Raw genomic sequence first — 72,089 nt, forward strand, 5'->3', positions numbered from 1 at the left:
GGGATGCAGAACCAAGCCATGTCATATGCTAAAGAGAGATTGAAAGAGAAACAGACATAGATAGGCAAAAATATTTTTACACAAATATGAGCATATTATGCACACTGTTCAAAAAACTAATGGATTTAATGTTACTTGAATTGAACATTGGAAAAGTAAAACTAACATAAAACAGAAAAATTGCTGCCCTTTCGTTAAATATCCTTTAGCACAGGAGATACTATTTGCTCAAAATTCCTTCTTGGGGAAATAAGGTTAAGAAAAGATACTATGAAAAATGTTAAAAGGTTGGAGTCATTTTTTTTTTTAGCAACATGTTTCAGTTTTAGACAATATCGAATGACTCACACATCGAAAAGATGAGTAAATCTTTAGACTTGTACTTCCTCCCATCTCCCCCATCCCTCACTTCCCAATTTTGGCTCTAATATTATTTTTACGTTATCATTGTTTATAATATTCACATTCTGTTGCGGAAACATTAATCTCATAATTGTTTAATACCATCAGTTCCATGTTCAAATGAATTATGTGTTCCTAATAAGTCTTTTTTATCCCAGACTATATATTTCCAAATATTTTATTTCCGTTTATCTCTAAATTGACTGTTTCATCACTGAACAATTCCTCTCAAGGAGGACTCATGAGTGTGTGTTCCCTGAGTGCTGTTGTGGGCCAGAATATTTATCTGTGACTTTTCTACTTAAACTCATTCTGGATGGGTGAAATATTTTTGAGTCACACTTTCCCTTGGAAATCCTAGGTGGTGCTTTATTATACCTTGGCATGCAATATTGATTATTAGTGTCAAAGGCAACCTTAACTGGCTTCCTTTACTTTTTATGTCCTATGCCAAAATACTTTTTTAAAAAAATCCTTGAAGTTTGATAAGTTAATGGGGATATGTCTCAGTGCTGATCATTTAGTATTTGTTTTTCTTGGGTCATAGTGTGCTCTTTCAATCTGCAGATTCGTTTCTGCATTTGTCAGAGCAATTTTTTTTGTTTTATAGCTTTGAATATTTTGTCTGTCCTATTTGGAGATGCTTTACAAACAGGCTTAACAACTAGGCTCAAATTGCTTTGTGCTTTTCACATGCAATCACTATCTTTATCTTGAGCATTTTTCTGTCTGTAAGCTTATTTTGAGCTGTGTCTATTTAGTTTTTTTTTTTTTTTTGACGATTTTTATCTATTTATCCATTCTATAATAATGTCATTTTGAATGAAAACACTTGGACACAGTGGGGGAACATCACACACCCGGGCCTGTCGGTAGGGGTAGGGGGCTGGGGGAGGGATAGCATTAGGAGAAACACCTAATGTAAATGATGAGTTGATGGATGCAGCAAACCAACATGGCACATGTATACCTATGTATCAAACCTGCACGTTGTGCACATGTGCCCTAGAATTAAAGTATAATTAAAAAAAATAAAAATAATATTGTTTTGGTCTTTAATTTTTTTCTATAGGACAGTAGAAAACCACTTTTCCAGGTCATTCTCTTGTTTCATTTCCTCTTTGGGACCCACCATGTTGAATTCATATTCTTATTAACCTGTTCTATAACCTAAAGCATTTAGGGGAAACAATATGCTCTGCTAATTTGTTTTTATTTTCCGATTTATAGCTTTTGATTCGATTTTTCAATATTTTGGTAATTCAAGGCTTCCAAAATGAGCACAGAGTTAGAAACTACTTTTCTAAAATCTCTTTCCTTTCTTTGTCTTCCCCTTTTTGAAGTCTATGACATTAGGTTGCTCCCATTTCCTTGTGTTCTTGCTGTTGCTGTTTTTTTGTGTCTTTTTTTTGTTATTGTTGATTTTTATTATTTTTATTCATATTTTAGATGTTGGGGGAGGAGAGTCTCTATTTTGCCTCTATTCTGCCATCTTTCTTCAGAAGTCTATATTGTTTATATTTATTTTCATTTGTTTAAGCCAGGAAAAAGTGACCTCCATTTTTTAAAAAAAGAATCAATGAGATCATGTATGTAAGGTTAATTAAAACCTTTAAAATACTATGCAAACATTATTTTTAAAAGATAAAATCATAGAATTTTTAAGATTGGACTAAACCTAGGGACTTATGTTTTAATCCCATACTCAACTTAGAAATCCACTGCAGCATTCCTGATGGTGGCTTCTGCTGCTCTCTGTGATGGGGAACTTGCTCCTTGGCTGAGCATATCATTTAGTAAATGCGCAGCTCTTGCAGTTCGTAATGATCTATTGTAAGGCCAAATGTGCTTTCTGGAACTTTCTGGAACTTTAGTCATAATTTCTAGTTTAGCCCGACTTAGCAGGTGATACAATGATCACATTCAAAGTTGTCACGATGTAGAGACACTGGCATCCTGAAGAGAAAAAATAAAAACTAAAATATTCAGTGCGTTTGTATAGGAACCATACAGATTACAATAATTTGTGTGAACTGTTTTCTATTTGTACCCAAAGACATGTGCAGAAAAAAAAAAAAAATGTTTTTAACAGTGAAGATGTCTGATTAACTTTGTAGGAAGTTTTTCTCTGAATTTAACTGAGTGTCACAAAATCCTTACTCAAAGCTCATAGATAGCTGCTCCTAGAAATGTTGGCAACTGTTCAAAAAATTAAATGGAGTGTTGCTAATATCTGGTCATGATCACCTTTCTCTGCCACTCAAGCTGCTGAATAAGCACTTGTTGAGGGAGAAACACATTTCCCAGTGTTCAAACCACTTCTCAGGAGGAAGTAGCCGAAGGACCACTTCCTAGTCTGCACACTCCAGCTTGGGGGACCACACAATCCAGTTAGAAATAGTGTTTGCACAAATAACTGCTCCTGTAGCCAAACGTTTTAAAAATACTTTAAACAAATCTTTTCAAGAATTCTAATTCTAGCCTGTATCAGAAATGTCTTAAAATTCTGCAGACCTTTTTGCATTTTGTATCAGCTCAAGTTTCCCTTGAAAATGTTTAGGAACTTCTGATAATCTTTTGCTCTCCTTTTGAGAGTGAATTTTCTGGCATCAGAAGTTTTTAAGGCAATTGCATGGCACTTCAATACTGACCACTTAGGAATTAGGTAAGAGGCAGTTAATGGAAGCATAAGGGGATCATGGAGATTCAAGGATCCCTGACTCTCTCCTAGTCCCACCTTCACCTCCATTGAAGGCCAATGTGCTTTGCACATTCTTCTCACAGCCTCCATAATAAACAGTGACATTTCTGTGCTTGTGGAAGCCCGTAATACCCTTTGGTGGGGTTTCATTTTTAGATCAACACACACAAACTTTAAGTCATCCTCATCGAATTCTATAATTCAAAAAGCCTTTCCTTTCTTCCTTCCTTCCTTCCTTCCTTCCTTCCTTCTTTCCTTCCTTCCTTCCTTCCTTCTTTCCTTCCTTCCTTCCTTCCTTTCTTCCTTCCTTCCTTCTTTCCTTCTTTCCTTCCTCCCTTCCTTTTTTTTGACAGGGACTGGCTCTGTCATCCAGGCTGGAGAGCAGTGTCGCAATCACAGCTCACTGAGGTCTCAACCTACCAGGCTCAGGTGATCCTACCACCTCAGCCTCCTGAGTAGCCGGGATTACAGATACACGCCACAACATTAGGCTCTTTTGTTAATTTTGTAGAGACAGAGTCTCTCTATGTTGCCGGGGCTGATCTTGAACTACTGGGCTTAAGCGATCCTCCCTCCTTGGCCTCCCAAAGTGCTGGGATTGCAGGTGTGAGTGACTGTGCCCAGCCCAAAGAGTCTTTGTTAGAATCTTAATTTTTATTTTTCCTCCTGAGGACTGGGTCAGTATTCTCTTTAGTTACCTCAGCCTTTTCCTCATCCTCCTTCCCTTTTTCACTTCTGGGAAGGGGCGAGTTTATCCTGATGGACTTTTGTGCCCCCACCCCAACCTTGTGTCTAGCCCAGTTCCTTTCCCTGAAACAAATGAAGGCGGAGATTTATCAGAGCACAACGCAGGCCCGGCCCTTTGCAGACATTACCTCGTCTACTCTTTTCCATGGGTCCCTGAGATAGGTTCCATCATCACCCTGATTTCACATACTGGGAAAAGAAGAGTTAAGTGGCTAGCCCAAGGATACCCAACTAGGAAGCAGAAGAAACCAAATTTAAATCTAGATAGTGTGATTCTAGAGCACGTACTCTTAAGCCCCACACAATGCTGCAGGAGCCATTACACCGTGTGCATATGATTGTACTGGGTACCTTCACACAAACCATATTATCAGCAGGCTTTGCTGTGCTTTCCTGGAAACTCACCCAAATGGTCATCTCCAACACACATCCTGTGAGCACCTCTCAAGGTGCTACTCTAGGTGATAAAAGTGGCAGAGGAAGCTCTCTGTGGGTGGCACATGGTGCTGGCATAGTCTTACATGGGGTCTCACAGGCCTAATGGAATTTCCATTTGGGGCAATGTGGTGGATTGCATTACATGAAACCCTCCTGCTATGAAACACCTGGAAAAGCAGTATAAACTAGAACCGGCATCCCTTTAGATGTCCCAACTGAGCTCAAAAGAAAGAAAAGAAAATCCCAGGGGCCAAAAATGAAATGGAAACTAAAACCAGAGAATAACCTGCAAACTGAAGCTGGGGCCACCTGGGGGTATTTGATGATCTCACAAACCAAGAAGTTTGGGATTTGATGGTTAGTCTGGGACAGAAGGAAAAATTGATATCCCATGTAAAGTTGCTACCCTCAGTGAAAGAGGAAAAGCGGGGAAAGGCCTCCTTCCCCTAAAAGACCAAAGGAAATGACAGAGAAGCTTGCATTCCTTGGAGTGAGCTCTGAGTGGGGAAAATTTTTGAAACTCCAGGCCTGCCTTCACAAGCTTTGGGGTTCAAAGTTGTACTGCCTCTGTGGTACAGGAGACCTCTGGGTGTTAAATTAGTGTAGAAACAGTTTTTAGACGTTCCTAAAATTCCTGTCAAAAGCAGCAACAGAGAGATGCCCTCAAACTTGGAGATCCGGGATTCCCATGGTTTAAATGCCATGTAAGATGAAATCACAATCCAAGATTTTTTAAAATCCCAAACACATGAGCCAATGCCAGCAGACCTATCAATAGAAGATATAAACCCTCCCCAAACTCAGCTTTGGCTAGGGACTATAAAATAAGAATGTTTAAGGTGATTAAGGTAAGAAAGAAATAATGAGAGACAAAGAAGCTATAGCAAAGACTAAACATATTGTACTAAATAGAACTTTGAGAATAAACAATATAGTAATTAAGATTTAAAATCCAAGGGCAGCTGGAGAGAGACTCAGTAAAACCATTAATCCAGTTCTGTCTGGTGCCTGAGACATATAGAAATGAGAAAAATTCCAGAAGGCAGCACGGAGAAACAATAAGAAGCTCCCAGGAAAGCAATCTTGGGTCTTCTACCAGAAAAAAAATGGACATGAAGAGTTCTTTGTGTGCTGGAGCTGCGATGTCAGTAAACATTTTCTAGAAAGGGCCAGATAATAATAATTTTCAGCTTGGTATCCATACATTTCTGTCTCTGTCACATAGTCTTCTTTGCATTTTTTATAACCCTTTAAAAATGTAAATATTTTCCTCAGCTTACACGCTGTACACAAACAGGCTTCAGGTGGGACTTGGCCTGAGGGCATGGGCATTTTCTGCTGCATGAGGATAATCTGCCTGAGAAGGAAACCATTCAAAGGAGATCCTGCCAAGAGGAGGAAGAAGAGAACACAGATTCCCAATGACGTGGTTTGAGTGCCTGGACTCACCAAATACAAAGACCTAACCCAGGAATTTTTAGGTTTGTGAACCAATAAATGTTCTTTTTCCAAAAGTCAGTATGCCCTAATTTTATGTTACGTATAAACAAAAGAACAACTGGCAAATGTAGCAATGTGCTTGAATCTCTAAACCCTTTCTGTGTGATAGTCTGCCTGCTTTAATATCATCTAAATTGCAATTGCTATTGTTCAGGAATTACTAAAACAGTTAAACCCAGATTAATGCAATATTTTTTACAATCAGTTGTTCTCTGAAGTGGAAAAATAGAAGAAAGAAAAACAATATTTTTGTGTGTGTCAGGCATTGCACTGACTGTCTTAGATGTTGTCCCACTGAACAGATACAACTCCTTTGTGAAATATGCATTAACTCCCTTTTTATAGGTAAGAAAACTTGATTGTGAGAAGTAAAGTAACTGGTCTAAGGCCACACTTAGAGTTGAGTCATTGTGGCAGAGATCTTATGGCTTAGAAAGCCAAAATTATCTGCTATCTCACCCTTTACAGAAAAAGTTTGCTGACCCTGCTCTGGACAGAAGGAGATATTACTATTATCTTAACTGCTGGCTGAGATTGTTCTCAAGAGGGAAACTGTGCTTGGGAAAATCCTTTGCTAAGTGTTTGGGTTGGAGATCCGTGAAAATGCCAGTATCTGGAGCAGCTCTAGCAGGAAGGAAAAGATGTACCATTTTACATGAGAAAATAAGAGGAATATTGGGTATTGGCTCCTCTCAAAAAAAAAAAAAGTGGGGGGTGGGAGGAGGAGGAAGGAGAGATGGGGCAAGCAAGGAGACTGGCAGAAAAAGAATTGGAGAGAAAGAGGCTGGAAAGTTTTCAGGAAGTAGGAATGTAATATTAGGGCAACAGGATTGCAGAAAAATCTAGTACCAGGTTTTAAGCTATTTGATTTGTGGTATATCATGCTTCCTGGGATCCCCTGGTCTTTGGTAAAATGGCTTGTTTGTGTAGTTGGTTTTGGGATGAAGGGAGAGTCAAAGAGAAGTTATGTGGGGGCCCAACGTCAGAGCTGAATGGAAAGAAGTAGCTCTAAGACACAGAGAACAAATTTTGACAAAGTTAGGACATGAGAATAGAATTAACCATAAGACCATAAACCATAAGAACTTCCCCCAGAATTTGGAGACCCCTTGCAAAGTGCTTTAGGTTTCCCTAATCAACGTAATTTCAATCTGAATCAATCTTTCGTAGGGTTTAAGGACCAGGAGACCTTAGGTAATAGCAGAGTCAGACACTTACGCGACAGGGATTGAATAAGGCGTTCTCCTTGTGTCTGGGAGCTCATACCCTGTGTGAAAACAGACCTCAGAACAAATGTGTAATAATTGCTCTGACAGAAAGATGAACAATTAAAGCACAAAGGACAAAATGGTCGACTCTGCCTAGGCTGTCAGGGAGGACTTCTCGTAGGAAGTGATGTTTGAGCCAGGCTTTGAAGGATGAGAAGGAGGTAATCACTCAGACAGGAGAAAAGAGAATCTTCCCGCCAGAGGGAAGAGGAGGTGCACGAAGGTGAAACCAGAAAGAGGGTGTCAGGAAACAGAAGGCTCCCTGCAAGACGAGAATGAGAAAGGCAGAGGAGGGAACGTCGAGAAGTGGGTCAGGCTCATAAGGTTGCATACTTTCTTTTTTCCTCCATAATGCGTATTTACACGAGGAAGGCAATCAGTGAAATTTGCTTTCAGATTGGTTATCACATCTATTATTTAATAAGAATTGGGGTTTGATGGGGTGGCCCTTTTTCTTTCTTTTTGCTCTTTGGAGCATTTACTCTTTGGTGGTCTTACAGCTGCTCTTCTTACTGTGAACACGTCTTGACTGAACATCATGATATACACTAAGGAGTCAGGGAGGTTTAACTGATTGTACTGCCAAGGGAAGCAACAGTATGTGTTTAAAAAAAGCACAGCCTTGAGCTTAAATGCTGTTTGTGCCACTTCTTAGTGAAGCACAATTTATTTAAACATTCTGAGCCTCAGTTTCCCTCTCAATAAGAAAGATAGAGACCAGGTGCAGTGGTTCACATGTTTAATCCCAGCACTTTAGGAGGCCGAGATGGAAGGATCACTTCAGCCCAGGAGTTCAAGACCAGCCTGAGCAACATAAGGAAGCCCCAGCACTACAAAAAATTTAAAAATTAGCCAGGAGTGGTCGTGCATGCCTGTGGTCCCAGCTACTTGGGAGGCTGAGATGGGAGGATCACTTAAGCCTCAGAGGTTGAGGCTGCAGTGAGCTGTGATCATGCCACTGCACTCCATCCTGGGTGACAGAGTGAGACCCTGTCTCAGAAAGAAAAAAGAAATAAAAAAGGTAGATAATAGTATCTATGTGGCAGAATTGTGGTGAGGAGTAAATGACATGAGAGCCCAGTGGCTGTCACCTAATAGGTGTTCAGTAAATATGAGTTCCCTATTTTCCAGTTAGATGAGATTCTTTTTGTACCTGACTTTTTTATGATTGTTTCGAGTTGCGATGTTCAATATGATTGATAGCCACTAGCCATGTGCTGCTATTGAGCACTTGAAATGTGCCTCATCTGAATTAGGATGTGCCATATGTGTAAAATATATGCCAGGTTTCAAAGACGTAGGATGTACTGAAGAATGTTAAGTATCCCATTAATAAACTTTTATATTAATTGCCCATTGACATGGTCATATTTTGGATATATTGGGTTAAATAAAATATGCTCTTAAAATAATCTTACTTGTTTCTTTTTCATTTTTTAATATGGCTACTAGAAAATTTAAAATTAATTTGTGGGTTGCATTATATTGCTATTGGACAATTGCTGGTTATAGAGGAAAGATGGAATGAAATTCCAAGGCCTCTCTGAAACCCAGGTGACGAATAAAATATTTCAATTTTTTCAACTTTGTTATAAGATCTAGTTGCCAAAAATTCAATGGAACTTTGAAAATAGGATGAGACACTTAGTCACTGGAAATTAGGTTAAATTGACTTTAGTGGAAAAAAATGCAGTTGTCAAAATTTACTGTCATTGCATTTTTACCATCAACTGAATAGCTTGTCCTCTAATGTTACACATAAGTGTGAAGGTTAAGAGCTGTCTTTCTAACTCACCTCTGCTGGCCAGAATCCTGAAGCCACATGCTACACTGCTTTGTCTCTCCTGGACTGCACAGTGAAATTGTTTTCTTTTTATGTATGACAGAGTCTTCACTTCTTGAACTCCTCATCCTTCTCAGAAACCACACAGAGATGTCCCTGGACTGCAAAGAAGTTTCTTTCAAATACTTTAAACCAGTAGGAGACCTCAAATTTGACATTAAATATACATATGTGCATGTACACACACACACACGCACATGCACACACGCAGAAACCCAGCACAGGGTGAGGCGGTGCAGGGGGCAGTGGCAGGGTATGGTCTCCCTTAAAAAATTCCAGTGAACTCACTAGCATTGAGATACAGAAAAAAGCTGAAGCATTTCTTCACACACCATGGTTTCTTTTCCTTGACATCATCTGTAAGCCAGTTTGCTGGGGAAGGAGGTGGGTGACTGGGGCTCCCAGGAAGCACTTGTGCAAATGGAGGCAGAGAGGCAAAACAGAGTGCAGCCAATGTTCATTACAACACCATATCATTGGCACAGTTTCTACTTCCTTCTCTTCCAATCCCCAACTCTCTCACCTGGGTCCCAACCCTAGCACTCCTCGCAAATGGATGCCTCTCCCTAAGTACACCATGAGCTCCAGGCTGCTAAATCCAATAAATATTTTTTAGCCACATCACAGGAATGACCCTTAACATCTGCCTCCCCTAATCCAGCATTGACCACAGCTATGGTGTACTATAGCCGTGGGCACTGTCCCCTTTCCTCTCCTCCTTACCCACACCCTGCAGCAGGCTTCCTCCTGCCTGGCCTAGCAGCCTTCGGAAATGGCTCATTCAGAGGCTCTCAAGGCATACATAATGCCACATCATAGATATTGTTCAGTTCTCATCTTTACTAACCTCTCAGCAATGCACCATTCCTCCCATCTTGAAACACTCTCTTCTTTGACTGTCCAATGCCATTTGATATGGTTTGGCTGTGTCCCCACTCAAATCTCAACTTGAATGGTAACTCCCACAATTCCAACATGTCATGGGAGAAACTTGGTGGGAGGTGATTGAATCATGTGGGCGGGTTTTTCCTGGGCTGTTCTCATGATAGTGAATGAGTCTCACAAGAGCGGATGGTTTTTAAAACGGGAGTTTTTCTGCACAAACTCTCCTCTCTTGTCTGCTGCTGTGTGAGACACCTTCTGCCATGATAGTGAGGTCTCCCCAGCCACGTGGAACTGTAAGTCCAATAAACCTCTTTCTTTTGTAAATCGCCCAGTCTCGGGGTATGTCTTTATCAGCAGCGTGAGAAGGGGCTAAGACACCATCCTTATGTGGTTTCTCCTAGGGCTTTGCACCTTCCCTTTCTATCTCCTTTGCAGGCTCAATTTCTACTTCCTGACTATGAAATGTTAGATTTCCAAGACTTGGTCACAAGCTCCTTCTCTTCATCTGTTCTAATACTTTCTCCCTTGACACTCAGGAATTATTATTACCAGGGTTATCAATAAATATCCAGGGCTTTGATATCTGATAATTCTGGTAGCTTTCAGATTCATGTCCTCAGCACAGAATGTTATTCTGAGTTCTAAACCTACACATCTAATCTTTTACTTGATATCTCAACTTGCATTTCTCAAAGACCTTCAAAGTAAACTCGAACAAACCTAAACTCTGAAGCCTGGTTCTCCTTAAGTGTTTTATCATTCAGGGGATGGTAGTTCATCTCTTGCATAAACCAGCAATCAAAGAGTTCCTTTGAAATCTCCCTTTCCTCCACCTTTACCACCTCATCCATTATATCATCAAGTCCCAATGAACTCATGTGCCAATAATCTCTCAGATCCAGGGAGTTCTTTTCATCCTTCCTGCCAACCCCCAGGCCAAAAGTACCATCATTTCTTGCTTGGACTGCCTCAGTAGTCCCTGTCTTCTTTTTCTCTCACTTCCCTCCAAACATAGCCACCAGAGTAAGGTTGGATTTTACTTTCCAGACCTGTCGAGTCTTCCCTAACCTAGTTCTCTTCTAAAACGTGAAAGACATAGGCCATCAGGGATGTGGCTTGGAACGTCTATGATTTGCTAAAAGCACTAAGACTTTGTAAGAGTTCATAGGAGAAAGTTACTTCCAGCAAGTAGGTCAGGGCAGACTTCACTGAGGAGGGTTGTTGAACTCTGGATGGTTTGTACCTGCCATGTGAATGTTAAGAGGGTCATTTTAGGCCATGTGTGGTCCTCATGCCTATAATTCCAGTACTGTGGGAAGACAAGGTGGGAGGATTGCTTGAGGCCAGGAGCCTGAGACCAGACTGGGCAACAAAGCAAGACCCCTCTCTCTACCAAAAAAATTTAAAAATAGCAGGTATGGTGGCACATGGTGTCTCAGCGACTTGGGAGGGTTAGTGTGGAGAGCTACTGCACTCCAGCCTGGGGTGATAGAGCAAAACCCTGTATCTTAAAAACAAAACAAAACAAAACACCCCATCATTTTAGGGAGTGAGAACAACAGGAACAAAGGCAGGGAGGTAACAAAAGAGAGGTATTGGTTCACGGATTCATTTAACAATTAATTATGGAGCATTTGTTATGAGTGAGACAGTGTCACAGGTGCTGGGAATATATTAATTAAAAAAACAGACATGAGCCTCATAGAACTTACAGTTGAGAGGTGTTGTGTGGGGAGTGTGTTGGATCCCAGAGAACATGAAGGGAATCGTGGGACATTTTGCTGGAGAAGTAAGTGAAGACCAGATCAAGGAAGGGACTTAAACAGATAATAGGAGTTTTCGATTTTATAAAGTCAAGACTTAGAAAGTCAATGCCTTGAGGGAACAGGTGGAAAATGTAAATTAGGGGAGTGGCCTGGGTGTGAGGTAAGAGAAAGAGTGGGGATTTGGGCAAACTAGAAATCTCAAGCCCTATCCAAGGAGTGAGTGATTATTCAGCCTCAGCTAATTATCGCCGTTCTGAAATGTGGATCCAGAACTTCTGCTATTGAAAGAAGGAAATGCAAGCATGCAAGCTTTTAGAGTTACTTTCGGTTTGTTAAATTTCAATAATTAGTTTGATTCTTTTTTTTTTTTTTTCAAAATGCCGTGAAAGTATCAAACTATGACTTTGGGTTGGATTCAGCTTTCAGGACAGCGGTTTATGAGCTCTGCTTGATACAAATGGGAGCCGTTGAAGGCTCCTTGTCTTAGTCCATCTGGCTGCTATAACAAAATACCTTATACTGAGTGGCTTATAAATAACATAAACTTATTGCTCAAAGTTCTGGAGGCTGAGGAGTCCAAGATCAAGGTGCTAGCAGATTTAGTGTCTGGTCAGGGCCTGTTCCTTATAGAGTGCCTTCTATGTGTTCTCATGTGGCACAAGGGGCAAACAAGCTCCCTCAGTCTTATTTCATAAGGCAATAATCCCATTCATGAGGCCTCTAACTTCACGACTTAATGATTTCCCCAAAAGCCCCACCTCATAATACTATCTCATTGGGGATTAGGTGTCAATGTATAACTTTTTCAGGGACACACATATTCAAACCACAGCACATTATGTGGAAAATGTGTTGAAGATGAAAACTCTTTAGGCAGAAAGCCCATTGGAAGTGGCCTAGGAGACAAAGAATGAGAGTCTGGTTTAGATATTAGGCAAGAAGAAAGGAGATGGGCCTCTTCCAACAAACATTTTCCTTTTCTTTTTTCTTTCTTTCTTTCTTTTTTTTTTTTTTTTTTGAGAAAAAATCTCGCTCTGTCATCCAGGCTGGAGTGCAGTGGCAGGATCTCAGCTCACTGCAACTTCTGCCTTCTAGGTTCAAGCCATTTTCCTGCCTCAGCCTCTCAAGTAGCTGAGATTACAGGCGCGCACCACAACGCCTGGCTAATTTCTGTATTTTTAGTATAGGCAGCATTTCACCATGTTGGCCAGCCTGGTCTCGAACTCCTGACCTCAGGTAATCCACAGTGGCCTCTCACAGTGCTGGGATTACAGGTGTGAGCCATCGCACCCGGCCTCCTCTTTTTTCTTAGTAACTGAACTGCAATGTACCAGGCTGGAAAAGAAAACTACGTTTGCCAGCCTTTCTTATAGCTAGGTTTGGCCATGTAAATAAATAATTCTGTCCAATGTGATGGCAAAAGATTGTAGGATGGGACTTCAGGAAAAGTTTTTAAAGCAGACATGCCTTTTTGTTCTTCCATCCTTCTGTTTTTATCATTCTGAGATGCGGACACAATGGCTGAAACTTCAGCAATTATCTTAAGTCAAAAGTCTAAGATAATTTTTTAAAAAGTAAGATGGAGGAACTAGGGGTCTCTAAGATGCATAGGGCACCATCTCAGCCCTGAGTGACCTGCCTGCCTCAGGATTTCTACTTGAAAGAAAAAATTGGCTTTATATGTTTAGCCTGATATATTCTGGCTTTTCTGTTACATGCAGTCAAACCCAACCCTCACTGAGAAAGCAACTAATTAAATGCAGAGAGCAGGAAGGTGATAGGAGCCCAGATTTGGGTATACAATATTGGAAAGAGAGGCATAGCAAGAATCTAGACGCACATCAGCAGGAGCAAGAATGCAGGTGCCGAAGACCTATTGAGTGTTCACCACATCCCAGGTGCTGTTCTAAGGGCTTTGTATGTGTTAACTCATTGAAATCTACCAACCAGTCTATGAAATACTACTCTATAACCATTTTACAGATGGGAAAACTAAGGCACAGGGAGACTAAGTGACTTAATCAGATCTCCAGCTAGCAAGTGGTAGAACCTTGTGTCATCCAACTGCTCTGTCCCAGAGCTGGTACTTATAACTTCCACCCTGTGCTGCCTTTATGCGCTGTCTGTCCCCACCTACCACACTTCCACTCTCTCTCTCACTTCTGGCCTCTAGCCACAATTCTTCCTTCTGCCCTGAAAATGCAAAGGCTCTTCCTGCCTCAAGGCCTTTGTCTTAATGAATTCTCTGTCTAGAAGGCTCTTCCTCCAGATTGTTATGTGGCTTGCTCCTTCTCCTAATTCTGGCCTTAACTATCGCCTCCTCAAACAGACCTCTGACTCAGCAGCTGGTGGACTCTTGCAATGCATGTTTCTTGTGCAGAATTATAACCTGTGTTCACATTCTCAGACGTCTATGGTTATGTTTCCACATTTAAGCTAAACAGAATGCTCTATTTAAAGAAACAAAAATAAAAACCTGGAACTGTCGGTGCCAGAGAATCATCCATGTCCTCAAGAAATTATCTGACAGGAGGGGAGGCACAGGAGAAGAACCACATGTACAATGCAGGATCAGCGCTCTTCAGGCGGTCCTGGAGTGAGATGCACAGCAAGGGCAGACACTTCAGCACAGGCCACTACAAACAGCTGAGGGTGGAAGTATCAGAAACTATTAGTTGTCCCCAGTTAATTTTATCCACTGTTTCCTTCAGAATAGGATCCCCAATTTGTTGTTGGACAAATGGTTGACAAAAACTATAACTACATTTCCCAATCTCTTTTGCAACAGATGTGTCCATGTGACCAAGTTACATGGAAACGAAATGGGAGTTCCTAAGTGGAACTTCTTGGATGCCATCAAAAAAGGGAAGGGCATGACTTTCTTTGATCCTCCCTTTGTTCCATGGGTTAACATGGGGATCTGAGAGCTCAATCTCCAGCAGCCACCCTGGCCAATGACATAGAAGCAACATGGCGAAGGAAGTGGAAAAATGATCTAGAAAGAACTTGGATTCTGGGTGACTGAATGATACCACCCATATGTAAAGAAAAAGAATCGGCTTTCTAATAGATTATACCACTGGTATTTTCATTTTTCTGTCACTTGTAACCAAATCTAATCCTGATCCAGAGAATGTTATATAATAAATGATCCTGGAAAGATAAAACCAAATCAGTGAAGTCATTATAAGGAATATTAGGAAACTTGAACTTCATCTTGAAGTAATGAAAAGAGGGTGAACAGGATTCATTACACTTTTTTTTTTTTTTTTTTTTTTTTTTTGAAAAATCACTGTTGGGAATGAAAGCATTCTTGGGAAGTGAACTGGAGGGGGCAAGACTGGAGGCAGAGACGCCAGTTAGGAGGCTGCTATAAGTAGCACTGCAAAATGGCACACTCTGAACTGCAGTCATGGATGCAGAGCTAAAGAAGGTGGATTGCAGGGAAATCGAAGGAGTAGAATCTCTAGAACTTGGATTTATCCATGTGCCGGCTGAGAAAACGGGAGCATTGGAATCACTTTCAGGTTTCTGATTTGGGCAGCTGCATCACTCATGAGTGAAAGGCATTAGGAGGAGCAGTTTACTAGGCTTCCAAAAAAAGACCTCCTCTAAGAATAGGGAAACTAAGCAGTAGAAGATTTTAGAAATAGGATATTAACCCAGTTTCCAACTGCAAGTCCATCTGTCAGGTTTTTGGTGTAGTCAAAAGCAAGAACCAAACAGATCTTATTCAAAGTTTAGACAAACCGTGTCCTTGCTTGACCTTGGGCCCAGTTATTTAACCTCCTAGACCATCAGTTTCTTCATCTTTAAAGTGGACACAATCACACTAAAATCACTGGGCTTTATGGAAAATAATGAAATTCCAAGCTGAGTGCAAGGACATAGTAAATGGACAATATGTATAGCTGTTGTTATTTACTGCTTGTTAAGTATTCAGGTCATCTATACGGGAGCATTTTCTCTTCTGCTGCTTAGTCTCTCAAAGATTCTTAGTACAGAGCACAGCATTCTCAACTAAGTCCCATTGGAGAGTACATTCTCCATAAAAACAAAGGCAATTAAAGAGTCCAGTGTGTGCACGCTAGCCCAAGGAGAACTTACTCAAATTGACTTTCACTTTGATTCTCTGCCTGCCCTGAGATCTCCTTCGCTTCTCCTTCTGGGTATCCACTCCACCTAGCAGCTCCAGCAAAGAATTTTAAAAATAAAATGCTCTTGATCAATATCTTGATAAATTTCTTAAAGTCTTAATGTGGTGGACAAATAATTCTTTTTTCATAAGACTTTTTTTTCTTTGAAAGAATCTCAGTTGACATGATTGAACCAAAAGAAAATCGGCATGACATATATAATATTAGGCAGTTATAAATCTGGAAGAGATTCAAAACCCAGACAGAAGGCTTTGATTTTTTTAAGCACATTTAATCATGTTTTAAAGCAAAATGAAAAACCACAAATCTGTTTAGACATTCCAAACATGAATAAATAATATTTTTATCAAAATCTTGTAAACGTACTCACACCAAAAGAAATTGTTCCTAAGCAGCGCTGACAAGTCTGTCTAAAATGTGAATCTGAAAACACTGCGTTTTTAAAATTATGCTTTGGAAGCATTGAATACGCTCAATGAAATTCCAGAATTAATCCACTCCAGTTTTGCAATAGGCACTGACTCATCTACATCTCCTTCGCTCTTTCCTTTTAGCAAAGCTACCCTACTCATCCCCCCAACACACACACACACACACACACACACACACCCCTTCAGTTAGAACCAATGGGTATGATACATCAAAATAGTAACAGTTAATCCAATAGACTCTTTTTTCTGTTTCCTTCCTCTGTTTTTTCACGTTAAATGGAGGAAAACACCTCACTTATCACCTGGATCATCTCCCAGATGAACCAAGATGCAGAGAAGCTCTGATTTAGGAACGATAGGCTGGCTCTTCATGCTCATAATCCAGACTGTTTAGCAGTCTCTCGTAGAATGCCAAGAGAACTGCATGTTACTGATCCCCACAAATGCCAAAATTGCAATGGGTTGACATTTACTGTGCAGTCATATAACAAATGATTTACCTAGAAAGAGACACTGTCTTCCAGTGAGATGACAGTTAATCCTTCTTCCAGGCTTGGAGAGGTAGAGAGATTCCAGGAAACAAATTAGCTTTAAAAAGTCTCCGGTTTTAGCTGCATCATACATAGTTCTTTTTAAAATATAACTTTCTAAAAGATATAATTCACATATAAAACACATTCTTTAAAAGTGTACAATTCAGTGGTTTTTAGTATATTCACAAATTTGTACAACCATCATTGTTATCTATTTCCAGAACACTTTAATCACTCCTAAAAGAAACACCATACCCACTAGCAGTCACTCCCCATTCCCCTCCAACCCTCCAGCCTTAGGTAATTGCTAATCTCTTTCTGTCCCTAGAGATTTGCCTACTCTTGACATTCATATATAAGGGATTATACAACATGTGGCCTTTTGTGTCTGGCTTCTTTCACTTAACAATGTTTTTAAGATTGTAGATGGGAGTTTCTGCTGATACGTTGAATTTCTCTTCTGATAGCACTAACAGTTATCATATTTGGAGTGCTTCTCAATGCTAAAGTGCTTTGCATTCATAATCTCACTTCATCCTCACAACAGCAGAATGAGACATATACAATTATATCCATTTTACAGATGGGGAATTGACGTTTATAGAGAAGTCAAGTAAGTCATCCAAGGCCAAACAGCTAGTAAGTGATTGAGGAAGGATTTCAATCCAGGCCTGTTTGACTCCAAAGCTTGTGATGTTAACCTCCAGGATCCACTGCCAGAATTCTTAGAGATGAGTTCTGATTTTGTTGCCCTTTCCGGGGTTTTCTTTTAAACAGGAAAATGTGTATTCATAAGATGCTTGAGAGTTAAGGCAATTCCCCAGGGGCTGAACTCATATACAATGGGTCAGTGAAATGCAGCGTGGCCATGTGTGCAAGCTGAGGAGCAGCTAGAAATGTAAGGCATCAAGAATCCCAAGATTTCTAAGGAGAATGACCCCAGAGCTATAGCACCCAGCATACCAGATGGGCAAATAGAAAGCATGGGGTGTCTGGCTAACACTTGGAATGCCACCGACATCCCTGCCTTGGTCACTCATTGATGGGCTAATACATCAGATTATTCATATAATAATTAATAAATCATTTATTCACAAAAACTGGTCTTGACAAACATTGGAGGAATATAAGAGCCATGTTGCTTATCACCATACCCCCACAGCAAGGTTCAATCCTAAGAATGTGGGCGTGGGATTCAATGTGTTTCTAAAAACTCTTTGAGGAGTGACAAAACATTAAAGCAGAGATTCATTGAAAGCTATGGATTTTTATGTTTCTCCAGATGAAATGACTTAATTTGCAGCTAAGATGCACAGTTCAATCTTTAATCTCAGCCAACCACTTCTTTTACTGCCTACCTTGAAATTTCAAGAAGCCACATGGTCAAGGAGAAATCAGCTTCACTTCTCCTGATTTCCATTCTCCCAATCCCTCGAGGCCATTATCTCCACAAACTTCGACGTGGTTAGAAGTGGAATGCATGGATTGTGAAGAAGCAAAACAGAGCATCTGAGTAATTCTTACTTAAAACACTGGACCCTGGATGCATTTTGGATGCAGGTGCAGAGGAAATGGTCTTTAAATGATGACAAATTTTTAGGCACATGGTTAAAATGAAGCCAACCAACCTCAAATGCTCAGATCTTCATCCCACTGTGATTTTCAACTTGAGTTGAATCCTTCAAAGGGGAAAAAAGAGCATCATTCTCTTCTCACTCCAAAGGGAGGCCTGTTCATCAGCCTGGCTCTTAGCATCTTTCCTGTTGTTTCTGGCAGCAGGAGCCTTTGTCTCAGGCTGAGCCCTGCTCTTCTGTGACCTTCACTATCACAGAAGTAAGCACAGTGCTTACTCAGTGCTGGAGTCAGGCAAAAGCACACCTGAAACCCCACTCTGCTGAATTCAAGGTGTAAGGCAAATTACTTAACCTCTCTAAGCCTGTGTTTCCTCACTTGTTAAATGGGAATGTGAGTACCAACCTCTTAGGGGTCCTGTGAGGATTCAGTAAAATTTCCATGTAAAATTTTCTTAAATTTGGTATGACAACAACTTTTTATAGGCTTCTCTTAAATGCTATAGAAAGAAGAAATATTTATAGCTGAAAAAATAAAAATAAAGCACTTGGCAGAATGGCATGTAGTACGTCCCAGTAAACATTAGCTATTGTTTTTACAAATTTCTCTCAGATCTTTGGAGGCACATCCTGGCGAGAGGTTACACAGTCTTTATTTTAGTGTACAGAAGACACACATGATTCAGAGAGGTTGGGAGGGAGTGAAAATGTGAGCTCTCTCTAGTGGGTGCTTTCTGGTACGAGCACTCTATCTGAAGGGAAAACCTTTCCAAAGGCTTAGAAATTGAAATGTTTTTGTGATTAGCTCAGGAGATCACCTCCTCTTGGGTGCAGAAAAGATGAGAAGGCCCAAATGAAGAGTCCAAACAATGGAAGGTGCTGTGGCAAGAGGCAACAACAGCAAAGGCCAACACTGCTCAGGAGACCAGGGTTCCAGAGGGCAGGAGCGGGAAGCGGGGATCCACACCACAGGGGGATGGGAAAGCGGAGACAGCCATGGCCACAGCTAGCCACACAGCTGCTGGGGGCCAGTTAGGACCAGCAGACTTTCTCTCAGGCAGCACATCCCTCACCAGGACCCACGAATTAATGAGTGGAGCACAGGCTGGATTTCAGTTCATCTCCTCAAATGGGTCCTTGAGCAGGACTCAGACTTCACTGCCTTCAGCAATGACCCTGGGCTGGGGGTGGGTGTCTTAGTTGGATATAACCCAAGAGCCCAGAACCAAGAAGATGAGAGCAAGGAAGCTGATATCTGTGGGAGGGCGGGAGAGGAATGAGGGAGGATCTCAGGGAAGTGTTTCTCTATGTTTTGCCACATCTGTGAACCACTGTAATTGGTTAACTTCTTCAGAAATGGAAACTGAAATGAAGGTTGGGATACAGGATGTTGATTAGGGATTAGCACTGCAGAGGAAACAGGAAAGAAGTAGGATTGAGCCGAAGGAGAAAACAAACTGCCGTGCAGGCCTGACAAAGCCTCAGTTAATATAATGAGATGGAAGGGGGATCTGGAGCAAGAGGAAGGATTAGGACCCCATTAGAGGTTCCACCATCAGAGAAGGACATGGCTTCAGGAAAGGTAGCTCTCTGAAGCTGAGGTGGACCCTGAAGGAGCTTCCAGCCAGAGGCTGTCTGCTGACCACATTCCCCAAGGCTGCAGCAAGGCCCTCCTTGAAAGGAGATCTGAGTGGCACATCTCCATGTACAACAAAAGCATCTCGACGTCTATTCATGGTCAGTTCTCATTATTCACACTAGTTATATTCTATAACATCTCTGCAAATACTGAATTAGCAAATACTGAACCATTGCTCCCAAGTGAAATACAGGGTTAGGTACCTGTGAGCCTCTAGTCATAACATTTTCATCAGTCAGTCAATACATGACCTTGTTTTTTATACATGTTTCCATTTAAAGACACCTTATTTAATATATATTGTTGACTCATTAGCATTGAACTCATGACCAATAGCACACTGTATGCCTGAAGGAAGAGTGTCTAATACATGTAGGTTCTCCCTAAGGCACATCACAGCTTTCCTGTACTTAGGAAAGCTAGATAACACTGTGGCTCTACACGTGGGGGTCATTTTAACAGTGAAATTACCAACAAAAAGTTGGTTTTTTGCAGAAATGCAAAAAACATGGCACTAAATCAATCACTTGATTATAGAAACTTGTTTACAGTATGAGAGCTGAACAAAATAGAGCATTACCTTGCTGGGCCTCAGCTGAAAACTTGTATAGCTGGCAACTCAAATGTTTGCTGCTCCACACATGTATGCAAACAATAGCAAAACCACTGCACATATTGACTTTGGAGTTACAGATACATTTTAGTAAGTAGGCAAATTCACAAATACAGAATCTATGAATAGTGAAGATCAACTGTACTTAATTTTTTTTTTTTTTTTTTTTTTTTTGAGACAGAGTCTTGCTCTGACATCCAGACTTGAGTGTAGTGATACGATCTTGGCTCACTGCAACCTCTATCTCCTGGGGTCAGGCGATTCTCATGCCTCAGCCTCCCAGATCACCAGGTCTGGCTAAGTTTTTGCATTTTTAATAGAAACAGGGTCTCACCATGTTGGCCAAGCTAGTCTTGAACTCCTGGCGTCAAATGATCCACCCACCTTGGTATCCCAAAGTGCTGGGATTAGAGGTGTGAGCCACCACGCCCATCCCAATCATACTTAATATTTTTAATTGCCTCCTTTCTTATAACATAAATCTTTGTTCTCATTTTAGATACTATAATTGATGAAATCATGGTTTCATTGGGTTGGGTATATTTTTATTAACGTACATTAATTTAAGAACATTCCTGTTAATAATAAACTGTTCTTCTTTATACCATCTAAAATTCTCTCATGCACCCCTAGTTGTACATAGGTTTAAGGAACTAATGAACCTGGTAGGCTGGATTTTGTGGGTAAGAAGGGATTTGATACATGAATGGCTTATTTCCACCCAATCTCAGGAAAATCTTCTCTCCTTGGGTTTCCGTCAGAATCATTCATTTGTTCAAGGATCACTGGGCTAGAGGAAACCAGTTTGTCTTCCATATCCACTCAGTGTAAGCTATGTTTATCCTTCACTTGCTAATAAAACAATAGCTTGTGTTTAATGTGGATTGATTCAAATAAGAGAATTCAGCAACTTTCCAAGTCCACCAACTTCTTCCTGTGTGGTTAAGCATTCCCATATTTGATGAAAATGGAGAAAGGAAATTACAAAGGATCTGAATATTATCCTGAAAGTTATTTGTTTGCTTTTAAAATGTTAATAAAATATTTCTCCAATTTATTTTTCATAACTTTGTGGAAAGCAAGAATAATTTCTGTGAAAGAGCTGATTAGCAAGGTGAAAACACCATTTTATCTCAAAATACACTGTTAATCAATTTTAAGTGTTATCTGGCATTTGTAAATTAGGACGTCCAGGGTTAACAACATTGCAAAGATTCTCTGATGGTGCAATAACCACGGGATGCAAATTGATTTCTTTCAGTGGGGTGTTTGTTAAAAGCATACGAGTTTTCTAATTGGCCTTCAGCCCTGCTGCCACATTGTGATCTAACTACATTGTCCTATAATTTGTAAGCATTCACTGAGTTATTTATAGATGACATGAAATATTTGTTAGTTCAAAGTGCAAATGATTTAAACCAAACCAGAGTGTATAAATGTTAAAATCTTGAACCTATGTTAAAATGTTCAAGAGCCTATGTTCTGTTTTCTTTCCTCTGTTGTGTCCTCTGATGAATATTAATACCCATGTCTGGGTTTCCTTTGTAATTCTCTTCCCATTAATTACTCCAGAGAGAGAAGAAAGAGTTGCAACAAATATAATATAATTAAAACTCACTAGTTTTAAGAGTGTGGACTCCAGATGAAGGGAAAATCTGTGGTGCCTATGCTTTATTATCTTGCAGAGTCCTTCAGGACAATTCTGCTGCCCTTGGCTTTTACAGCACCTGGTTTCCCTTTTTGTTTTATTCCATGATGGTGGCAGTAGGTTTGGTCTTCACAGAATGCACACCTAATCCACGTGTCACTTGCTTTGTTCTCTAGACCTCAGCATTCCCACCTGTAAGCTGCAGCACCTCAGTATGTTGCAAACAGATTACCAGCCATTAACCCTGGACATCTTGAATGGCAAATGCCATAAGATCCTCAGCCTTCACAGTGGCCAGGTGGCCACCTGGAGTGCATGGGGCCTCCTAATTCATGTATCACCTCTGGCCTTGAATAACCTCATTCAGAGAGTCAAATACACAGTGCAAGAATGATCCTTTCCTATGTGTGCCATGACATGAAAGAGGTTGGGGAACACCACCTAAGACCAAGGTTCATCATGACTTTGGGAACCTTGAAGGGTTCCTTAATGCATGTTTACTTGACTTTCTAGTACCCACTGACTAGTTCCCCAGAACACCTGGCCCATCTTTAGACTTGTAGCTGGCCAAGCTTACTTCATTCCTGCAAAGATTGACTAGATGTTTACCTAACCCACTTTCCCTTCCTGGGCTTAGATGCAAATTACATTGCCAGACCCCTTTCCTCTAGATGTATGCATAAGACTAGCTCCTGCTGATGCAGTGTAAGTGGAAGGATGTGTCACTTCTGGGTGAAGGCCATTAAGAGTCTAGTGCCTTGTCCACACTTTCCTTCTGACTTCTCCTTCCAAAATATCCATGGACACAACATATGTTGAAGATGGCAGCTAGGTCTTTGAATGACTATATTTTCTACAGCCATCTAATGGCTTCTGGCTGATTGAAATTGATTTTCATGTGAGTGAAAAACAGATTTTGTTTGTATTATGCTCTAAGACTTCAGAATTTATCAGTTATAACAACTAACATAATTTACCATAATCAGTACAATTCTTTGCCCCCATGGACATACGCAGTGTTATGGGCTGAATCTTTTTCCCCCAAATTCATGTGAGGTCCCAACCTGCACCCCCTCCTCAGCCAGCATATTCTAGAATGGAATACTTGGAGACAAGGTCTAAGGAAGTGATCCGGCTGAGGTCATTAGGGTGGGGCATTAATCCAATATGACTGTCCGTATAAGAAGAGAAAGATGCCAGGGGCTGGTGTGCATAGAAGGATGACCTCAAAGAGGCAGCAAGAGGTCAGCCATCTACAAGTCATCCACAAGCCATCTACAAGCCAACTGAGAGACCTCGGGAGAAATCAGCAGGCACTTCGGTCTTGGACTTTCAGCCTTCAGAACTGTGAGAAAATAAATGTCTGTTGTTTCAGCCTCCCAGTCTGTGGTATTTTGTGATGTCAGGCCCCAGCAAACAAATGCACATAATAAAGTCACCTCACGTACCATTTCATTCCTCTCTTATTTCCCAACAGGTCTGCATGAATTTTTAACCTGTAGGCATCTGCTGAGTCCTTAAGGATGCTAGTTTGCTAGTTCTCTTATCTCTACCATAGATATCTTTCATGATCCATGATCGATTTTGGAAACTCCTGTTCTCAGGCAAACTCAAACACACAACAAAGCATGCACATACATACGCGCACACACACACACGCACACACAATATATGTTGCTTTCCTCTATATTTTTCACATTTCATAATTGTCTTGATCACAGAAGTTTATTCAATGAAATTATACCAAGGGCTGCCCTAGATTTGAACTTAGCCCAGTCCGAGACCCTACAGGCAGCTAGATGAGTTAGGTGAACAGAAGCTTCAAATACTTGTGCAAGATTCTCCTTTCACTGCATCTCTTTCCCAGCCTGAGCCCTCAAAACTTGTCACTAATAACTCCCCTAAGTTATAGGTTTCTCTGATACAGAATCTATCTGCAAAGACCATGAGCATGAGCGCTGCCTGGTGTGTGCAAGGTCAGCGGAATTGCCCACTTCCCTCCTGCTCCCAGAGCCAGGGCTACCTGTGGAACCTGTCTAACCATGGAATTGCCATATGGAGCCAAGATCATGCTCTGCTGATGGAAGCAAGATGCATGATCCTGGGCAACCCACAAAACCCAAGACACCACCTTGCAAAAGCTGTGTTCTGGCTCAGAGCTTTTGAATAGGCAACCATCTGTTAACACACAAGTTTCTGAATTATACACAGGGCTACCCGCTTGGCTGATTGTATTTTACCTTTTAGCTTGGAAATCTTGTTTAACACAGCTCCCTCTACTGGGCTATCGGATACTCTGAAGCTTTTGGTGTCCCAATTTAGGAGAAAAGAACCAGTCCAGTTCGCTTTTGAGAAACCAGCTGATAGAATGAAGGTGAAAACGGCATTGTCTGATGCGAGAATACTAAGGGCTGTATAAATGGGGCCCTCTGGGTTTTTGCCAATCCTGCTTGGGTGTTTCCCTACCTTAGGTCCCTTTTGGCATCTTAGTAATCCGTCTTCTGAGAAAAAAAGGGGCAGTAATCCTGACCTGCCCTCTAAGGGTTCCAGGATAATACGGTTGCAGCATATTCTTCTAGGGAAACATACGATCCCAAGTTCAGCTCCACAGGAAGTCAAGCATGAGAAACAACAGGGCAAAGGTGTTCTTGAAAGCCAAGCCAGAACACATTGACAGAAGGGCCCCTTCCAAAATAAAGACAGCCCGAGAGGACAGCAGGCAGCCAGGCAGAGTCTTATCTGGGACATCAGTGGGTGTTCCGGGCTCAGACCAAAGGATGTTCATGACCTTTGTAGAACTGCCACAGACTCTGAAAAAGGGACCATACAGATTTTCTGTTTTCATCTTAGATGTTCCGTTTCCTCTCTTGCTGCAGAGCAGGGTCAGAAGGAAGCTTTCAAGCAGGGAATGAGGCAGGGAAGTCCCTGAAAATGTACCTCCTCTCTCTGCAAAGCTTAGCATATGGGATGTAGATGACTCCCAGCCAGGCAGAGAGGTGAGTCCATCCCTGTCACACACATAAGTATCATGTATGATGGGATTCGAGGGAGTCCAATAAACAGTACATTTTGTCCCTGTTACAGGAATCAGGCAAATGAAGATCAAAATCGACAATATTGATAAAAGTCAGGCTGGAGAATGTGGCTTTCAATATCTTAGCTAGGTGGACATTTCAATATCTTCTCTTGAACTAAACTCATTCACTGGGCTACAAGCAGCACCCTCCTGGCCACGGCCAACTTCTGTAAAGTTTAGGACACAGAGCAGTAGACGGAAATGATCTCTACCAGGGAAAAACCAGAGCCACTCTCTCCTAGCTCCCTCTCCGGAACTAACTCTCCAATCAGATAAGCCATTCCTCATCTCCTAGGGAGATGAGTCAAAGAGGTAAACAGTGGCGAGTTTCCTTTAGTGGAAATCTTTTCACCGGGAAGGAAGCTCAAAAGAAGGAAATAAGCATCCCCCAGCAATCTCCTCTGGAAGTCTCTGTGGACATTCACCCTCCTTCCCTCTGGACAGGAACAGGTGGGCACTCACACTGCCTCAGTACCTGGCAGGCTGACCAGCTCAGGGCCTTTCCAAGCCTGCAGTTTACATTCACCATAACTATCTTCTCTCTCCCCCACGTTACAGTACGAACTCATGAAAGGCTGGGACCCTATTCCATTACTTTTAAAATTCATTTCTGTAACCCTGGTGCCTAGTATTAGCACATAGTAGATGCTCATGAAATGTTTCTGGATTGAACGGATGGATGAACAAAACAAGTGAATAGACAATAAAACCAGAGGAATCTCGCAGGAGTAGGACTTTTTTCTAGAGATAAAGGAAGGCTTTGACTTGGTCTAAAGTGAAAGCCAACTCCACCCTGGGGGCATCATTTGAGAGCCAGCCTCACAGTAACCCCCAGAGTGAAGAGAATGCAGATCTGACCTCAACTCCTCAGCATGCCAGGGTCTCCCAAGCTCCATTAGCCCCTTGCTGGGTCAACACAGCCTGGTTCCGGCCCCTTGCCTGAGTGTGGGCCTTTTTGAAGGATCCTCTTGTTCCGCAGATCCTCAAAGCTCTCCACATCGTTTCCGTTCCTTCCCATCTTCCCTCCTGTAAGTTGATAGGACTTCTAGCTCCATTCAACCCAGCAATCCCATTACTGGGCTTGCTCAAAGGAAAATATGCCCAAAAGAAAACATGCCCAAAGAAAAAAAAAATCATTCTACCAAAAAGACACATGCACTTATATGTTCATTGCTGTACTATTCACAATAACAAAGACATGGAACCAACCCATGTGCCCAACAGTGGTAAGACTGGATAAAGAAAGTGTGGTACATACACACATTTGGAATACTATGCAGCCATAAAAAAGAATGAAATCATGTCCTTTGCAGCAACATGGATGCAGCTGGAGGCCATAATCTTAAGCAAATTAATGTAGAAACAGAAAACTAAATACCACATGTTCTCATTTATAAATGGGAGCTAAACACTGAGCACACATGGACATAAATATGGGAACAATGGATGCTGTGGACTATTAGACAGTGGGGGATGGGGGCCAGCAATCAACTATTTATCAGGTACTACGCTCACTACATAAGTGACAGGATCCGTACTCCAAACCTCAGTCTCATGCAATATTCCCATGTAACAAACCTGCACGTGTACCTCTGGTATCTAAAATAAAAGTTGAAATTTTTTAAAAAAAGTAAATTAAAGAAGAATTTCTAGTTCCAGGCCAGCCATCTGGTTTGAGGATCTCCAGCCCAGAGAAACGCAAAGTCCTCTCACAACCAAAGTACAGCTGTTGATACAATAGGAGCTAAATATTCACGTAGTATACATCATACGTTTTTGGTTTTTTGGTCTGGTATAGACTCAAATAGCAACTTGCCCAGAAAACATAGTCATTAAATACTGATTGGATAATTAATTGATCAATGACATGTTTAATGACATTGACCACAGATACAAAAGCATGGCCTTTGAATAGAAGAAAGACCATGGAAAGGAGGAGATGTGAGTCCTACCATCTTTTTCCCCGGACATGGAATGCAGAGGTTGAGACACAAATACTAGACTGACTGTTCCACTTCTGCCACATCTTTGACAAGCTCTATAATTTTTCCAAACTACAGTTTGCCCTTCTGTCAGCTGGAGATAATTATTGTACCAATCTCATAATACTGTTCAATATGAAATAAAATAAAACACATAAAATGCTTAGCCTTGTATCAGGCACATAGTAAGTAGTTGACATAAATATGTTTTTATTGCTAGTGTTGTTTTTGTTATTTTTGTGAGTTAAGATCCTGGGGAAGTGTGGGAGGTCAAAGGGAAAAGATGATAATAGCTTCCAGGGGCCCATGTTGAGTGGCAAGGCCCAGAGTGACCCCGTGCTGTGGCACTGATCTGTGACTCTCCAGATGTTCACGAAGGAATGGTTTTCTGCAGAATGAAGGAGCCGAAGTGCAAATGGGGTCAGGGAATTTTATAGGAGCTTGGAGGAAGAGTCAAGACTAGAGTGTTCAGTCGTTACATCAAGTGAAAATAGAGACCCTGATGAAGAACTCGTGCCCTTACCTGGAGTGTTTGCCCTTAGGAAAGAGAGAGACAGAGACAGAGACAGAGAGAGAGACGCAGACACACACACACACAGAGACACAGACACAGAGAGAAAGCACCGCCCCTCTTGTGCCGGCTGCTGACCAAACTCCACTGTACCTCAGCCCAGCTTCCTGCCTCCCTGGGGAGGGGAGACGTGTCCCTTGGCCAGTAGCCATCAAAGGTCTTAGAAGGATGCTTTGTGTCTGACCTGCCAGGGAAAGCAAACGAGCCGTGCTTTATGTTCCCCAGGGAACTGGCCTCTTAGGGACACTGGCGAGAGGTGTCTGCACATGTGGTCAATGGAAGGAAGCAGCTAGCACACAAGGGGACCAAGAGGGATGGCGGAGAAATTGCACAGTGGTAGGGGGAAGTCCGCAGGCTATTTTAGGCCAGGCTCAGAACTGGAGTCAATGGAGGTTTTGTTTATGTAACATCTGCAGAAGGCCCTTCGGAGCAAATAACCCCGGGTCTCCAGGCCAGGGCTGCAGCGAGCAGGGGTGGGGCCGCGAGCTTCCTGTTGTTCTTGGCACGGCTGCCCAGCTGTCTGCGTGGCTCCTCTCAGAGACTTTTGCCGCCTCACTGTTTGCTCCCTACCATAGTCTTCTCAGCTCTTTTCCTAGGGGCGAGTAAACAAAGTACAAGAAGCAGTGCAGACAGAGCCGTTCCTCAGAGAGGTGACTCGAGCACTGTGCCCCAGAGAGTTGCCTTCCAGACCCCACAGCTCCCCGGTCACCCCGCAGCCTCGGGAGACCCCAGAGCGTCTTTTCTGCACATCCCTTTAGCTGAGCGGCTTCGCTGTCAGTTTCAGTGTGGTAGGGAAAGGGGCCTGGCTCTCAGCTCTGCCTGGTACAGGTCCGAACCCAGAGCTGCATTTAGCAGTTGCTTAATCTTGTGCTAATTGCTCAATCCCCATTATTTATTACAGGCAGAAACATACATATATATGAGATAAATAATGTATGTTAATTTCCTTTCTACCAGGCCTGTTTGAAGGCATGAAGACTATATTGTTACCTTTTTGAAACACAGATTCCATTGGGAAAGATGGGAATAAGAAGGCCTTTTTCAAGTTTAGGAAAATTTATATGCACAAGAATGCACAAATGTGGAACTGACAGTCTGACAAACTTGTTCACCTGTGTATCCACCCACGTGACTACTACCCTGATCAAGATATGTGGAAAGCTCCTTTATGTCTCTTTCTGGTTGATAACATGCTTACCCCTACTTATGTTAGTCTGCCAGGGTGGCCATAACAAAATACCGAAGACTGGGTGATTTCAATAACAAAAATCAGTTTCTCACAGTTTTGGAAACTGGATGTCCAAGATCAGGGGACTAGAATTGCTGGTGAGGGCCCTCTTCCTGGCTTGCAGATGGCTGCTTTCTCAGTAGGTGCTCACATGGCCACTACTTTGTGCACCTGGAGGGAAAGAGCAAGCACTCTGGTGTCTATTCCTGAAAGGACACAAATTCTGTCAGATCAGGGCCCTAACTTTATGACCTCATTTAACCTTAATTACTTCCAAGAAGGCCTCATCTCCAAATATATTCACATTGGGGCTACAGGCCTCAGCATACGAATATGCAGGGGACATGATTCGGTCCATAGCACTACCACGGTACCTTCCTCCCCCAGTGATATGGTTTGGCTATGTCCCCACCCAAATGTCCACTTGAATTGTACCTCCCAGAATTCCCATGTGTCATGGGAGGGACCCATGGGGAGGTAATTGAATCATGGGGGCTGGTCTTTCCCATGCTATTCTCATAATAGTAAGTAAGTCACATGAGATCTGATGGATTTATCAGGGGTTTCCGCTTTTGCTTCTTCCTGATTTTTCTCTTGCCACTGCCATGTAAGAAGTGCCTTTTGCTTCCCGCCATGGTTCTGAGGCCTCCCCAGCCATGTGGAACTGTAAGTCCAATTAAACCTCTTTTTCTTCCCAGTCTCAGGTATGTCTTTATCAGCAGTATGAAAACGGACTAATACAGTAAATTGGTTCCTGTACAGTGGGGCATTATTGAAAAGATAGCTGCAAATGTGGAAGCGACTTTGGAACTGGGTAACAGGCAGAGTTTGGAACAGTTTGGAACAGAAGAAGACAGGAAAATGTGGGAAAGTTTGGAATTTCCTAGAGACTTGCTGAATGGCTTTGACAAAAATGCTAATAGTGATAAGAACAATAAGGTCCAGGCTGAGGTGGTCTCAGATGGAGATGGGGAACTTGTTGGGAACTGGAGCAAAGGTGACTTTTGTTAGTTTTAGCAAAAAGACTGGCAGCATTTAGCCCCTGTCCTAGAGATTTGTGGATCTTTGAGCTTGAGAGAGATGATTTAGGGTGCCTGGGAGAAGAAATTTCTAAGCAGTAAAGCATTCAAAAGGTGACTTGGGTGCTGTTAAAAGCATCCCATTTTAAAAGGAAAACAGAGCATGTAAGTTCAAAACATTTGCAGCCTGATGATGCAGTAGAGAAGAAAAACCTATTTTTTGAGGAGAAATTCAAGCCAGCTGCAGAAATTTGCATAAGTAGCAAGGAGTCTAACATTAATCCCCAAGATCGTGGGGGAAATGTCTCCAGGCCATGTCAGAGATCTTCATAGCAGCCCCTCCCATCAAAGGCCCAGAGTCCCAGGAGGAAAAAGGGGTCTCATGGGCCAGTCCCAGGGTCCCTGTGCTGTGTGCAGCCTAGAAACTTGGTGCTCTGTGTCCCAGCTGCTCCAGACATGGCTGAAAGGGGCCAACATAGAGCTTGGGCTGTGGCTTCAGAGTGTGCAAACCCCAAGCCTTGGCAGGTTCCACATGGTGCTGAGCCTGCAGTCCACAGAAGTCAAGAATTGAGGTTTGGGAATCGCCACCTAGATTTCAAACATGTATAGAAACGCCTGGATGCCCAGACAAAAGTTTGATGCAGGAGAGGGGCCTCATGAAGAACCTTTCCTAGGGAAGTGCAGAAGGGAAATGGGGGGTCGGAGTCCCCACACAGAGTCCCTACTGGGGCACCACCTAATGGAGCTGTGAGAAGAGGGTCACCGTCCTCCAGACCCCAGAATGGTAGATCCACAGGCAGCTTGCACTGTGCAACTGGAAAAGCCACAGACATGCAATGCCAGCCCATGAAAACAGTGGGAGGGAGGCTGTACCCTGCAAAGCCACAGGGGTGGAGCTGCCCAAGACCATGGGAACCCAACTCTTGAATTAGCATGACCTGGATGTGAGACTTGGAGTCAAAGGAGATCATTTTGGAGCTTTACAATTTGACAGCCCCACTGAATTTCGCACTTGCATGGGCCCTGTAACCCCTTTGTTTTGGCCAATTTCTCCCATTTGGAATGGCTGAATTTACCCAATACCTGTTTTTCCATTGTATCTAGGAAGTAACTAGCTTGCTTTTGATTTTGCAGGTTTATAGGCAGAGGAACTTGCCTTGTCTCAGATAAGACTTTGGATTATGGACTTTTGGGTTAATGCTGAAATGAGTTAAGACTTTGGGGGACTGTTGGGAAGCATGATTGGTTTTAAAATGTGAGGACATGAAATTTGCAGGGGCCAGGGGCGGAATGATAAGTTTGGCTGTGTCCCCATCCAAATCTCAACTTGAATTTTATCTCCCAGAATTCCCACGTGGTGTGGGAGGGACCCCCAGGGGGAGGAAATTGAATCATGGGGGCCAGTTTTTCCCATGCTGTTCTCATGGTAGTGAATAAGTCTCACAAGATCTGATGGATTTATTAGGATTTCTGCTTTGGCTTCTTCCTCATTTTTCTCTTACCACCACCATGTAAGAAGTGCCTTTTGCCTCCTATCATGATTTTGAGGGCTCCCCAGCCACGTGGAACTGTTAAGTCCAATTAAACCTCTTTTTCTTCCCTGTCTCAGGTGTGTCTTTACCAGCAGCATGAAAACAGACTAATAGACCCAGCCACTAGCTGGTAACTACTACTTCACTTAATGTCTCAAAACTGGAAGCAACCCAAATGTCCACCAACAGAGAAATGTACAAGTAAACTTCGGTCTACTAATAAAATGGAACACTTTGCTTCAGTGAGAAAGAATGAAGCCAGGCGCGGTGGCTCGCACCTGTAATCCCAGCATTTTGGGAGGCCAAGACGAGCAGATCACTTGAGGTCAGGAGTTTGAGACCAGCCTGGTCAGCATGGTGAAACCCCGTCTCTACAAAAAATACAAAAATTAGCTGGGCGTTGTGGCACACACACCTGTAGTCCCAATTCAGGAAGCTGAGGTATGAGAATTGCTTGAGCCTGGGAGTTGGAGGTTGCAGTTAGCCAAAATCACACCACTGCACTGCAGCCTGGGTGACAGAGAGAAACTCTATTTCAGAAAAAAAAAAAGGAAGGAGCTCTTGGTATATAGGATCCATTTTCAGCTTTCCTCTGAGCAGGTTATGAATAAAACACAGGAAAGGCCTTTGGATTTTGGGAATTCTGATCTCTGCCTAGACTGTCCTGAAAGTTTGTTTATTCCAACCAAGTTTTATTATTCCCTCATGTTTGTAGCAAAAATTTCAGCTTTTTAGGGACCTTGCCTAACCACTGATAATCTTCCCACTCTACCAGGATAGACAATGGAGACCCCAGCTCATGTTGCAAGTGTCACCAGTAGAGCCTTTTGCTATGAAACATATCTTTCTTTTGGGAGAACTTGACTTCAAATTTGGACTTCCCGTTATTTTTATTAAAGAACAATAGGGTAGCCAGTTGGCTAAGGACAAAGCAGTTGTTTCAAATTAGGTGTAATTTTGAATTCAGCCAATATTGGCTTAACAGGTCTTACCCAAGATGTTTTTCTATATATAGGATGTTTGACTTAGCTTTAAAAAGACTGTGGTGGGTTTCCATGTCCATTGTTATTTGGCCTTATGCTTTGCAAAGTAACAAAATAAGTTTATTTTTAACAATTATGCTGCCAGTTTGAGTTAAACTGTTTAACAAGGGAGAGTTTTTACAAAAAAAAAAAAAATCGTCTCTTTGGAGGCAGAGGGTCTTAATTCACTCAAATAATAGGTTTTAAAGTGAAAGTGCTAGAACTTGAGATCTGAGATCACAAGCCAACTGCTTGCACCTCCACAAAATGTGACACTTCTCAGGCAGTGAATTGGGCTTTCTATTGCCAAAGGTTTCATTCTGGTTTCTATGAGTCTGATTTTTATCCAGAGACCCTGCTTGCCTGGTGCTCCAATTTGCTTTTTTTTTTTTTTTTTTTTTTTTTTTTTTTTTTTTTGTAGAAGAGGGATATTAAAATGGCCAGAAGCAGAGAAGCCAGTGAGATGTAGAAGAAGAGTTTATATGTTAACATCAGAGAGACCTGGGTTCAAGTACCATATTCTCCTCACCTGGGTTTGTGACCAGGAACAAGTTACTTTTCTGAGCCTCAGTTTCACCATTCATAAAATAGGCATGACAATGCTTACCACCAAACATTTGATAATAATTCATTGTGGGAGGGCACACCCAAGATGGCCGAATAGGAACAGCTCCAGCCTCCAGCTCCCAGCGTGAGCGACATGGAAGACAGGTGATTTCTGCATTTTCAACTGAGTTACCGGGTTCATCTCACTGGGGCATGTCGGACAGTTGGTGCTGGTCCGTGGGTACAGCCCGACCAGCGAGAGCTGAAGCAGGGAGAGGCATCGCCTCCCCTGGGAAGTGCAAGGGGGAAGGGAATTCCTTTTCCTAGCCAAAGGAAATTGAGACACACAACCCCTGGAAAATTGGGGCACTCCCACCCTAATACTGCGCTTTACCAAGGGTCTTAGCAAATGGCACACCAGGAGATTATATCCCACACCTGGCCCAGAGGGTCCCATACCCAGGGAGCCTCCCTCATTGCTAGCACAGCAGTCTGAGATCTAACTGAAAAGTGGCAGCGAGGCTGGGGGAGGGACGCCCACCATTACTGAGGCTTAAGTAGGTAAACAGAGTCACCAGGAAGCTCCAATTGGGTGGAGACACCACAGCTCCAAGAGGCTGGCCTGCCTCTGTAGACTCCTCCTCTGGGGACAGGGCATAGCTAAACAAAAAGCACAGAAACCTCGGCAGAGGTAAATACCCCTGTCTGACAGCTTTGAAGAGAGCAGTGGATCTCCCAGCATGGAGGTTGAGATCTGAGAACAGACAGACTGTCTACTCAAGTGGGTCCCTGACCCCTGAGTAGCCTAACTGGGAGACATCCCCCACTAGGTGCAGACCGACACCTCACACCTCACACGGTGGGGTACACCCCGAGATGAAGCTTCCAGAGCAAGAATCAGACAGCAACACTCGCTGTTCAGCAATATTCTATCTTCTGCAGCCTCTGCTGCTGATACGCAGGCAAACAGGGTCTGGAGTGGACCTCAAGCAAACTCCAACAGACCTACAGCTGAGGGTCCTGACTGTTAGAGGGAAAACTAATAAACAGAAAGGACACCCACACCCAAATCCCATCAGTACATTACCATCATCAAAGACCAAAGACAGATAAAACCACAAAGATGGGGAAAAAGCAGTGCAGAAAAACTGGAAATTCAAAAAATCAGAGTGCATCTCCCCCTCCAAAGGAATGCAGCTCATCGCCAGCAAATGAACAAAGCTGGACAGAGAATGACTTTGACGAGTTGGGAGAAGAAGGCTTCAGTCGATCAAACTTCTCAGAGCTAAAGGAGGAACTACATAACCAGTACAAAGAAACTGAAAACCTTGAAAAAAGAATGGATGAATGGATAACTAGAATAATCAACGCAGAGAAGACCTTAAAAGAACTGGTAGATATGAAAAGCATAACAAGAGAACTACGTGACAAATGCACAAGTTTCAGTAACCAACTCGATCAACTGGAAGAAAGAGTATCAGCGGTTGAAGATCAAATGAATGAAATGAAGCAAGAAGAGAAGTGTAGAGAAAAAAGAGTAAAGAGAAGTGAAAAAAGCCTCCAAAAATTATGGGATTATGTGAAAAGACCAAATCTACGTCTGATTGGTGTGCCTGAAAGTGATGGGGAAAAAGGAACCAGGTTGGAAAACACTCTGCAGGATATCATCCAGGAGAACTTCCCCAACCTAGTAAGGCAAGCCAACATTCAAATTCAGGAAATACAGAGAACGCCACAAAGATACTCCTCGAGAAGAGCAACTCCAAGACACATAATTGTCAGATTCACCAAAGTTGAAATGAAGGAAAAATGTTAAGGGCAGCCAGAGAGAAAGGTCAGGTTACACACAAAGGGAAGCCCATCAGACTAACAGCAGATCTCTCGGCAGAAACTCTCCAAGCCAGAAGAGAGTGGGGGCCGATATTCAACATTCTTAAAGAAAAGAATTTTCAACCCAGAATTTCATATCCTGCCAAATTAAGTTTCGCAAGTGAAGGAGAAATAAAATCCTTTACAGACAAGCAAATGCTTAGAGATTTTGTCACCACCAGGCCTGCCCTACAAGAGACCCTGAAGGAAGCGCTAAACATGGAAAGGAACAACAGGTACCAGTCATTGCAAAAACATGTCAAAATGTAAAGTCCATCAATGCTAGGAAGAAACTGCATCAACTAGCAAGCAAAATAACCATCATTCTCAGCAAACTATCGCAAGAACAGAAAACCAAACACCGCATGTTCTCACTCATAGGTGGGAACTGAACAATGAGACCACTTGGACTCAGGAAGGGGAACATCACACACTGGGGCCTATTATGGGGAGTGGGGAGGGGAGAGGGATTGCATTGTGAGTTATACCTGATGTAAATGACGAGTTGATGGGTGCTGACGAGTTGATGGGTGCAGCACACCAACATGGCACAAGTATACATATGTAACAAACCTGCATGTTATGCATATGTACCCTAGAACTTAAAGTATAATAATAATAAAAAAACAAACAATAACCAGCTAATATCACAATGACAGGATGAAGTTCACACATAACAATATTAACCTTAAATTTAAAGGGACTAAATGGTCCAATTAAAAGACACAGACTGGCAAATTGGATAAAGAGTCAAGAACCATAAGTTTGCTGTATTCAGGAGAGTCATCTCACATGCAGAGACACACACAGGCTCAAAACAAAGGGATGCAGGAAGACCTACCAAGCAAATGGAAAACAAAAAAAAAGCAAGGGTTGCAATCCTAGTCTCTGATAAAACAGACTTCAAGCCATCAAAGATCAAATGAGACAAAGAAGGCCATTACATAATGGTAAAGGGATCAATTCATCAAGAAGAGCTAACTCTCCTAAATATATATCCACCCAATACAGGAGCACCCAGATTCATAAAGCAAGTCCTTAGAGACTTACAAAGAGACTTAGACTCCCATACAATAATAATGGGAGACTTTAACACCCCACTGTCAACATTAGACAGATCAAGGAGACAGAAAGTTAACAAGGATATCCAGGAATTGAACTCAACTCTGCACCAAGTGGACCTAATAGACATCTACAGAACTCTCCACCCCAAATCAACAGAATATACATTCTTTTCAGCACCACATCACACTTATTCCAAAATTGACCACATAGTTGGAAGTAAAGCACTCCTCAGCAAATGTGAAAGAACAGAAATTATAACAAACTGTCTCTCAGACCACAGTGCAATCAAACTAGAACTCAGGACTAAGAAACTCACTCAAAACCACTCAACTACATGGAAACTGAACAACCTGCTCCTGAATGACTACTGGGTACATAACGAACTGAAGGCAGAAATAAAGATGTTCTTTGAAACCACTGAGAACAAAGATAACAACATACTAGAATCTTTGGGACACATTTAAAGCAGTGTGTAGAGGGAAATTTATAGCACTAAATGCCCACAAGAGAAAGCTGGAAAGATCTAAAATTGACACTCTAACATCACAATTAAAAGAACTAGAGAAGCAAGAGCAAACACATTCAAAAGCTAGTAGAAGACAAGAAATAACTAAGATCAGAGCAGCACTGAAGGAGATAGAGACACAAAAAACCCTCTATAAAATCAATGAATCCAGGAGCTGGTTTCTTGAAAATATCAACAAAATTGATAGACCTCTAGCAAGACTAATAAAGAAGAAAAGAGAGAAGAATCAAATAGACACAATAAAACATGATAAAGGGGATATCACCACCGATCCCACAGAAATACAAACTACCATCAGAGAATACTACAAACACCTCTACGCAAGTAAACTAGAAAATCTAGAAGAAATAGATAATTTCCTGGACATTTACACTCTCCCAAGACTAAACCAGGAAGAAGTTGAATCCCTGAATAGACCAATAGCAGGCTCTGAAATTGAGGCAATAATTAATAGCCTACCAACCAAAAAAAGTCCAGGACCAGATAGATTCACAGCTGAATTCTACCAGAGGTACAAGGAGGAGCTGGTACCATTCCTTCTGAAACTATTCCAATCAATAGAAAAAGAGGGAACCCTCCCTAACTCATTTTATGAGGACAATATTATCCTGATACCTGGCAGAGACACAACAAAAAAAGAGAATTTCAGACCAATATCCCTGATGGACATCGATGCAAAAATCCTCAATAAAATACTGGCAAACCGAATCCAGCAGCACATCAAAAAGCTTATCCACCATGATCAAGTGGGCTTCATCCCTGGGATGCAAGGCTGGTTCAACATATGCAAATCAATAAACGTAATCCAACATGTAAACAGAACCAAAGACAAAAACCACATGATTATCTCAATAGATGCAGAAAAGGCCTTTGACAAAATTCAACAGCCCTTCATGGTAAAAACGCTCAATAAATTCGGTATTGATGGAACGTATCTCAAAATAATAAGAGTTATTTATGACAAACCCACAGCCAATATCATACTGAATGGGCAAAAACTGGAAGCATTCCCTTTGAAAACTGGCACAAGACAGGGATGCCCTCTCTCACCACTCCTATTCAACAAAGTGTTGGAAGTTCTGGCTAGGGCAATGAGGGAAGAGAAAGAAATAAAGGGTATTTAGTTAGGGAAAGAAGAAGTCAAATTGTCCCTGTTTACAGATGACATGATTGTATATTTAGAAAACCCCATGGTATCAGCCCAAAATCTCCTTAAGCTGATAAGCAACTTCAGCAAAGTCTCAGGATACAAAATCAATGTGCAAAAATCACAAGCATTCTTATACACCAGTAACAGACAAACAGAGAGCCAAATCATGAATGAACTCCCATTCACAATAGCTTCAAAGAGATAAAATACCTAGGAATCCAACTTACAAGGGATGTAAAGGACCTCTTCAAGGAAAACTACAAACCACTGCTCAGTGAAATAAAAGAGGACACAAACAAATGGAAGAACATACCATGCTCATGGATAGGAAGAATCAATATTGTGAAAATGGCCATACTGCCCAAGGTAATTTATAGATTCAATGCCATCCCCATTAAGCTACCAATGACTTTCTTCACAGAATTAGAAAAAACTGCTTTAGAGTTCATATGGAACCAAAAAAGGCTGCATTGCCAAGACAATCCTAAGCCAAAAGAACAAAACTGGAGGCATCACGTTACCTGACTTCAAACTATACTACAAGGCTACAGTAACAAAAACAGCATGGTACTGGTACCAAAACAGATATATAGACCAATGAAACAGAACAGAGCCCTCAGAAATAATACTACACATCTACAACTATCTCATCTTTGACAAAACTGACAAAAACAAGAAATGGGGAAAGGATTCCCTATTGAATAAATGGTGCTGAGAAAATTGGCTAGCCATAAGTAGAAAGCTGAAACTGGATCCTTTCCTTACTCTTTATACGAAAATTAATTCAAGATGGATTAGAGACTTAAATGTTAGACCTAATACCATAAAAACCCTAGAAGAAAACCTAGGTAATACCATTCAGGACATAGGCATGGGCAAGTACTTCATGTCTAAAACACCAAAAGCAATGGCAACAAAAGCCAAAATTGACAAATGGGATCTAATTAAACTAAAGAGCTTCTGCACAGCAAAAGAAACTACCATCAGAATGAACAGGCAACCTACAGAATGGGAGACAGTTTTTGCAATCTACTCATCTGATGAAGGGTTAATATCCAGAACCTACAAAGAACTCAAACAAATTTACAAGAAAAAAACAAACAACCCCATCAAAAAGTGGGGAAAGGATATGAACAGGCACTTCTCAAAAGAAGACGTTCATATAGCCAACAGACACATGAAAAAATGCTCATCATCACTTGCCATCAGAGAAATGCAAATCAAAACCACAGTGAGATACCATCTCACACCAGTTAGAATGGCAATCATTTAAAAATCAGGAAGCAACAAGTGCTGGAGAGGATGTGGAGAAACAGGAGCACTTTTACACTGTTGGTGGGACTGTAAACTAGTTCAATCATTGTGGAAAACAGTGTGGTGATTCCTCAAGGATCTAGAACTAAAAATACCATTTGACCCAGCCATCCCATTACTGGGGATATACCCAAACGATTATAAGTCATGCTGTTATAAAGACACATGCACACGTATGTTTATTGCGGCACTATTCACAACAGCAAAGACTTGGAATCAACCCAAATGTCCATCAGTGATAGACTGGATTAAGAAAATGTGGCACATATGCACCATGGAATACTATGCAGCCATAAAAAAGGATGAGTTCGTGTCCTTTGTAGGGACATGGATGCAGCTGGAAACCATCATTCTCAGCAAACTAACACAGGAACAGAAAACCAGACACCACATGTTCTCACTCATAGGTGGGAATTGAACAATGAGATCACTTGAACACAGGAAGGGGAACATCACACACGGGGGCCTATTGTGGGGTGAGGGGAGTGGGGAGGGATAGCATTAGGAGATATACCTAATGTAAATGACGAGTTAATGGGTGTAGCATGCCAACGTCACACATGTATACATATGTAACAAACCTGCACTTTGTGCACATTTACCCTAGAACTTAAAGTATAATATAAATAAAAAGAAACATTTTATTAGTATTTGGTTTGAATCCATGATAATTAGTATTTATGAGAAAGTGATTAAAATATATTCATTTAAAAATTTAAAAAAAGAATTCACTGTGAAGTGCCTGGCATATATGAACAGTAGCTCAGTCATTCAACAAATGTTTATTGAGCACCTACCATGTGTCAGATGCTTTAACAGTGGGGACACAGTGGTAAAAAAAAATGATACCTGCCCTCTTGGATCTCACAGTTGCTCAATAAATAGTTGCCATTCCAATAGGTATATGAAAAGGTACTCAACATCACTGATCATCACGGAAATACAATTCAAACTACATTGAGATATCATCTCACAGCTGTTAGGATATCTATTATATATTTAAAAAAAAAAAAGAACAAAAACAAAGATAAGTGTTGGCTAGGCTGTTGAGAAACTGCAGTCCTGGCACACTGCTGGTAGGAATGTAAGATGGTGCAACTGCTATAGAAAACAGTATGGAGGTTCATGAAAAAAATTAAAAATAGAAATACTATATGATCTAACAATCCCATTTGGGGGATTTATCCAAAAGATTTGAAATCAGGACCTCAAAGAGATATTTGCACTACCATGTTAATTGCAGCATTATTCACAGAAGCCAAGAGGTGGAAATCACCTAAATGTTCATTGCTGGATGAAAGGATAAAGAAAATGTGGCCTACTGTATATGCAGTAGAATATTATTCAGCTTTAAAAATATTCTACCATATGCTACAACTTGGAAGAGCCTGGAAGACATTATGCTAAGTGAAATAAGCCAGTCACAAAAGGACAAACACTGCATAATTTCACTTACATAAGGATCTAAATGTATCTAAAGTCAAACACATAGAAACAGAGTAGAATGGTGGTTGCTAGCATATGGGGCAGGTTAAATGGAAAGTTATTATTCAAGGCATATGAAGTTTTAGTTATGCAAGACGATTAAGTTCTGGAGATCTGCTATACAAAATTGTGCCTCTGGTCAACAACACTGTACTGTACGCTTAAAAATTTTTAAGAGGTAGATCTCATGTTACTTGTTCTTTAAAAAAAAAAGAAAGAAATATTATAAATCTAGATCATGGTAATCTAGATCATGTTTGCATAACTCTGTAAGCTTACTAAAATGTATTGGATTATACACTTAAAAGGATGAGTTTTATTATATATAAATTACACATCTCAATAAAGCAGTTTTGCAAAAATAGTTGCCATTAATTTAACAGCCCCATTTCTTTCAAGCCTTCATTCAATATCACCACTCCCCTCCCTGCTTCACTTTTTTTCACAGCCACCTTTTAATATACTGTAGTTTATTTATCATATGTAATCAATTCTAAGTTTCACATTTTAACATACATAAAATCAAGATGCATTCTATAATGGCAGCAGTTTATTAGCAGCATTCTTTCTTTCTTTAGTGGCACATAGACTAACAGAGCATCTTGTATCACTGCCCTCTTAGAGACAATAAACTGTGCCGTTGTGTTATTGTTTCTTGCCTTTTTTCCCCTCTAGAATGTTTGCTTCACACTGGTAGGGATCTTTATTTCATTCACTGCTGTATTCCAAATGTCTAGAATAGTGCCTAGAATGTCATAGGTTATTGATAAACATTTGTTGAATGAATAAATGAGTGCATGAATGGGTGTCATGCCTAGCATCAAGAAACTGATACTAAAACAAAGGAACTGAAAGTAAAAGATGAGTTAATAATAGAGCAACCTACTTTCATCATTTCCTCTTCTGTTCTATCTGCAGGACACTGGGGAAATTGCCTAGTTTTGAGGAATGTCGGCAGGGAGCCGCCAGGGATCATCCTCCCAGGTAAAAAGAGACCTCCAGAGACCTTCAGGAAGCTGGAAAGAAGCTTCCAATGGTGAACTCAGTCCCAGAAGCTTCTGTCCATGCCATCTCACCCCTGAAGTGCTAATTCACCACTTTCACTAGAGATGCTGAAGGTAGCCCTCTCTTGCCTGGAAAGTGACTGGAGTGGTCCCACCAGCAGCCAATCTCTTTTAAACACTCCCTAATTATCCAGGAATCAATTCCCTGCCCCCAAAAGCAGGCTGAGTCAGTTCCTTTTGTCCTGTGAGTGGTGAATGACCTGCTCTCCTGATCTGCCTGGAGGTCCCTGAGGTTAGGTTTTGGGTGCAAGCGGTTCCCTTGAGAGTCTGGAGAGGCTGTGCAGGCATTCATTATCCATGACCCCAGGCAGAACCCACACCAGGCCAAGGTGTGTGTGGATGGGAATGTGTAAATTCCTTGTTAGACAAGTCCTGTGCTCTGTTTCACATTAGCTAATGTTCACCAACCCAGTCACTGACCGTTTATGGTTTTCCTTTAGTTTCAAAGAACAAATCTTATTATTGTCCTCTGGAAGGGATTGAAGAGTCGAAGAGCCAGGAAAACCCATTTGAGAGATGAGTAAACCCTCCCATTGAAGCAATATCCCTTCCTTGAGCAGCTTTGAGTTGCTGGACTTTGTTCTTCACATTTTTGTTTCTCTTTCCATCATTTCTCATTAGGCACAGTGCCTAGGGTTCATGGTACTCTTAGGGACCCACAACAATGTGTGAGTTTATTTTAAAATCAAGAAGGAAAAAAACAAACTTTTAGGGTTAAAAAAATTCCATTATTGCTCACATCTAAAATAATGAACTTTTCAAGGTCTAGGAAAATTTAGACTTTGTCTAAAATAAAAATTAAATACAATGTTGAATAATTTAAAGTTGTATCAAAAATCATGTAAAAATCGATATCACATTATGGAGGAAAGGGCCCGTAAAACTCATCTTGCAGCCTTGAGGTTACCAGATGAGAAAAGTGATCTTGTCAGACTGAGAAACCTGGTGGACCCAGGACATTCAGATCCCTGGCAAACAGCTGAGAGAATTGTTAAGGGAAAATGCTGGGACTAACATTTCTTGAGTGTCACTCTATGGTAGGCTTGGTGCAAGGCATTTTAGGGATATTATCTCACCGAAGCCCTACAGCAACCCTGAGAAATCATATAATCATCGAGCTTTACAGAGCGTTTAAAGAACGGCTACCTGACCGCCCCCCATCTCTCTGTACATTTCTCTTTCTTAAAGATAAGTAAATAAATTCAATGCTAACAAATCCTTCTCAAATTACCTTATCCAAATGTTGATTTTGATTTTTTTAATGAAGATTTTTAGTCTTTATTTTTTTAATTTTTTTGAGACAGAGTCTTGCTTTGTCTCCCAGGCTGGAGTGCAGTGGTGCAATCTCAGCTCACTGCAGCCCCACCTCTTGGGTTCAAGTGATTGTCCTGCCTCAGCCTCCCAAGTAGCTGAGACTACAGGTGTGCACCACCATGCCTGGCTAGATTTTCTGTATTTTTAGTAGAGATGGGGTTTCGTCGTGTTAGCTAGGCTGGTCTCGAACTCCTGATCTCAAGTGTTCCGCGCACCTCAGCCTCCCAAAGTGCTGGGATTACAGGTATTTTTTATCTTTAAAGTAGAACCAGAAAGACAGACATTGACTATCAAAGACTTGATTTGGGTTTCAGACAGGTTTGGACTGCATTCTAGGATGCACCTGGGGTCTTGAGGCACTCAGTTACCTAAGGCAGCCTGCCTTGGAGAATGGGTAGTTTTTACTTATTTTTTGAAACACGTTTCCTATGTCCAAAGGTAATTTAAAGAAAAACAATTTCACAATCAAGTTTTGGTTGTGTTGGCCCTCATGCAAACACCCACGCTGTCCTCAGAATGTGGCCTAAGGGCCATTCAATTAGAAAGCACAGAAGATGAAGCTTACCCACTGGAAACAAAATGTTGCAAAATCTCTCCTGCAATAGTTTGGATATGGTTCGTTTGTCCCCACCAAAGCTCATGTTCAGATTTTATCCCCACATGGCAACATCGGGGGTTGGGGGCTAGTGGAAGGTATTTGGGCCTTGGGGGTGGATCCCTTATGAATGGCTTGGTGCTGTTCTCATGTTAGTGAGTGAGTTCTCACTCTCTCAAGACTGGATTAGTTCTCCCAGAAATAGATTAGTTCCTCAAGAGTGTGTTGTTACAAAGCCAGAACATCCCTTAGGTTTCCCCCTCTTCCACCTGTCTGCTTCTCCTTACTGTTGTTCGCCAGGTTGTAATGCAGCATGAAATCCCTTGCGGAAAGCCAGAGCCATGCCCTAGCACTTCTCAGCCTGCAGAACCAAGAGCCAGGTAAACTTCTTTTCTTTATAAATTACTCAGTCTCAGACATTCTTCTATAGCAACACAAAACAGACTAAGACATGGCCCTAGAAAAACAAACAGTGCTAACTCAGAAGCTGTAGCTTCTTGCTGAGACAACTTGCCTTATTTGTTTATTCAGTGCCTTTGAGCACCTATTGTGTTGCGTGTCGGGCACTGTGCTGGAGGCTGGAGGTTAAAACATAAATGGGATCTAGTCCCAGATCTCAAGTCACTCGAGTCTAATAAGGACAACCATCCTGGCCCAAGCGACTATAGCACCTTGCCCTGACTGTTGCAGGAGCCTCCTCGCTGGTCCCCCTGCATTTACCCTTCTCTTCAGGACACAGGATGCTGTTTAAACATGCATGAGCCCACACCCCTTTCTGCTCAGTATCCTCCAACATGCCACACCTCACTCATGCCACAACCTCAAGGCTTCCATTGCTACTCTCTGACCCCATCTTATGCTTCTCTTTGCCTTGCTTGCTCTGCTCCAACCACAGTGGCCTTTGTGCTTTTTCTAAATCAGGCCAAGCCCACTCCCACATCAATGGTTCTTCATTTACTATATTTTTGGCCAAGAATACTCATCCCCAGATGCTCCTCACCTGCTCAAGATTTAACTCAAATGTCATTCCAGTGAAGACTTCCCCAATGCCCTAGTCAGTATGACAGCTTCCACCCATGTGGGAGCCTCTATGTGCTCTGTCTCTGAATTATTTTGTTTCATTGCACTCAGCATATGTTTCACTGACTCCCCTTTGCCTCTTTTTTTTTTTTTTTTTTTTTTTTTGAGATAGAGTCTCGCTCTGTTGCCTAGGCTGGAGTACAGTGGTGCAATCTCTGCTCACTGCAACCTCCACCTCCCAGATTCAAGCGATTCTCTGCCTCAGCCTCCCAAGTAGCTGGGATTACAAGTGCATGCCACCATGCCCAGCTAATTTTTTTGTATTTTTAGTAGAGACAGAATTTCCCCATGTTGGCCAGGCTGGTCTCAAACTCCTGAGCTCAGGTGATCTGCCCACCTCAGCTGCCAAAAGTGCTGGGACTACAGGCATGAGCTACCGTGCCAGACCATCCCTTTGCTTCTTGAAAGCAAATGTTTTACCTGTTTTGTGTCCAACCATATCCCTAGTGCCTAGGATAGTGCCTAGCATATAGTAGTTGCTCAATAAGAATGTACTTATTTTTTGAATAAATAAACAAGTAACTGAATAAGACATTCAGGTAAAACAACCACCATAAAAATATTAACCAGGTATGGTTTTTTGAGAACACAGAGGGTGAATCCTCTTTGCTTTCAGAAATTGGGAAGAGGTGATTTTGTGCTTAATCTTAAAGAATAAGTAGTACTTGGCCAGGCTTTAAAAAGAGAGAAAAGCGCTCAAGTAGAGGGAACAGTGTAAGCAAAAGAATGTTTTCATTTGGGAACGTCAAGTAGCCTGGGTTCAATGGATGCAAATTGTCTGGGTACACAGGACATATGTGGAAAAAGAGTGGCATGAAACCAGGTTGGAAGTACAGACAGATGCCAGATGACATCATAATATGGAGTTTTGGCTCTCTTCTTCAGGTGATGGAGAGCTACTGAAGCCTCTTAAGCAGAAGAGAGATCCAATTAGACTTATGTTTTAAGACCTCACTGGAGGTGGTATAGAGAAAAAAATTGTAGGAAAGGTGGGAATTGGAGGAAAAGAGAGGATGGATTTAAGAGATATTGGGAGAGTAAGCCAAAGGACTTGCTGACCCATGGTTGTGGAAGAAGAAAACGTCTCGAGCAGAAAAAAACTAGAATGACTCCCCGTGTTTCTTCTAGGGTAATTGAGGTAAACATGTAAATTCACCCAAGAAATATGTATTGAGAACCTATTATGTAGTAGATACTAATCTAGGCACTGGGAATATAGCTTTGAACAAAATTTTAAAAGCCCTAATTTTAGGACCTTACATTCCACTGGAGGACTGTCAGTAAATATACGAAGAGATAATGTAATTTCAGCCTGCGAGAAGCTTTCTGAAGAAGAGTAAAGCATGATATAAGGATAGGGCACAATGTTTATTTTATGCAGGAGTCAGACTTTTCTGAGGAGGTGATGTTAGAGCAGAGACTAAGGGAGAGCGTATGAGAAGTCCTGGGGAGAAGATATCCAGGCAAAGGGGATAGCGAGCATATAGATCCTCTACTAAAACAAGACAGTCTTGTTCAACAAACAACGAAAAGGAAAAAAGCAGGCAGGGGCCGGATTCTTACAGCCTTGACCACCATAATAGTAAGTATGGATATTATTTATTTATTTATTTATTTATTTATTTATTTATTTATTTAGATGGAGTTTGACTCTGTTGCCCAGGCTGGAGTGCAGTGGTACTATCTCGGTTTACTGCAACCTCCACCTCCCAGGTTCAAGCAATTCTTCTGCCTCAGCTTCCCAAGTACCTGGGATTACAGGTGCCCATCACCACACCCAGCTAATTTTTGCATGTTTAGTAGAGATGGGATTTTACCATGTTGGCCAGGCTGGTCTCTAACTCCTGACCTCAAGTGATTTGCCCGCCTTGGCCTCCCGAAGTCTTGGGATTACAGGTGTGAGCCATTACACCCAGCCATGAGTGTGGATTTTAATCTAAGTGTGATGGGAAGTCATTGGATGGGTTTAAGCAGGAGAGAGACATAATTTGACTTATGTTTTTGTGGTCATTTTAAATCACTCTGGTTCTGGGGAACAGAACAAATTTGAGAGACACAGAGGAAAAAAAAAGACGGTGGCTGAGACTTGGGTTGTCACAGTGAAAGCTGAGAAGGGGGTTGTCTTTTCATCTTTTTAAGGATGGAAAAATTAGGACTTGCTGATGGATTGGATGTGGGGAAAAACAGGAATCGAGAATTACTCTTGGGTTCTTCACCTGAGAACAGGTGGTGTTGGTTCCCTTTACCGAGCTTGAGAAGTGTTTGGGAGGAATAAGATTTAAGGTGAAGGAGGAAATCAAAGGTTTTATTTTGGACATATTGCATGTGGAAAACGTTCTGAACACCTAAGAGGAGAGGTGGCTGGATACCCAAGTCTGAAGTTCATGGCTAAGGTTTGGGTTGAAATATAAATTTGAACATACTTGACATCACAAGCATGGATAAGATTACCCAGGGAGCTGTATATGGATAGGAAAGTGAACGTAGACCTGGATGGATCCTTGGCCACTCAAGATACAGTAGTTGAAGGGAGGAGGAGGAGCAGCCAGTGAAGGAGACTGAGAAGGAGCTGCTGGTGGGAGAAATTAAAGAGCGTGTTGTCTCAAATGCCAAGAAACTGTTTCAAGTAGGAAGAAGCGATCTTATGTGCAAAATGCTGCTGAGAGATCCAGTAAAATGTGGCCAGAAAATTGACCACTGGACATGGTAAAATGGAGATCACTGGCAACCTTGACAATAGCCAGGTTGGCAAAGTGGTAATGACAAAAAGAAGAAAGAATGGGAGGTAGGCAAGTGAAGATAAGGACTACAGACGACTTTCAAAAATCTTGGCATTGGAACTGTACAGAGAATGCAAATGAGACCTGGGTAGCGGCTGGGGGGAGTCAAAAGGATTTTACTTCATTTTTTTTTTTTTTTTTTTTTTGGAGCATGTTTATGTGCAGATGGAAAATATTCAGTGGAAAGGGGGAAATTAATAATGCAGGACAAAGAGGAATGAATTGTAGGCATCAAAGCTTTGAGTGGGCAGAAGAGAGGTTAGTAGAGAGAGTTAGTCACAAGTAGAGAGAGGTTAGTCTTAGGAATAGGTACGACCTCACTCACTGGAAGAGGAGGAAAAGGAGAACATAGGGACTCAGGTGCTTGAAGTGTGGTGGATTTGGTCCTACCAAGAGAAGTTCTTTCCAGTTGTCCTTATTTTCTCAGCAAAATATTCAGCTGATAGTAAGGAAGTAGAAGGGCGCTGAAGTTTTGAGAAGTGGGGAGGAGATATGGAGAAGTAGCCACGAGATCAGGAGATGTGTTTGAATTGAGGAGCAATGGTGACTGTCCACCTGAGATGTATGGTCTTTAATTTAAAGTAAGATCAGTCAGTCGTGTGTCTAATGTCAACCAGTTTAGCGACATGGGAGACAGGTATGAAGTAGGCAGTGAGAATCAAATGAAGACACTTTGGTGGAGGAAGATACTAGAGATGAAGAGTTCAGCTGGATGTGTGTTGGGTTTGAACTACCTGAGGAGATCCAGGTGAAGTTGTCTTGTAGACAGTTGGACATGAGGAATTTATGCTATAAATAAAGGTCTGGGAATCACTTTTAAAATCAAATTTTTGAAAATTTACAGAATGTTTCCTGTGCACCAGACACTGTTCTAAGCCAAACATTGTTCTGAGCACTGGGCACAACAGAGAACATAAGACAGAATCTCTGTCCTCATATAAAGCTTGTGTGCTGGTGAGGAGGGGCATCATGAATAGTTCAGTCATTTCCAAAGAGAGAGATCTGCAGCCCAGAGGATGTGCAAGATGATCCCTTGAAATACGAGGAGGAACTATTTGAACTCACACTTACATTTTTCTTATCATCTTTAATATCTATTTTTATATATGTCTCATTCATTTCTAAAATGCTAACACAGTAATACATATATTATTATATAAATAAATATGGATATGTTCAGAGACATATGGTATTTACTGATAGAGATGCTTGATTAGAAACATTTGAAAACCACTAACCATGTGTGAGATAGTAGAAGATGAAGAAGATGATGAAGATAAGTCTCCCAAAATTGACATCAATAAAGATGTATATAAGAAATTAGATTAGCTCTCTGTAGAGCACAGTCTGTGAACTATTCCATCCTGGGTTAATGTTTTTAAGTGTTGAACCTTCCAGAAATGAGACCAAGTAAAAACATCAGGAAGAACCTTATAATGATTGTGCTGTCAAAAAATAGAACAGGCTGCCATGTGACAAAGTAGACACATTCAGCAGAGGCAAGATGCCTGTTGGTGAGACAGGCTGTGGAGGAAGTCCTCACCAGGGCCCCACTAATTTCAGAGAGAAGATTGGACCACAAGACCCTCAAGTGCCTTGTAACTCTAAGCATCTATGAGTGTATGAAGAATAAGCTGGAAATTTGGAATTATAATAATCTCTTTATGTAAGGAGTTGGATTGAGGAAGGGTGAATCATAGCCTTGCATCTACAAACAGAGGGGTGATGGTCGGCCCAGATTATAGCCAAGGGAGAGCTGGAGAATGTGTCAGCATTTCCAGCTTGCTTCGTGGGAGAGGGTGTCTGAGTAGCAGATGTGAACATTTTGGTTTCTGTGGTTGGTATTTTCCTACAGTGGAGAAGAGTGACTCATGAGGTCCACACAGTCAGATGAAAATCACCCTGGAGAGGCAGCTTAGAATAGTGGAAAGTTACTCCATGGACTGTTGTCTTCAGTGCTTGCAGGTAAAGAAACTGAAGCTCAGAGAGACTAAGCAAGTAGGCTGGAGCCACCCAGCTGAGAAGTGGTGGAGATGGGATTCAAAGCCAGGATTATCTAGCTTCAAACTCCATGTTAACTCTGCTACATGGTAAATTTAAGAAATGCTTTAGGAAAAACTCAAAGGGGTGTAGATGATCAAAGAAGTAAGAATATATTTCTTTTCTTTTCTTTCTTTCTTTTTTTTACTTTAAGTTCTGGGATTACATGTGCAGAATGTGCACATTTGCTACATAGGTATACATGTGCCATGGTGGTTTGCTGCACCTGTCAACCCATCATCTAGGTTTTAAGCCTCGCATGCATCAGGTACTTGTCCTAATGCTCTCCCTCCCTTTTTCCCCCAACCCCTGACAGGCCCTGGTGTGTGATGTTCCCCTCCCTGTGTCCATGTGTTCTCACTGTTCAACTCCCACTTATGAGTGAGAACATGCGGTGTTTGGTTTTCTGTTCCTGTGTTAGTTTGCTGAGAATGATGGCTTCTAGCTTCATCCATGTTCCTGCAAAGGACATGAACTCGTTGTAAGAATGTATTTCTAAGGATACAGATTGGCTACTGTAACAAAGACAGCCAAGAATTACCAAAACCAAACAGAGGTTTAAACAAGATAGAAATATTTTTTCCTCATACATAATGGTCTGAGGACAGGGAGTCCAGGGCTGATACGACAGGTCCATTTTGTTGGGGCCCAGGTTCCATCTAACTCTTGGCTCTGCCATCTCTTCTGTTGTTACCTTTATCTACATGACTAAAGACAGTATAGCTCCGCAACACACCACCTTGGTCTGTATTTCATCTAGTAGAAAGAGGGAGAAAGAGAGGGAAGATGTACTTCCTTCTCTTAGATGTGACGCAGTTGTTGTACACCTTGCTTCTGGTCACAGCTCCTTGGACACTGAGTTATGATGGAAGCTGGGAAATGCCTTCATTCCAAGGAGTTATATGCCTTGCAAAATTCAAAGATTCTCTTTCTAAAAGATGAAAGGGAAAATAGATATTGACAGGCAATCAGCAGCCTCTGGCACATTAAATTATATTTATTAGAAGAACAAGAAAAAAAAAAAATAAAGGGTATTTTAGACTATTCTAAAGGAAAGGGAAGGAGGGTTCTCCAGGTCTGGGAAACAGCCTGGGAAAAGGCAGAAGAAACAGGCTCTTTTTAGGGAAGTCTTTGCAGCCAAGTTTGGCTGAAGAGTTTAGGAGTGCAAGGAAACTCTAAGAAACAAGACTAGAAATTTTTGTCATGGATATTCAATACCAAGTGAGGAATTTGTACTAACCTCAGTCAGCAAGAGAAAGTGATTGCAGGTTTGTAAGCAGAAAATATTATGATGAGGGTTGTACTTTACAGAAATTGTCCTAGTAGTTGTATGCATAGTGGGCTGGAGTAAGGCAAGATAGAAAGCTGGGTGGGATTGTGGAAAAACACTGGACTGGGGTCAGGAGATCTGGCTGCAAAACCCAGTGCTTCACTAATGACTACTGCATAGTGGTTAAGAGTCATGCTCCAGTGCTACAGTCTCTGCATTCATGTCTCATCTCGCCACTTAGTAGCCATGCCTGAAAACTGGAAGATCTTCAGAAAGTGCTTAGCATCCTGGGCACATAGCAAGTTCTACCTTGACTGTTACCTTGAATAAGCCTTCTCTCCAGGCTGACTGCTTCCTGAGTTCAGTGTAAAAACTCCATGAGTACGATACAAATGTTTAACACTGGCTAAAGAAACCTGAAAATCACACTTTAGAATATTTTTCTTTCCGGTAGACAACATATTAATTTTGTTAAACTCACCTTGGCTCTCCCAGAGCAAATTATAATGATTTGTTGGTTAGAGAAAAGAATTATATGCAAATCATATTTTACTTAATGCCAAAAAAAAAAGAAAAATGCTAGTAGCCCAGGGTATTTGAAGCCACACTGCTGCTTAGGTACCTTCTTCTCTCTCCTGTCTTAGAAGAGGAATGGGGACTCCAGGCAACTTGCTAATCTTCTTAATCAAATTGGGAGTAGGTTTTTTACCATGGTCTTTTGGGGAAGCCACTAAAAAGATCCCTAGGTCCAACTATGCCTCCTAGAGATAATTTCTACTTCTTGGGGGCATTTCTGGGGACTCCTGGCTCCCAAGTTCCAGAGAAGATGGTTGTGCAGAGAGGCTATTCTCCTATAGCTCAAAGGGATGGATACACAGGACATGATTAGCCAGTCTGATATTGCTTAGTCCATATCATGGATTATATGCCTCCCAAATTCATATGTTGAAATCCTATCCCCAATACCCTAGAATGTGACCTCAGTTAGAGACAGAATCTTTATAGAGGTAATCAGGTTACAAGGAAACCATTAAGGTAGACCTTAATTACAATGTGACTGATGTCCTTATAAAAAAAGAAAATTTGGAAACAGACACACACACAGGAAGAACATCACGTGAAGATGAAGGCAGAGATCAAAGTAATGTTTCTATAAGCCAATGAATGTCAAAGATTGCCAGCAAAGCACCAGAGGCTAGAGGAGAGTCATAGAACAGATTCTCTCTGACATCCCTCAGAAGGAAGCAACCCTGCCGACACCTTGATCTTGGACTTGCAGCCTCAAGAACTGTGAGACAATACACTTCTGTTATGTGAGCCACCAGCTTGTTACAGTAGTCCTAGCAATCGAATGCAGCCCCGCTCAACAGAAGATGAAATGACCAGCACCTGAAGTGCCTGGCACATATTAAGTGTTTGAGAAATATTTGTTGAATGAAGGAATGAATGCATAAATGTATGGTTTTGCATGAATGAATGACTTCTCCCCTCACCTCCTCTCTTGAGGCATGCTCCCTCTGTGGTAAGCTGTGCTGATGGCACCCTTGCTGGAGAAGAGGGAGGGAAGAAAGGTCATGAGAGCAGAAAGAAGCAGCTGCCAGCAATAACCCACATTTCCTAGAAACTCTCCCCAGACCCCGGGTGCCTGGGACCTTGGCCTGTCCTGTTACAACGAGGGGAATTCACCTAAAAGAGTTGAAAACCTACCAGTTACTGTTATTTATTCTTTGTGCTAAGAACATATTCAAGTCTATAAATTTACTTAGTTTTTAAAAATCAGCAACATAGCTTAAAATCTGTTTGGATGGATTGGGGCTCAAAGGTAACCTCTGGTGTGTATTTTCAGAGCAGTTTTCCACTTCATCGTGAAAGACATTTGAGTTTCTGGGAAAATGTAATCCATATGTTTCTGGGTCATTTATCCTGAAAACCTTGGGAAGACTTGCTTTGTCAGCGCCAAGGGAGGGAGAAGAAATGCAGGAGACTTGCAACCCGTTCTTTCTGAGTGAGTACGTTTCCTTTTGCTAGCTTCACCCTCAAAATCCTTCCATTCAATCCTAACCTCAGTTTACCCATCTGCTGGATGAATTCATCACGGATCTTTGTGATCATTTCTGTTTAAGGGCACAGCTCCATCTCTTAACTCCCAGACATGCTTTGAATGAGTTCACACCGAGGCTGGAGGGACCCAGTCCCCGGCCGGGCTCTCATTTCCTAAACAGCAGAGCTTTGCCTTGCTTCCCTTCTCACACCCAGCTTCCCTGATGTATCTCTTTATGAAAGGCAGTAAAATAATTTCTTTTAGTGTTTGGGGTACAAATAAAATAAAGTAAAACACAAGCATGTAAAGAATTGGCTGAGATAAGGACCAGCTTCATGTTATTAGGAACAAAACATCCCATGCAGATCAGAATAAGAGAGTTTCATAATAAATACTTGCATGTCTCCTGTTCAGAGAAATGTGAAGCTCTATTCCAGGAAAGCTTCAGAATATATGAACCACATGGGACTGAGCCCCTTCCATTCAGTGCCTCTTAATGACCGGCCTCTTTACTTGGGATTTGTTTGATTCAGTTTGTTTATTGTATTATGTATGTAGGTAACTTCATAAACTCCCAAAAAGCCCATAATTGATTTTAAACAGCAAAAGAAGTTACATGATAATTTTGCCTTTGGTTTAAAAACATTTTATTGGTAGAAGAGAGGGAAAGAAACAGCTTAGATTAGAGACCAAAAACCTATCAATCTTGGGACAAATTAAAGAGCTTGAAGAAATAAATTGCAGAGCTGGCTGACTCAGCTGTCACAGCAATGCTATAAATCACTTGCGGACAAGGGGCATCACAGTGCCCCTTCATGAGGTGCAGTCTTGGGTCTTCTGAGTCTTAGCTCCTACATCAGTTACTCAACCTGAACCACAAATTCCGCACCTGAGAAGTTAAATCATAGTAAACTTCTGTTCTGATCCACAGAGGGGAAGAGTAATTTGAGTTAGTGAAAGTTCTGAAATGCATTTTTTAACCTCACATGCCTTGTATTGAATTAATTCCCATTCCTCGTTTCACGATGCATTATTTTAATTTGTCTTTGGGAAGTCTGTTCCATGCTTTCCCTTCCTTCCACTTTTCTTTCTTCCTTATGTGTTTCCTCCTCTCTCCCTTCCACACTCACATTGTCCTTCCTTACCACCATCTATCCTAACATGTTTAATATATATTTTTTGCATGTGTGTGTGCTTGCAAAATGAATACTTTTTTGTGCATATGTATTTTAACTTTTACAAATTTTATTATGTCATATATCTCATGATAATACAACCTCAACACTTACCCACCACTGTCCCAATTATGGAGACAGATTGCCTTCGGCAACCCAATCCACAAATAATACCACTATGAACATTTATTCATTGATTCCACAAATATTTAGGAGAGAACCTGCTGTGTTCTAGGTGTGGTTCGAGGTACTTAAAATGCATCGTAAAACAAAACATAATAATTCCTCTACTTTTGGAGTTGACAGTTTAGCAGAGGGAGATAGACAATCAGCAAAAATGACTTAAAAATAAGTAAATTACATAATATGTTAGAAGATGATAAATGTGATGCAGAAAAATAACAAGTAGATCAGAATAAGCAAGATTGGAGGTGTGGGGAGTGGGTGGGCAGCAATTTAAATAGCATTACCAGGGGAGTCTTTTGAGCATAGATGTGAAGGAGGTGAGAGCAGAGCAATGGTGCTGGTACCTGGGGAGAGGGAGTTCCAGGGAGGGGGAACTGCCATTGCAAACGCTTAAGGCTAGAACGGGCCTGATGTGTGCAAGGCACAGCAAGCAGCCACGTGATTGGGGCACAGGGAGTGAGGGAGAGGGCCGTGCCTTACACCCTCTATCCTCCTTAAAGGACTTTGGTTTTTATTTTAGGTGGGGTATCCTTGGAAGGTTTTGGGGAAAAAAAAACAAAAAACATGTCATGATCTGATTTATATTTTAAAAGGATCACTCTGGCCACTGTGTTGAGAAAAGACTGCATTCAAAGCATGAAGAAAAGCAGGGACTCTAGTTGGAAGGATTTTGTAATAAAGCAAGTAAGAGATGATGCTGGATGAGATCAGGATGCGGGTGGTAAAAATGGTGAGAAGTGGGCAGATTTTGGACAAATTTTATATTTAAAACAGCTAAAGTTTCTCAAAGTTCTGACTCTACTTAGAATATAGAAAACCGCAGGAGTACATTGCTCTCCTACTAACAGTGAGAAAAATCTGGATAATCTACAAAATCATAACTTTTCTTAAGCCCATCAGAGAGCTGAGGTCTCAAGACAACCAAAGAAATTGAATTTCAAAAATTGACAGGACTCTCCTAGGAGAAATGAGATACACAGACTGTTTCATTTTTTTGGCAATGCATAGGGAGAAAAGGTGGCTGCCAGAGAAGTGAGTAAGAAGAAAGCTAAAATGTTAACAAATTCCTAAAGACTTAGTTTGGGCTCATGTATCAGGAGCTGTAGACACAAGGGAAGCTCTCTCTCTCAAGCTCTTCATGGGCCTCTAACAGGGGCTCGTGGACACTGAAGGCAGGGTAGGAGACCAGAGACAGTACCTCTCAGTTGCGCAAGTTTGTAGGAAGGGATCAAGTGCCATTGGAGAAGAGGTAACAAGCACTACATACTTCCCCTAACCGTTCTGTCATACAAAGCTAAAGTCTTATGCCACTGGGGAAAATGCAGCAAAACCTTCTCCGAAGAGCTCCTGGGGAGGGGTATAAGGAAAGCCTCTGGGTGAGACTATATAAAAGCCTCCTTCCTGGCCCCGGCAACCAGGCAAAGATCTACTGCTTCTAGGGGAAGAATAGAAACAAAAACAATCTGCCCCTAGAGAAGGAGCAAGGAAATCTCTTGGCCCTAGGATCTTGTACCAAAACAAAGCAGAGTTCTGCTGCTTCTGGGGAGGGTACAGGAAAAATCTCTCCCACCTAAGGGTACACGCCAATAGGAGACAGAGTTTGGGACCACGGGTAGTAAAAGGAGAGGAAGAAGCCAAGGTGCACAGTTTCCACCTAAGACTGAGGCTGGGCTAGAAAACTTGAGAATGTAAGAGGACCAAGAACAGGGAAAGCAAATCCCTCCATGGAACCACCATGCAATGACAGTTGAAATCTGAGAGTGAAGCAAAAGCAGAAAAATGTACTCTAGTATCCAAGGCCTCCCACCGAGCAAGAGCTAAAGACAGCATCCCACCAGAGGAATCCGAAGTCTGTGGTACACTACAAGTAACGATAGCAGTAACAAAACCCAAACCTATCTCAACTCAACCACACTAACAGCTTGACCGAAGAAGAGGCATGGCCATTTCTGGGCATGAATACCATTCACTTCAGCCCCTACTGTTCTTCAAACAAATGCTTGGCATTCAGTAGAAATTATGAGACATAAACAAGAAAGGGGGGAAAAAGGTCCAACATTAAGAGATCAAGCAATCAACAGAGACAGCTTAGAGATGCTGGGATTATCATAAAGGGACTTTTTTTTTTTTTTTTTTTTTTTGAGACAGAGTTTCACTCTTTTTGCCCAGGCTGGAGTGCCATGGCACGATCTCGGCTCACAGCAACCTCTGCCTCCCGGTTCAAGCGATTCTCCTGCCTCAGCCTCCCGAGTAGCTGGGATTACCAGGCATGCGCCACCACCCCGCCTAATTTTCTATTTTTAGTAGAGACGGGGTTTCTCCATGTTGGTCAGGCTGGTCTTGAACTCCCGACCTCAGGTGATCCACCTGCCTTGGCCTCCCAAAGTGCTGGGATTACAGGCGTGAGCCACCGTGCCCGGTCACAAAGGGACTTTAAAATAAGTATGATTCATATGTTGAAGGTGCTAATAGAAAAAGTAGACTATGCATGAATAGATGGAAATGGACCATTTCGGTCAAGGGATATAGGATTAGCATTATTCCTTGAATAGTTATAGCTCATTTCTTGTGGCTGGAGGAGGGGCCTTCATTCTATTAGCACAAACCACCTCAACTATCAGAGAAAAATATCAGGGTTCAGCTAGGAAGGAAGGACAAGGGAATGACTATTAGGTAGGCAACCAGCAGCAGTATTGTGAGGGTACACACAGAGCATGGAAATCATTGCTCTTTACAGGACACTTTTCGAAGACCTAAGGAAAACTCTTTTCTTATCTTACCTCAACCATCTAGGGGTATGTATGGGTCATAGTTAGGGGAACATAAGAAAGGCTGGCCACAAGGACATCAAAACCACATCACTGATTTCCCTGGACTGAGTCAGATTTCATCATACAGTAGATGGACAGGACAGCCTTCTATAGACTTCAGGAAGAAACAGAGGAAGGAGGAAAAATTCAAAATGAAAATGAAATCAAATAGAAACACTGGATGGGAAAGGGATCAGAATAAACAGAACTGGGAGGAGAAACAAATGGACTGAGAGTACAGTAAAGGAGAGGAAAAAAAGAAAAAAGATAGACTGAGCAGAATTAAAACCAACTTCAGTGTCATTGTGAGTTGTATCAATTAGGATAACTGCAAATAAAAAAATCTGACTATAGGGACTTAAACAATGAGTTGCTAGTTTTATTTATTCCTAATATGAAGTTTGGAACTTGGCAGTTGCTGACACAGGTTCAGAAGTTCAAGGATGTCAAGCTTGACAGTTAGTTCAGACAGCTGCTTACATAGGTTTAACAGCTCAGTGATGTTACGGCTGACATCTTCACCACCGCAAGATGGTCGTAACAGCTCCAGCCACCACATCTGGGTTTTAGGCAGAAAGAAGACACAGTAATGCCAGCTATCTCTGTTCCCTTTATCAAGAAAGCAAATGCAGTGTCAGAACCACCTCTCTACAACAGTATCCTTCTACTCACTGGCCAGATGGTGGCACAGTCATCTTTGACACAGTTAGGTCTACCAGCAAACGAGGGTAGGAAAAGCAAGTATGCATCTGGGTCCATTTCTTCTGCAAAATTCAAGTTTTGTTAGTAAGAAATAAGGAAGCATGTGATATTGTATAGACAATAACAACACAGTCGACTCTTGGGTTTTAAGTAAGACAATGTATGCAAAACAGTCTAACATCACATCTGCCACAAGGTGCTCAATAACTGTATGTTTATTTAAAAAAAAAAAAAAGCTGAAGAAAGAAAACTTTGAGATGGAAGGATAAGAGATAGACTGTATATCAGAGGTCAGGTTCCCACACTCCAAGAGTGACAAATTAAAAGTTTAGATTTGATTTTATGAATCCTTAACATACTCAGCAGAGACCTTGCCATCCATTTTAAGAGCAGTATTAACAATTGGAGGGGGTGGCTGTCCATATCTCTCTAACGGGTGGGATGGTTATTATAAACTATGAGAGAAGAAAAGGGGCCAGATGCAGAGAAATAGCAAATGTCACAGGAAATAAGCAAATGCAGAGATCTCTGGTTCTGAAGAGGACTTTGGAGAGGTGGAAGACAAATCATGCACAAAGTCTGTAAGTGTGTTGTATATACACACATGTGCACTGTATAAATAGCTCATGGTCTGCCAGGCCATTCTTCAGAATTGCAATACAGGAGAGGTTTCCATGCACCACATCATAAATTGTCTCAACATATCCCTTCTATCAACTTCAGAAATTATTTCAATAATATTAACTTTGTTGCTTTTATGAAATGTTAAGGATATATTTTACCGCCTGTGTCTGCATAGTCTGAGAACTGACTTAAACCTTTAGTTCCTTATCAAAGACAACCAACTAGTATAATAAATTTAAGCTACTTCAAAAATTCTGTCCATCATCATAAATTCTTTTTTTGATGTTTCTGAGGACAACAGTTGTGAATCATGATTTTCATGTCCCTGCTTAGTTTCTTGAGGCTATGTGAAACTACAAATTGGAAGCATCACAGACACAATGAATACCTGTCCTTTTCCAGGCAGACATGCTTAATCCCCAGTACCATCTCCTTTTCTACAAAATGGAAGATGAAGGAGCAGGTAGCTACAAGAAAGCACTAAAACATCAATGTAGGAATACTAGTTTGGACAGCATATATTTAGTGGCCATCACTTTATTTCAAATAATTGTTTATGTAATTGATATTCTGTTAGGGATCTTAATTGGGTTGCAAGCCAAAAAGTATGTTTTAAAATGATTTATTTCACTATGGATGCACTATAGTTAAGTTAAATACCGTAGCTAATTATAAACATACAACATAGGAATGTTTCACTTTGAACCAATCCTTCTTTACAAAGGAGGGTTGCTGTGTTAATTTGAATACATGCTTTGAGGCTTTAATAAAGACCCCCAAATAACAGAAGCTTGTGCACTCTCATGTAGAACTTCAGGAAGGTAATCCAAGGTTGGCATGGCAACTTCACAGCCACTATGAATCCGGGTTCCTTCTAATTTTGTTGTCCTGTCATCCTCAATGTGTGACTTCTATCTCAGGCATGCATTAGGCTGCCATAACAGAATACCACAGACTTGGTTGCTAAAACAACAGAAACTCATTTTCTCACAGTTCTGAAGGCTAGAAGTACAAGACCAAGGTGTCAACAGAGTTGGTTTCTGGTGAGGTCTCTCTTCCTGGCTTGCAAATTGCTACCTTCTCACTGTGTCCTCACATGACCTTTCCTCTGGGTGCCTCTTCTTAAAGGATACTAGTCCTATTGGATTAGGGTCCCACATTTGTAATTTATTTAACCTTAATCATCTCCTTATGGGCCATATCTTCAAATACGGTCACATTGGGACTTACGGCTTCAACATATAAATTTGGCAGGGACACAATTCAGTCGATAAGACACCCCAAGAGAGCTGCTGTAACTGACCCCACCATCCACATTCCAGTCAGAAAGCAAGGGAAGGACCCAGTTCTTCCCTTTAACATGCCCTTACAATGAGAGAATGTGTAAGAAATTAACACACATCTCTTTCACTCAAATCCCATTGGCCAGATCCTAGTCACATGGCCATTTTTAATTGCAAAGCAGGCTGGGGAGTAGGTTTTGTGGCTGAACTTCCACATTCTGGCTTAAACTTCTATTTCCATCAAAAGGAGAGAAAAGATGTTAGGAGATATATTAGTCCATTTTCATACTGCTATAAAGAAATACCTTACACTGGCTAATTTACAAAGAAAAGAAGTTTAATTGGCTCACAGTTCTGCAGGTTGTGTAGGAATCATGATGCTGGCATCTGCTCAGCTCCTGGGGAGTCCTCAGGAAACTTTCAATCATGGCAGAAGGTGGAGGAGCAAGACATCTTACACGGCCGGAGAAAGAGGAAGAGAGTTGGAGGTGCTATACACTTTTAAACAACCAGATCTTATGAAAATTCAATCACAATAATAGCACCAAAGGGAAAAATTTGCCCATAATCCAATCACTTCCCACCAGGCCCCCACCTCCAACATTGGAGATTACAATTTGACATGAGATTTGGGTGGGGACACAGATCCAAACCATATCAGGAAATAACCAGCAGTACCAGTCACAGAAAGGTTCTATTTTCTGGTGTAACATGTCAGCATCTCAATTTTGTCCTTTCTCTCCACTGTGCACTTTCCTTTTGTACCCCTTTCTTTCACTGCCAGATTATTGGTTCCACTCAGTGCAACCTGGGAGGAACATGGTGCCTTCTTGTAATGGAACAAGACTTGGATGCATTATTATACCAAAAGGTCCCTCTCCTTCTCCCTTCAGGGATGAGGAGATACGATAGGGTAAAGGGTGATGCCATTAGCCATATAATGGTAATTAGAGAAGGAAGCAGGGTCAAATAAGAGAACTTTTGGTTGGAGACATTAGGACATTGTGTCTGCTGGTGGGAATGATAACCTTTAGTTCTATTTTTAAAAATCTCCAGCAAGAGCAGAATTTTTGTGGGGGAGAGGATGTTTAGAGGCTGTTGACTTCCTACATTATTTCACTCTGAGCAACAACTGGCTCTTGCCTCTTACTTCACATCCCTTAAAAGTAGAATATCTCCTTCCCTTAGCATTTTTAATCTGGCTCTTACAAAGTTGTGCAATTTCCTGATATTTCTCCTGTGGTAATCTGGCCAATTTCTGCTTTGGGGGACTTTCCCCTGTTGCTTTAAGGTTTCCCAAAAGCTTTATATTAGTCTTGTGCTCTTCCGCTCCTTTGTGGGAACATGTTGTTCTGGCACTCGTGGAACAGCTTTTTCAAAGTGCATCTTGTCACCTTGGCCCCATTTCAATCAACAAGCATTTATTGAGTGCTTTTCTTGCTCCAGTGGTGTTCTAGATCATGTAGAATACAGACATTAAAAACTTGGAGGTGTGAAAGGACCTAAGAGATAACCACTCATTTTCCAGGTGAAGAAACTGAGGTCCAAAGAACAAACAATCTGCCCCAGGGCCATGAGGCTATTTTGAAGAATAACGTGCTGCATTCTCTCATTTCCTGTTCTCCTTAGAGTTTATCTTTGATTGGAAGATGAAATCATATGGAATAATAGGGCATCCTCTCTGAGTCAGGCATCATCTTTTCAATATGTTACATAATTGGTATCATTCCCCCTAAGGACTTAATAATAAGATTACTTTGTGAGAATGTGACAAAACAAAAACAAAAATTACCTAGGCAGTTACATACAATGTTTATAAGAAGACATATAAGAATATTTACAATGTAATTATTCATAATAGCAGAGACTAGAAACAACCTAAATGCACAAAAAGGAGATAGTTAAGTTGCAGTTATTTATACAATGAAATATTACACATGAATAAAACCAAATAAACTAAGAATATGTATATTAATAGTTACAAATTGATGGATCTAGCATGGTTCAATTTATTCAGACTCATAAAACACAAAATTGTACCACATATGTTTATGGATGCACACATATGTAGCGAAAGTATAAATAAGTATGGAAGTAATGAATACAAAACACATGATGCTTAATATATGCCAGGCACTGTTTTAAGCACTTTACATATCTTAACTCATTTATTCCTCATAACAACCTTATAAGGTAGATACTTTATCCTCATTTCGCAGATGAGAAACTGGACATAGAGAGGTGAAGTAACATGCCCAAAGTCACATGGAAAGATCATCCAGGACTTTCATTCACTCAACAGAGATTTAGTAAGTCCTCTTTTTTAAGGAGGTAGATGGAATGGTGAACAATGTCGACACAGTTCATATTCAGCCTCTGAAATCTGACTTTTTTTTTTAAGTATTTAGCTTGTTTAATTCAGTGTTTTAAACTTTCTTGACGATGGCACCTGTTTTATAGTAATGCCTATTAACTTCCAGTAGTACTATGTGCTCTTTCTAAGATAATTTAAGTAGAAGCCCTATTGCATCCTAACGAGAAATGTTAACATATACAAGTCTGGGCACTGTGGTGGCAGGAAGAAGGTGGGGGTGGTGATGGGGGGCGTGGTGGGGGAATAAAAAGACGAGGTTTATTCATCCAGGCACTGTACAGAAAAAAGGCTGCCTTAATCTGAACACTCCAGCATTCAGTCCATGAAGCAGCACTATCCCAATTGGGATGGTGGTTGCCCCCAGCCTATCATGGTTGGAAGACATGAATCTCTATGATTACCCAAGAAAATTCAGCTCTGTTTCCAGTTCACTGAGGAATATCCTGCTTACAGGTTACTTTCCCTGCAGATTTACTGACCAGCAAGATAAGTTATAATTTTTATTGTTTATTAAACTGCATTCTAGTTTATAGTTCAGTCTCTAGTGTGTTTTGGTAATGTGAGTATATTCTGCAATACCAATACTTACCGTAAGGCCCTATCTAAATGAACTAATAATCCAAATTCTGAACTTACAAAGCTAAAGATCTTATTCTGGAACATCAGGGCACTGATGATTTTAGAGACCTCTAGGAGAGCAGCTACCTAGGGGATCTATGTTACTCTTGGCCTTCTTTAAACTGCTACATGTATCTCATTTTATTTTCCCAACAACCCTGTGAGGAAGATATCACTCTTCTTACTTTACAGATAAAACATCAAGGCTTAAAGGGAATGTCTTGGGAGGGAGTCACAAAAAAATGTAACTAGTTGTCATCTTTGGGTAGAAGGTTTTGGTGATTATTACTCCCTTCTTTCTACTTTTTTGTGTTTTTGTTTTAAAATAGTGAACTGAAATTATTTTTTAATCATAAAAGATGGAATTTGTGTTTTATTTTTTATTTTCATTTGGGAAACAAAGAAACCACTACATGTATCCACTGTTTGAAATCCTTCAAACAGGATTTCTGCCTCCAAGATGCTTGGAAGTCTTAACATGGGCCTGTATACAAAATGGTATCCTCTGGCCACACAAGCAAATTAAGTAGAAATGGAAGAAAACACGCTCTATGCTGAGTTTTGGATCTCAAGATGTGTCTGTGTTGTACAAGTTGTAGATCATACCTTTTCAGGTGCCAAGAACAGGCCATCTGATAGCTTGTGTCTCCATGCAGTATCATCTTCAACTTTTACAGCTATTTGCTCACTGCCCCTTAGGGCAAAGGGAGCTATTTATGACTGATTATGATTACCTAGGATCTAGTATGAGAAGCTCACAGAACAAATATGGAAGCTAAGTGAGGCTTTTTAAAATCATAATCCAAGAAGAGAGATGATGACTAGCTGCTCCATAGTGAGTACCAGGAAGTAGAAAAGAACCAAAATGCCTTCTGAGTAATGTAGAGTGAAGCCAATTAAATGTTGACCTGGGGTATGGAGGAAAACTGGGGATTTCCTTCTCTGGAGGCCTCTTAACAATAAATACGTGACTATCTAACAAGATTTGTTTACGTGATTGTCCTCATAAACCCAAAGAAACAGACTCAATTGATTTCCAATGTGTGGTGACAGAGAGTTTATATTTTACTTTATTCTAAGAGAAAATAGCAACTGGTGACCAACCCAATTCTTCCTCTCTACCCTTACTTCCAATGAGTGTGGTATGTTTTATATTTCCTGGCTGTGTCTAAAGGCTGTAGTCTGCAGAGTCCAAGTTATCCAATGGTTCAGGGACTGAAAAGGAAACTCAGGTGGAAGGAGTATGGGTCTGTGGCTCTCCTCCTCCAAATACTTCCATGGGGTTTTCTCTGGAGAAAGATTACTTTTCCTAAATTTGCACTGTCCAATAGAGTAGCCACTAGCCATGTGTATTATGTGCATTTAAATTAATTAAAATTAGGTACAGAAGTTTTAGAGAAACAGGAAGGTGAACAGGGAGTCCTGAGCATAGACCATCTCCTTCCGTGCATCTTTCAGCCATGTTGAAGAGTAGTAATGAAAGGTATCGATAGCCTCAAAAACGCATGGTGAGATTTTTCTTTTAAAATACTCTATTCTCTTTTCATGTGTGTAGAAAAATGTTTAGATACACACAAAATTACTAACAGTGCTTACTTCTGCGAGGGGGACAGGAGGGTCACAGAAAGGGGGGAACAAGCAGGGGAGATGGAGGGGCTAGGAAACATTTCGCTTTTCCCGATATCCACTTCAGGATTGCTGAAATTTTGTCTTTGATGAGGATGCCTTCATTTTTTAATGTGAGAAAACAAGTATAAAGATATTTAAAAGTAAATATACTACTCCAAAATTCTGGCCAATCTCATTTTTTTTTCCCACTGAGAACAAAGATTATAAAGAATAGTAAGTGAACGTTTCAGAGGAAATCTTGTCTACCTTCACCTGCGATATGTTTTGTCTGTCCAAAGCAGCTGGCATGGCATTGTTTACCCACAGTGTTTGCATGACTTCAGTTGGCTTCTTGTATTGGGCTCTGCAATTCTAAAATTAGCACACAGCTAACTGGGGACTTTTCCCTCCTTCACCTTCAACACTAGAGGAGCAGAGATTTGCTTTTCCCTGGCAATTTTTGTGGCTTTCAAGGACTAAATCTTGGTCTTATTTAGGAGTCAAATTCACTGAGATACGGAGTTTGCTCTTTATAAATATAGTCAAGCAGAAATTGAAATGTTCTAAACTAAGTTTAGCTGGTCCATTCTGTGGCCCACAAGAACTTGACCCTAACTTCTAGCAATGTTTAACCAATAGGTTTTATCATTCCCTTTGTCAAGTTGTCTATTTTTTTCTTATTTAAATGGAATCCGTGGAGTTGTGTAGCTCAGAAAATGATATTCTGAAATATTTTTTCTCAACTATGCATCAACCTTCATTTGCATTTGGCTTTTGATGAATTGTAATGTTCCATACTATTAATGTTCTATAATTGTGTGAGCCAATTCCTAGTACACACTGGCTGGAAAGCCTATATGCCAGTTTTAAAAATTTTTGGTGGTGGATATGGGTCTGTAACTATATTCGTATGTATTTCCTGTGGAAGATAAAGGAGGAAGGAGCTGGAAAAGGTGAAAGGAGACTTCGATTTCAATTAAAGGGTAAAACCTGTTTAAAAAAAAAAAAAAGCAAGGTACAAGGAGAACTAGATAAGAGGAGCTTTCACCTGCAGTGCAGCTTAGAGAGTTTCTGCCAGGTGGATGGGGAATCCTGAGCAAAGCTGTCTATTGGAGAAGCCCATGTAGGGCAGGAATGGCTTGACTCTAGTACCCACCCTAGAGGTGGGTGCGAATTCCTACAGCCATTGCCAGGGAACAGCCCCCAGAAAGCATGGCCCTGGTGTGAATGCCTCTCAAAGTGCTGGGATTACAGGCTTGAGCCACCGCGCCCGGCCTTTAAGAAAAGAATTTTCAACCCAGAACTTCATATCCAGCCAAACTAAGCTTCATAAGTAGAGGATAAATAAAAGCCTTTACAGACAAGCAAATGCTGAGAGATTTTGTCACCACCAGGCTTGCCTTATGAGAGCTCCTGATGGAAGCACTAAATATGGAAAGGAAAAACAAGTACCAGCCACTGCAAAAACATACCAAATTATAAAGACCATCGACACTATGAAGAAACTGCAGCAACTAATGGGTAAAATAACCAGCTAGCATCATGACAGGATCAAATTCACACATAACAATGTTAACCTTAAATGTAAATGGGCTAAATGCCACAATTAAAAGACACAGACTGGCAAATTGGATAAAGAGTCAGGACCCATTGGTGTGCTGTATGCAGGAGACCCATCTCATGTGCAAAGATATACATAGGCTCAAAATAAAGGGATGGAGGAATATTTACCAAGCAAATGGAAAGAAAAAAAAAACAAAAAACAGAGGTTGCAATCTTAGTCTCTGATAGAACAGACTTTAATCCAACAAAGATTAAAAATAAAAAAAGACTAAGAAGGACATTACATAATGGTAGAGGGATCAATACAATAAGAAGGGTTAACTATCCTAAATTTATATGCACCCAATACAGAAGCACCCAGATTCATAAAGCAAGTTCTTAGAGACCTACAAAGAGACCTAGACTCCCACACTATAATAATGGGAGACTTTAACATCCACTGTCAATATTAGACAGATCAATGAAACAGAAAATTAACAAGGATATTCAGGACTTGAACTCAGGTGTGGACCAAGTGGACCTAACAGATATCTACAGAATTCTCCACCCAAAATCAACAGAATATACATCCTTCTCAGCATCACATTGCACTTATTCTAATTATGATCACATAATTGGAATAAAACACTCCTCAGTAAATGCAAAAGAACGAAAATCATAACAGTCTCTCAGACCACAGTACAATCAAACTAGAACTCAGGATTAAGAAACTCACTCAAAATCGCACAACATCATGGAAACTGAACAACTTGCTCTTGAATTACTACTGGGTAAGTAAAGAAATTAAGACAGAAATAAATAAGTTCTTTGAAACCAATGAGAACAAAGACAGAATGTACCAGAATCTCCGGGACACAGCTATAGCAGTGTTCAGAGGGAAATTTATAGCGCTAAATACCCACAGGAGAAAGTGTGAAAGATCTAAAATCAACACCCTAACATCAAAATTAAAAGAACTAGAGAAGCAAGCACAAACAAGTTCAAAACCTAGCAGAAGACAAGAAATAACTAAGATCAGAGCAGAACTGAAAGAGAGAGAGACACAAAAAAAAAACCCTTCAAAAAATCAATGAATCCAGGAGTTGGTTTTTGAAAAGATTAACAAAATAGACTACTAGCCAGACTAATAAAGAAGAAAAGAAAGAAGAATCAAATAGTCATAATAAAAAATGATAAAGGGGATATCACCACTGACTCCACAGAAATACAAATTACCATCAGAGAATACTATAAACAACTCTACACAAATAAACTAGAAAATCTAGAAGAAATGGATAAATCCCTGGACACATACACCCTCCCAAGACTAAACCAAAAAGAAGTCAAATCCCTGAATAGACCAGTAACAAGTTCTGAAATTGAGGCACAAATTAATAGTCTACCAACCAAAAAAGGCCCAGGACCAGATGGATTCACAGCCAAATACTACCAGAGGTACAAAGAGGAGCTGGTACCATTCCTTCTGAAACTATTGCAAACAATAGAAAAAGAGGGACTCCTTCCTAACTCATTTTATGAGGCCAGCATCATCTTGATACTAAAACCTGGCAGAAACACAAGAAAAAAAGAAAATTTCAGGCTCATATCCCTGATGAACATCAATGTGAAAATCCTCAATAAAATACTGGCAAACCAAATCCAGCAGTATATCAAAAAGCTTATCCACCCTGATCAAGTAGGCTTCATTTCTGGGATGCAAGGCTGGTTCAATATATGCAAATCAATAAATGTAACCCATCATATAAACAGAACCAATGAGAAAAACCACGTGATTATCTCATAGATGCAGAAAAGGCCTTTGATAAAATTCAACACCCCTTCATGTTAAAAACTCTCAATAAACTAGGTATTCATGCGACGTATCTCAAAATAAGAAAAGCTATTTATGACAAACCCACAACCAATATCATACTGAATGGGCAAAAGTTGGAAGCATTCCCTTGGGAAACCAGCACAAGACAAGGATGCCCTCTCTCACCACTCCCATTCAACATAGTATTAGAAGTTCTGACCAGGGCAATCAGGTAAAAGAAAGAAATAAAGGGTATTCAAATAGGGAGAGAGGAAGTCAAATTTTCTCTGTTTGCAGATGACATGATCGCATATTTAGAAAACCCCATCGTCTCAGCCCAAAATCTCCTAATGCTGATAAGCAATTTCAGCAAAGTCTCAGGATATAAAATCAATTTGCAAAAATCATGAGCATTCCTATACACCAATAATAGACAAACAGAGAGCCAAATCATGAGTGAACTTCCATTCACAATTTCTACAAAGAGAATAAAATTCCTAGGAATACAACTTACAAGGAATGTGAAGGACCTCTTCAGGCAGAACTACAAACCACTGCTCAATGAAGTAAGAGAGGACACAAACAAATGGAAAAACATTCCATGCTCATGGATAGGAAGAATCAATATAGTGAAAATGGCCATTCGGCCCAAAGTAATTTATAGATTCAATGCTATCCCTATCAAGCTACTATTGCCTTTCTTCACAGAATTAGAAAAAACTACTTTAAATTTCATATCGAACCAAAAAAGAGCCTATACAGCCAAGACAATCCTAAGCAAAAAGAATAAAGCTGGAGGCATCATGCTACCTGACTTCAAACTATACTACAAGGCTACAGTAACCAAAACAGCATGGTATTGGTACCAAAACAGATATCTCAAAATATCTAACTCATTTTATATAGACCAATGGAACAGAACAGAGGCCTCAGAAATAACGCAACACATATACAACCATCCGTTCTTTGACAAACCTGACAAAAACAAGCAATGTGGAAAGGATTCCCTATTTAATAAATGGTGTTGGAAAACTGGCTAGTCATATGCAGAAAACTGAAACTGGACCCCTTCTTTACACCTTTGACAAAAATTAACTCAAAGTGGATTAAAGACTTAAATGTAAGACCTAAAACTATAAAAACCCTAGAAGAAAACCTAGGCAATGCCATTCAGGACATAGACATGGGCAAATACTTCATGACTAAAATACCAAAAGCAATGGCAACAAAAGTCAAAATTGACAAATGGGATCTAATTAAACCAAAGAGTTTCTGCATAGCAAAGGAAACTATCATCAGAGTGAACAGGCAACCTACAGAATGGGAGAAAATTTTTGCAATCTTTCCATCTGACAAAGGGCTAATATCCAGAATCTACAAGGAACTTAAACAAATTTCCAAGAAACAAAAAACCATCAAAAAGTGGGTGAAGGACATGAATAGACATTTCTCAAAAGAGGACATGTATGTGGCCAACAAACATGAAAAAAGCTCATCATCACTGGTCATTAGAAAAATGCAAATCAAAACCACAATGAGATACCATCTCATACCAGTTAGAATGGCAATCACTAAAAAGTCAGGAAACAACAGATGCTGGAGAGGATGTGGAGAAATGGGAACGCTTTTACACTGTTGGTGGGAGTGTAAATTAGTTCAACCATTGTGGAAGACAGTGTGGTGATTCCTCTAGGATCTAGAACCAGAAATACCATTTGACACAGCAATCCCATTACTGGGTATATACCCAAAGGGTTATAAATCATTCTACTATAAAGACACATGCACACGTATGTTTATTGTCATGCCGTTCACAATAGCAAAGAGTTGGAACCAACCCAAATGCCCATCAGTGATAGACTGGATAAAGAAAATGTGGCACATATACACCATGGAATACTATGCAGCCATAAAAAAGGATGAGTTCATGCCCTTTTCAGGAACATGGATGAAGCTAGAAACCATCATTCTCAGCAAACTAACACAGGAACAGAAAACCAAACACTGCATGTTCTCATTCATAAGTGGGAATTGAACCATGAGAACACATGGACACAGGGAGGAGAACATTACACACTGGAGACTGTCAGGAGGTGGGGGGCTAGTGGAGGGATAGCATAAGGAGAAATATCTAATGTAGATGATGGGCACAACAAACCACTATGGCATGTGTATACCTATGTAACAAGCCTGCACATTCTGCACATGTATCCCAGAACAAAATATAATAATAAAAAAGTAATAGCAAAAGCCACAATTATTTTGCACCAACCTAATAGAATAATGTTTTACCAAATAGATATTTCTCTGAAGGTATTTTTAAATGAGATTAACATTTAAATCAGTAGACTTTGACTAAAGCAGATTACTCTCTGTAATGTGGATGGGCTTCATCCAATCTGGTGAAGGCATTAATAGACAAAGACTGACTTCCCCAGAAGAATAGGGAATTCTGCCAGCAGATGGCCTTTGTGCTTGAGCTCCAACATTAGCTCTTCCCTGGGTCTCCAGCCTACCAGCCTCCATAATTGCATGAGCCAATTCCTTCAAATCAATCTCTCTCTCTTTCTCTAAATATATACAGAACTCCCCCACCCTCAACCATCACCTCAGCAGGTGCTGACAGCTTGCCTGACAGTGTGTAATCAGTTCACCCTAATTTATTCTCAGTCAGGTTGCCATTTAGGGCAGTGTAATCTGAAGCAAAAATTTTGATTTCTACCAAAACTGCTTTCAAGATTTTATTCCCTTACATTGTATTCTATCCAAACAGAATATGGATCCTGTTTTCCAATAGAAGTATGCAGAAGTCAGGACCATTCTGAATTTTTAAACTTCCAAAGTATAAATGACAATCTCTTGATGAATAGTGACATAAAAGTTTGAAAACTAGTTATGGTAAAAGTACAGAGCAAAATATACACCTCTTGGTCCATGGCAGGGGGTACTTCCAGTTCATATTTCTGATTTCCCCTTATATCAACAATGACTACTAGGCCTTTGCACAGCCAAGTAAATCAGTGCTTTTTAAAACTAGGTTTCCCCCAGCTTAAAAAAAGTGAATTTTTTTTTTCATTTGTACTTTTAGTAAAATTCATTTAAAAATGACTCAATTTTTCATTAATAATGTTTTCTGTTTTTGCAGCTCAAAGAACAGAATGAAGCAGGAGTCTGACTGTTATATATGAAATGTGTGCTCTGTATTCTTATAGGGTTTCCCAGCTCCATTTAAAATACAGTTTCAAAATACTGAGATTACAATTCATTAAGTATTCTTGGAGGCATAAAGTAATAATGTTTTAGTTAGGTTGCTTTCAGCTACAACTAACAGAACACAACCACTAAAAGTGGTTTTGAACAAAAAATGAAACTTAATAATCTTACAAGAGAAGAAGCTGAGAGATAGGCAGGCAAGGCTGAGTTTGGATTAGCAGATCAATAGCATCATGAAGAATAGAGCCTCTTTCCATCTCTCCCCTCTGCAATCTGCAAGCTTGGCAGCATAGGTGCAAAAGTACTGCCACATTCTAAGCAACACATTTACACTCCCACAATATTTGGAAGAGAGAAAGAGGTTTCTTTGCAGGCATCTTCTTCTATTAGGAAAAAAAGTCTTTCCCAGAAGTCCCCCAGCTGACTTCCCCTAAGTTTCCATTGGCCTATATTGGGTCACATGTGTGCATGTTCTAGCTGCAAGGGAGGCTGGGAAGTGAATGCATCCCTGGCCTCTTCCAGAAAGGAAGAATGGTGGAAGCAAGCAGCCAACTGGTCTACCACACAGAAGTTGATATGATCAGAGCTTCTTAGAGCAAAGTGATTAAAATTCTGCTCCTCTACTTATTACCACCCTAAACTTCAGTAAATTACTTAGCTACTCCACTATGCCTTAGTTTCTTCATCTGCTGTGTGAATTAAATGCATGTGGGAATATATGTAGATTCCTTTTGATCATATCTGCCACATGGTGTTAGGCATCATTATTTGAACCTCTAGAGTCACAGAGGGACTCCAGGGGGTCTGGGGTCCATGCAAATGCTTGGCTAAAATAATTGACTGACAAGTTAGATTTAAGGCCTTAATGTTGAGTTTGTATAAGACTCTAACCACTACTGTTATATGTAATACTTCAGATTTACTACTGATTATTGTAATACTGTTTTTAAAAAGGCTTTTAGTTGGCAGCCTGGTCTATTAAATTTATTTCTGAAAAAGCTCTTGGAGATAGAAAAGTGTCAGGATTCTATGAGAAAAGCCAACCTCCTCCACATGTCCACCTACTCCTGTCTCATATATCTACCCTTTTTATTTCTACCCTGAATTCCTTGGTCTGTTCTCACTACATCTTCAGAGGAAAGAGTGGTCCCACACAGTCTTATACTGCTCTCAGCTCTGTTTCACCACCTCCTGGCTTTGAATTTTCAGGAAGAGGGCATCAACGAGCTTTTAGGATTTTCCTTTAAAATTTGATACATTGTAGTGTAGTAGTGGGATGGAAATTGGCACAACTATTTTTGACACTTCAAATATTTGATAACATCTCTAATCCCTTTTCCCTAGCAACTTCACTTCTACAAATGTAAGCAACAAGTAACAGAACAGGTAATGTTCCTAAAGCATTCCTTGCAGTAGCAAAAATTTTGTGG

General features: G+C 41.0%; 1 long non-coding RNA gene across 1 annotated transcript; it reads right to left on the reverse strand.

Moving 5' to 3' along the window:
• Window positions 1–1,179: 1,179 nt before the first annotated feature.
• On the reverse strand, window positions 1,180–41,681 carry LOC111520437. Its single transcript, XR_002724678.1, has 3 exons — window positions 41,414–41,681; window positions 14,027–14,196; window positions 1,180–2,358 (listed from the first exon to the last, which is right to left on the reverse strand). It is a non-coding gene; the product is annotated as an uncharacterized LOC111520437 (long non-coding RNA).
• Window positions 41,682–72,089: the final 30,408 nt, after the last annotated feature.

The sequence above is a fragment of the Piliocolobus tephrosceles genome, chromosome 3 (genome assembly GCF_002776525.5).
Source record: "Piliocolobus tephrosceles isolate RC106 chromosome 3, ASM277652v3, whole genome shotgun sequence".
NCBI lineage: Eukaryota > Metazoa > Chordata > Mammalia > Primates > Cercopithecidae > Piliocolobus > Piliocolobus tephrosceles.